Source organism: Nicotiana tabacum, chromosome 15, assembly GCF_000715075.1.
Source record: "Nicotiana tabacum cultivar K326 chromosome 15, ASM71507v2, whole genome shotgun sequence".
NCBI lineage: Eukaryota > Viridiplantae > Streptophyta > Magnoliopsida > Solanales > Solanaceae > Nicotiana > Nicotiana tabacum.
The window spans coordinates 115788560-115860648 of record NC_134094.1 but is presented as its reverse complement, the minus strand read 5'-3'; the positions used below and the strand labels follow the sequence as shown (position 1 = coordinate 115860648).

Genomic DNA, 72089 nt, shown 5'->3' with positions numbered 1-72089 from the left:
CCCGTAAGTTTCAAGTATTGTTGACTCAAATTGCTTATTCCCATGTTTTGAGTTATTTCCAATAAATTCGATTATCCCGAGGAAGCAAGTGTCGAGAATTTTGTATTCAAAATGGGTTCAGAATGTTCCTATCATATTATATTATCCTTCGGAAATGTGTTCAAGAATGATATGTGTATTAAAATGTTATGGCTTTGAATCGTATTTCAAATGAAAGTACATTTTGCTTAACTTGGAAAGAATACTCCATGAGTCTAAAACTCCAATTGCCTTTATATGTACCTAAAGTATTGAATTGAAATGTCTTGTTGTTGATAATCTATAAGGATGCTCGAAAGTTAAAGAAAGTAATCCATTGTATTTAAAGTCTTCATTACTAATGAACCTAAAGTTGTGATTTATAGAATATTCTATTTATTGATATTATGATGATGATCCATGAGAAGGGAAAAAATGAAAGTGTGGAATATGAAATACGGCCATTGTGCCATGAATGAAGAATCATATGTATGACTAAGAGAGCCAATGAAATAATGATGTTGTAAGTGGTTGAAAGTGCCAATGAGGCTATATACGGTATGAAAAGTTATGAGGTAAATACATTTGTATTGCTGTTTGTCACGACCCAAAATCTCACCCGTCGTGATGGCGCCTATCTCTATACTAGGTAAGCCGTTAATGTCACTAAACCATAATTTCTTTTAAGTTTAAAAATATAATATTTAAATACAATACAAAATCTCCCAACTACAAATACGAACACTCCCCAAAACCTGGTGTTACTGAGTACATGAGCATCTAATATGAATACAAATATGGAAAGTATGGTCTACAATAGTCTAAGACCATAATACAGTAATACAGAGGTAGGGAAGGAGAGACAAGATCCTGCGAAACACGGCAGCTACCTCTGAATCTCTGAAAAATCAGCTGTACGAAAGAATCAACACCCGCTATGTCCGGAAACACCTGGATCTCCACACGAAGTGCAGGGTGTAGTATGAGTACAACCAACTCAGCAAGTAATAATAATAACTAAGGAACTGAAGAAAATGACGAGCTATACAGTTATAGTTCACTTTCAGTAATTCCAGCAAAGAATAGACATGCTTTCAAATCGAGCAGTTTAAGTCAAATCAATTTTATGCAGTTCAAGTTCATGTAATCCAGATATATAATCCTTCAGAGATTTCACAACAATGACAGATAGCAACCAAATGCAACAACAAATACAAAGCAAGTACAACCTCTCAGGCAACAGTCACTCAACTCATCACAACGGCTCAACCACTCGGCTCTCAGCTCTCAGCACTCATACTCAATGGGTACCCGCGCTCACGGGGTTGTACAGACTCCGGAGGGGCTCCTACAGCCCAAACACTATAATCTGCACGGACAACTCACGTGCTGCACAGACAACAAACGTACCATAATATAAATATCTGGATCCGCACGGCCAACTCACGTGTTGAACCACCAACTCACGTGCTATAGTATAATATAAGGATCCGCCCGGCCAACTCACGTGCTGCACGACCAACTCACGTACTATAGTATAATATAAGGATCTACACGGCCAAATCACGTGTTATAGTATAATAAACGGATTTGCACGGCCAAATCACGTGCTATAGTATAATATCTCACAATCAGGCCCTCGGCCTCACTCAGTCATAAAGCTCTCCAGTCTCTAGGTCTCTCAACAATCATGAAAGCAGCCCAAACAATAATGATATGACACATCAATAATGAACAATAGAGACTGAAACAAAATAATCAAGTAACTATGACTGAGTACAAAACAATAATTTAAGCAAATAATTCAACATGTACACGACCTCTGTAGGTCCCAACAATACCAACATATAGCCTAAACATGGTTTTTAACATGACTTATAGTCAAATTTCCACAACACATAGAGAATACATAATTATCAACAAGTTATTTAACTTTACAGTTTTCACGGGACGGACTAAGTCACAATCCCCTCAGTGCATGCCCACATGCCCATCACCTAGTATCTGTGTCACCTCTAAAATAATCACATGATACGAAAATCCGAGGTTTTATACCCTCAGGACCAGATTTAAAACTGTTACTTACCTCAAACTATGTAATTCTTTATTCTGCTATGCCCTTTCCATAAGAATTGGTCTCCGAAACCCTCGTATCTAGACACAATTCATTCGATTCAGTCAATACCAATTATTGTAATTAATTCCATAAGGAGATACTAATTTTTCCAATAAAATCCGAAATTAACTCAAAAATCGCATGTTTTTACTCCAAACCCAAAATTGAAGAATTGAGGAAAGAAATTCTTACTTCTTTGAAGCCCTAGCAAAATCCTTGTGAAATCTTCAAACCTTGAACAAGAATTGATGGATAAATGACTAAGCCTTCACTTTCTCTCTCTAAAATGCTCTCACATCTCTTTAAAATATCAGATTTTGGCTAAAAAATAAGCTTCAGGGGCTATAAATAGAAGTTAGGTCGGGTCAAAAATTAGAAAGAATGGAAGCTCCGACGCAGTTATGCGGTCGCATATGCAATCGCATAACAGGTATGCAGTCCGCATACCGGCCGCATAATTTGGCCTCTAAAGCTGGGCGTTACTGACCCGGTCTGCGGTCATTATGCGGTCTGCATACTTGTTCAGCGGTCGCATAATGCATCGCAAAACAGGTCTGCGGTCGCATAGTGCACCGCAGATTTTTCTCAAATCTTGCCCCTCTTCTGGTCCACTTTATGACCATTATGCGGTCCGTAGAGTGATTCTGCGATCGCATAGTGGTCGCAGAAATGACCCTTTTCCGACAAAAATTATCCTTACACATCGGTACATTGTTCAACCCAAAAAGTCGAGCCGCGGCGAGCTTGCGAGCAAAATTCTAAACCTCAGAACCGGACACAAACCAGACCCGAACCGCGGCGAGCTTGCGACCTAATTGATCTACCTCGGCACCACCAAACCTTAATTTCCTTAGCAAAATTTCTCCGGGGTCGTTACACATAAGTCAATATCCGGTCAACCTTTTCAACTTAAATTCTAAACCTTGGAACCAGACCCAAACCAATTACCCCGGCAAGCCAAATAACAACTGTAATTCATAATTTTAGCAGTAAATGGGGAACGAGATTATAATACTCAAAACGACCGGCCGGGTCATTATACTGTTTCCTTTGTATGCAAATAAAAAATATATTTTGGGAGTATCGTTAGTCACCGAGTAAGGGTAAGTTGCTATAACCTAACCCCGAAACTATACGTGCCAGTGTAGGAGTGGATTGTGATTATTCCCCTTATTTGGGATGAGATTGATGTGATGAAAATATTTTTCCTCAATTGGGATAAGATGATTGATAGAAAAGGATGATGTCGATCCATACGACATTGTGGTGAGATGGCCTAGCCGATCGGGTCATGATCGGACGCCATGCCGCACATATGGTAGTGATTATGCTGAAAATTATAATTGAAATTATGATTGTGGTTGATGTCTCGAATGAGATAGCCTAGACGATAGGGTCGTGATTGGACTCCGTGCTAAAAGTACAGTAGTATTGTGAAAGATGGCATATTGGTACTAAAGATCTCCCAACCAAAAATAATATTATCTTTATATTTTGGAAATTAGTATGTTTTAACTTGGCATTTGGATATCACTGATTGTTGATTATTGTTCTCATGGTTTTCCCTTTCTTACATTGGAATTCTATTTTAAAAGAAGACAGTTAGCTTTACATACTAGTACTATTCTATATGTACTAACGCCCCTTTTGCCCGGGGCGCTGCATCTTTAATGGATGCAGGTGGTTCATCAACGGGCAGCTTTGGTCCTCATTAGCAGTCACTCTCTATTCAGTAGGTTTTGGTGAGCCCTACTCTATTCTGGGCTTGATGTCATTTGATATTGTACATTGTGTTTTGAGGTAAGCCGGAGCCTTGTTGCCGGCACTTCCATACTACTCTTCTATTGTACTTAAGAGGCTCCGTAGACATGTTGTGGGTGGTGTTTGATTGGTGTTGGAAAAGTCTAAACTAGAAAATGTCATATTTGTATCACATATTCCACATCAAACTATGAATGAGTAATATAGTTTGGAAATTATGAATGAAGCAACTAATGGTAATGAAATTGGTATTGTTTATGAAATCCTTTTAATGTTAATTAATGGAGTACATCTCTACTCTATTCTTGGGCAAGATCAGGTAGAAAGTATCTAGCAGGCTTGCTTGATCGGGTTATCTTGGTTGAGCACTGGTTGCGCTCCTCGAGGTCGGGGTATGACATATCGGCTCTCATTATCTTACGAACCAACGATTTTGCCTCCAAATGGTTTCCGCGGGTGCCTTCGTGAACTTCCCTCAAAACATATTTGGTGTCTCACGGCCCCAAGCATATGGAAAGCAGGCCATCGAGCATTCTTCTGAACAGAGTGTCTTCGGACAGGTTAAACCTGTCTGCCTCCGTGCATAGAGCTCTCGATTCATTGGCATCCGAGGGAAACTTCCTAGTATTCGAGTAATCTATATACTAGTTTATCCAGTTCGAGGTTAAACTCGTTAAGTTTATCTCGGCAAGGCCTTCTCCCACTATTGATTTCATGAGTTGTACGACCATTCCCGAGCCGAATTTACTGTCATCGATTGATGACCCCAAGTTAGCCAGAGCATCAGCTTCGCTATTTTGATCCAGGGACATGTGTTGTAGGGTCCATTCCTTGAATCGATGCAGGGTTACCTGTAGTTTATCCAAGTATCTTCACATTTGTTCCTCTTTCACTTTGAATGTCCCATTGACTTGATTTACCACAAGGAGAGAATCGCATTTAGCTTCGATCACTTCGGCCTTCAATCTTTTAGCCAAATCAAGACTTGCAATCATAGCCTCATACTCGACCTCATTGTTATTCAATTTCACAGTTCTAATAGATTGCCTACCTATGCTATTCGTAGGCGGCTTCAACACGATGCCAAGTTCGGACCCTTTACGTTCGAGGCACCATCCGTAAAGAGGGTCCAGATTCCCGAGGATGTCCCCAAGGTTAACAACAATTTCTTTTCGACTTTGGGTATTAAGGCTGACGTGAAGTTGGCCACGAAGTCTACCAAAATTTGAGATTTGATGGTGGTTCGGGGTTGATATTCAATATTGTACCCGCTAATTTCTACGGCCCATTTGTCCAATTGTCCCGAGAGCTCAGGTTTGTGAATTATGTTCCTCAATGGGTAAGTAGTTATGACACATATGAGATGGCATTGAAAATATGGCTTTAACTTCCTGGAGGCGCTTAGCAAAGTAAGCGCCAATTTCAATTGAGGATACCTTGTTTCGGCCTCACCTAGAGTCCTGCTAACATAATAGGTAGGAAATTGCATACCTTCCTCCTCCTGGACTAAGACTCCACTTTCCGCTATCTCGAATACCGCCAAGTACATGTATAATTGCTCGTCTGCCTTCAGAGTATGAAGCAAATGTGGACTCAAAAGGTACCGTTTGAGTTCTTCCAAAGCTTGCTGGCACTACGAGATCCACACAAAGTTATTCTTTTTCTTCAATAATGAGAAGAACCGATGGCTTATCAAAGGAACTTAATATGAATTGACCGATGACGGTTATGCGCCCTGTTAGCCTTTGAACAACCTTGACATTGTCCACCACAGTGATGTCTTCTATAGCTTTGATTTTATCGGGATTGATCTCGATTCTCCGGTTGGACACCATGAATCCAAGGAACTTCCCGGACCTGACCTCGAATGCGCATTTCTCCGGGTTCAGCTTCATATTTTATTTCTTCAATATGTTGAAAATTTCCTGCAAATGTTCCAAATCATCCTCTGCTCGCAGAGACTTAACTAACATATCGTCAATGCAAATCTTTATTTATTTTCCTATTTGTTCTTCAAACATTTGGTTTACTAGGCATTGGTAAGTGACACCAGTGTTTTTTAGTCCGAACGGCATTATGTTATAACACTAGGTGCCAAATTTAGTGACGAAGGAAGTTTTTTCTTAATCGACTGGGTCCATCCGAATTTAGTTGTACTCGGAATAGGCATCGAGAAAGCTGAGTATCTCGTGGCCGGTCATCGCATCGATTATGCGATCGATATTAGGCAAAGGAAAAGAATCTTTTGGGCACAACTTGTTCAAGTCTTTGTAATCTACGCATTTTCTTAATTTATTTCCTTTTTTAGGCACTACCACTTAGTTAGCTAATCAATCAGGGTACTTAACTTCTTGAATGAAACTTATTTTTACAAGTTTGGATACCTCATCTTTAATGAATTCATGCTTGACTTCGGACTGAGGCCTCCTTTTCTGTTTAACCGGGTGAAACTTCGGATCCAAGCTCAGCTTGTAAGTAGTTATTTCTGGGGAGATTCCTATCATATCAAGATAGGACCAAGCAAAACAATCTATGTTAGCTATAAGGAATTCAATTGGTTTTTTCTTGAGCTCGGGAGTTTACACCATGCCCAAGTATACCTTCCGATTGGGTAAGTGTTCGATCAATATGACTTGCTCCAACTCCTCGACCGTTAACTTGGTGGCATCAGAATTGTCAGGGGCGATGAACGACCAGGGAACTCCGTAATCATCATCCTCGCCTGCCTTTTGCTTCTCCGGTTCAATCGGGCCGGTGTCTGTGATTGCTATTTAGTTTCTTCCTTTCCAATCGACTTCAGGTTCTTTAATGTCAAGAGGGCGAATATCGGGATCACCTCATCGATCACGAACATTTTTTTTTTGTGGTCGACTGTTCTCCATAAACTATTTTTGATCCCTTCCGGTGTGGGGAACTTCAATGCCTGGTGCAGTATCGAGGGTATTGACCTCATGTTGTGAATCCATGGCCTTCTAAATAGAGCGTTGTACCTCATATCCCCCTCGATGACGTAGAACTTCATTTCCTGAATGGTTCCAGCAGTGTTCACTGGCAGGGTTATCTCCCCTTTAGTAGTTTCATATGCCATGTTGAATCCATTTACAACCCCGACCGCGGGCACTATTTGGTCTTGTAGACCCAGTTGCTCTACAACCCTCGATCTGATGATATTGGCCAAGCTACCTGGATCAATCAATACACGCTTAACTCGAGATTTATTTATGATTATAAAAATTACCAAGGCATCATTTTGCGGTTGCACGATGCCTTCAGCGTCTTCATCGTTAAAAGAGATGGTCCCCTCTGACATGTAATCTTGGGTTCGTATTTCCCTTGTAATGGACACCTTAGTGAGCTTCAGCATTGGCCCCTGAGGGATGTCAACTACACCGATGATCATGTTGATGACGTGCTGAGGTTCCTCCTGCTTGGGCTGTTTGTTGGAGTCCCCATTCCTGACATGATGTTTGGCTCGATCACTCAGAAATTCCCGGAGGTGTCCGTTATCGAATAACCAAGTCACTTCTTCCCTTAGTTGTCGGCAGTTTTCGGTCCTGTGGCCGTGGGTGCCTGGATCGGACTGTAATGGCTAAGGCCACTTGGTATCTTTGATGCGTTCGATGGATGATACGATGCCGGCTACATCAATGCTGAAATTGTACTCTGATAGCCTCCCTGGCCCTGATTGGCTTGTCGAAACCGTTTTTTCTTATGAGTCCCCGGTTATTATGACCTCGATCTCTTCTTTTTTCACTCGTGCTGGGTTACGTTCGGATGGTTGTTACCGATCTCTGCTTAGTCTTGGTTCATGATGGATGGCTCTTTTAGACCTGTTATTAGTTCTGATAGGATACACGGACCCAGAGGGCCCCCCGAGCTGATCATCCCCAACTCTGATTTTCGATTGATACCTGTTATGGACGTCAGCCCAAGTTACCGCAAGGTACTCTATCAAATTGTGTTTCAGTTGCCGTGAAGCCAAAGAGCTTTGGGGGTTGAGTCCTTGAGTGAATGCTTGAATAACCCAATCGTCTGTAATCGGGGGCAGATCCATCCTTTCTATTTGGAACCTTGACACAAACTCCCTAAACATTTCATTATCTCTTTGCTTGACATTAAATAGGTCTGATTTTCTGGTCTCGACTTTGATGGCCCTAACATGAGCTTTTACGAAGGTATCCGCAAGCTTAGCAAACAAATCAATGGAATTAGGGGGCAGGTTGTGATACCATATCATTGCTCCTTTAGATAGGGTTTCCCCGAACTTTTTCAGCAAACCCGACTCGATTTCGTCATCTTCGAATTCATTTCCATTGATGGCACACGTGTAGGAGGTTACGTGTTCATTCGGATATGTGGTCCCGTTATACTTTGGGATTTTGGGAATACGGAACTTCTTTGGGATTGGTTTCGGAGCTGCGCTCGAAGGGAAAGATTTTTGGACTAACTTCTTGGAATCCAAGCCTTTCAATATCGGGGGTGCTCCTGGGATTTGATCACGTCTAGAGTTATAGGTCTCCACTTTTTTGTCGTTGGCTTCGATTTTCTTTTCTCCCGATTCCACCCGTTTTGTCAGTTCCTCAAGCATCTTTATTATCTAGGGGTTGGTTCCGGGTTCAACTTCACCTAGTCTTTCTTTGGCCGGTTCAATTCTGCGAGTGTTTTCCGGGATGGTTCGGGCTCAACTCTACTAGGGGCGTGGCTTTGGTTCTGCAACTTGGCTATCAGTGCCTGTTGAGCCTGTAATATTTCGAAGATCACCCGTAAATTGATCCCATCACCTTCACCATCGTGTGTATTCCGCGCCATCAATTGGCCTCCCCCACGAACGCTGTTTTTGGGGTCGGTAGGCAAGTTTGCGTCGATAGTTACATGTGAGTTAGCATCGATCGGGTCTGCGACTGGAACTCCATTGGGGTTAATAGAGGGCAGCTCGTTGCTGGGTACTACATTGTTGTTTTTGCCCTGGTGGCCAGACTCAACATCAACGTTCAAAGGAGCAAATTGAGAGTTCAAAAATTTTAATTTGACCTGAAATTAAAATCTTAAAGAACAAGTGTAAAATAGGGTGTGTTATGGAAATTTGTATCAAATTACCACTATTATCCCTAGCCCCACGGTGGGTGCCAAATTATTTACACTAAAAAATAGATAACAATTGAATTTATATGTAGTTTTAAGGATATGTGAATTAATTCAATACCGAGTGATTAATGACGTTAGATTAAGCAAGTGAAAAATGTAATAGATGACTAAACTAAAGGATGATTTCGATCTCGGTTGATGGCTCGATGAAGAACCTGCCCTCGATTCCAAGCTTATACTTATGAAGAACTTAAGAACAAGAATAGAAACTTTGAACAACAAAGAGAATTGAAATGAATTGCCTTGATATGCGTGTTACAGTGTCCCTAATGAACAATTAGTTTCCCCTTTGTATAGTATGAGAGTTTCACCCTAAGTACAATTCTAAAAAAGGATAAAATTATTTCTTTATGCTAATCAGTGATTCATTGTTGATACGGGCCGAGATTTACACCGTGACATCCGGTTGGGCACGGATGTCACGGCTCTGTGTTAGTCTTGTTCGGCCGTTTGGTAATTCTCTCCGAAGCTGAGGGATTCGAACCAGACCCGGGAGATGTGGCTCCGATGCTTTTGAGGGCGGATGTTTTGCTCGATCCTCGATGCGAGAGGTTTTTCACCCAGACTCCGATTCTTTATGATCACGTTCCAGTCCCGTTTGTCATACCGGGAAATCGAGATGTTTGAAGGGCCCGATTTTACCCGTATGCAAGTGGAAAGCTTGGTGTCCCAACATAAAAGCAACTTTGGCAAATGCTATAATGTAAAAATTAACCAACGTAATCTTGCATATTTTTAAAAATTCTAACCACTCAAATGAGAAAAAAAGAAATAATAATAAAAATAACAAAAGGAAAACAATAAATAATTAGAGAGAACTTAAGTAGAGGGGTAGGGCAGGTTGAAAACAAATAAAATTGCTAAGGGGGAGTGTTATGAATACTAATGCTCACTTGGATGCCATAGAAAATGCCACAAGGGATAAGCACATGGGGGTGCCACGTAAGAGCTCTAGAAGGGTCATTCCCCCTAGAAAACTTGAGGACTACGTTTGGCGGGGAGGAGGATCACGTGATAAGGAATTGAGTTTGTTATGCAAAGGGGTATAAGCCAGCAGGAGAGTGGCACTGCAGAGTAGGCAATTGTTGTTATGAGTTATCTCTATTCTCCCTCTTTTCTTTTAATTCCTCATCCCTTCCTTCCCTATCCTTAGTATCTATATTTTCTAGTAGCTTCAGGTATTTCTATTGTTCTGTATTTCATTATTAGTTTGAGCAATTGTGATTGTAATCAAGTTCTAGATATATCAATATAGTTTGGGTACTTTGGGTACTGTTGCATTGGTGCTTTCATCTAGAGGTCTTCAACGGATGACCAAAAATTCAAGTCTCTTATTGATGAATCCGTTCAGGATATGAAGGATTCCATTCTCAGTGATATTCGTTCTCTGTTAATGGAGGTGATGGGAACCAACAACTCCAATGATGGCCATGCTCCGGTAACTTCTAACCTCCGACATAAGCCCGCTCCGGTGGAATTTGGTCGATTCCGTGGAGAGAATGCAGAGGCGTGGATCTTCCAGGCGGAGCGATATTTTGACTTCTACAAGATTGCAGAAGACCAGCATTTGTCACTTGCTTCGTTTTATCTCTACATCGACGTATTAGAATGGTACCGATGGCTTTTTCGGAATATGCAACATGTGGATTGGGAACATTTAGCTGCAAAGGTAAGAATTCGTTACCATCAAAAGGGGTTAGAATCTGCCGTGGGACGCCTGACAAAGCTCTGGAAGACGACCACTGTATTAGATTTCCAGACCCGGTTCTAGACCATTGCCAATGAAACAGACGACATGGATGATAACGTAATGGTACGTCTCTTTATTTTTGGGCTTCGTGAAGATATTAAGAACTCTATTTTAGTCCATAAGCCCAAGATTAATGAGGAGACACTTGATTTGGCCCATACTCATGCGCGGCGGATCCAGGCTGAGAAAGGACCTGTTAGACCCGCTTTTGCTAAAACACCACCCCTTTTGCCTAGTCCTAATTTCGCACCCCTAAATCAAAATCCCTCTTCTTCGATAACACCTTACACCGATTCTCTTCATCCATCAACTCGATCACCTCTCAAACGTCTCACTCATGTTGAAATTCAGAGTCGTCGGGAACGGGGCTTGTATTTTTATTGTGAAGAAAAATACACTGCTGGTCACAAAAGTAAATCTAGCCCTCAGCTTTTACTACTCACAGACGGTTCTGATATTAATCTTACTCTTCTTTAACCCTGCGTTTCTGACGAAGTCCTTGATGAGGAGCTGCAGTGCTTGGAATTACAAGAGCACTCGACCATCTCGTATCATGCTTTGATGAGTGGTATTTCTTCCTCGACTTTTAGGTTCACTGCTCAGATGAATGGAACTCTGGTTCAAGTTTTGGTGGACAGGGGAAGTACACATAAATTTTTACAACCACGAGCCTCCAAATACCTACAGCTTCCTATTGAACCAGTTCCTAAATTCTCAGTCATGGTGGGGAATGGCCAATGCCTGCCTTGTGAAGCGGTATCTAGGCATGTCTCCTTATTAATTCAAGGAAGTACTCTGGTGGATGACTTATATGTTCTACCATTTTACGGCTCAGATATTGTCCTAGGTGTGGCCTGGTTAGCCACCTTAGGTCCGGTACTCACCAACTATGCGTCAAGGGTGTTTGAATTCACATTGAATGGATCTAAAATGTCGTGGCAAGGGAATTGCCCCACTGATTCTCAGCCAATACAATTTCATAGCTTAAGATGGATGGCTGCAACTAATGTTATCAAGTCTTTCTTTTGTTTGGAAGTTATCACTGAAGAAAACGTACTAACACGAGCGACATCGGCGGACTTGGCAAAACTTTTAGAATCCTATAGAGATGTTTTTCAGAAACCAACAAGTTTACCTCCCTTATGTGTTCGGGATCATGCAATCCATCTCAATCCTGGGGCACAACCTGTGAATGTGAAGCCATACATGTACCCTTATTTTGAAAGGCAGAATATGGAGCAACTCGTTCCGGATATGCTGTGAGAAGGTGTGATCCGACCCAGTACTAGTCCGTTCTCTTTTCCAGTATTACTAGTGCAAAAGAAAGATGGCACTTGGAGATTTTGTGTCGACTACCGTGCACTCAATGCTATTACAGTGCGGGATCGATTCCCCATCCCAACTATAGATGAGTTATTCGATGAATTACATGGTGCCCATTATTTTTCAAAGTTGGACCTGCTTTCGGGATATCATCAGATTTGCGTTAGACCTGAGAATGTGGCCAAGACGGTATTTCGTACCCATAATGGTCATTACGAGTTCCTCGTGATGTCTTTTGGATTAACTTATGCTCCCTCGACATTCCAGGCAACTATGAATGAGATCTTTAGGCCTCATTTGCATCGCTGTGTATTGGTTTTCTTCGATGACATCTTGGTTTATAGTTCAACTTGGGGTGACCACTTGAAGCACTTGACTACGGTTTTACAACTACTGCGCCAACATAAACTAGTGGCTAAACACTCTAAATGCTTATTTGGGTAGCCTTCTGTTGATTACTTATGGCATGTTATTTCAGCACAAGGCTTGGATGTAGACCCGAACAAGATCGTGGCCATTCAGTAGTGGCCTACGACTCGATCAGTGAAGGAAGTTCGGAGTTTTTTAGGGCTAGCGGGCTACTATCGGCGCTTCATTCATCACTACACAGCTATCGCTGGGCCTCTCTCTGATTTATTGCGCTAAGATTCTTTTAGGTGGACAACTATGGAGCAAAGTGCTTTTGAAGCTCTGAAGGCTAAGTTAGGATGCACACCAGTCTTGGCCTTGCCAAACTTTAGCCATGAGTTTCAGTTGGAGACCGATGCATCTGGACTTGGCATTGGCACAATACTTTCACAGCATGTCCATCCTATTGCTTATTTCAGTCAAAAGTTGAGCCCTCACATGCAGAAAGCTTCTACTTACCATTGGGAAGTGTTTGCAATCATGTCTGGCATCGCTCGTGGCGGCAATACCTTCTTGAGAGGAAGTTCAAAATAGTCACGGACCAGCAGTCCTTGAGAAACTTAACTTCCTAGACTATCCAAACACCAGAGCAACAGAAATGGCTCATTAAGCTATTAGGCTATGACTTTCGCATTGTCTATAGGCCTGGTAAACATAACAATGCAGCTGATGCACTTTCTCGTACTCCAGAGGCAGCCCTTATGGCTATTTCAGTCAATTCTCTTGCCTTGGAGAAAGAGCTCAGGCAACTCAATAAAACTCATCTAGAATTGCAATAGGTTCAACAAGATTTACAGGAGGGAAATATCACTTATGGGGCCTATCAGTTCAAGGAAGGGCTCTTGTTCTACAAAAGGAGGTTAGTGATTCCTCCGGACTCTCCCTTGCGCCAGAAGTTGATGTTTGAATTTCATTGCACTGCTATAGGTGGACATGCTGGAATTGCTCGCACCTATCATCACGTAGCCTCCAATATTTTTTGGAAACAGATGCGCAAAGACATTAAAGTTTTTGTCGCGGCTTGCCAAATATGCCAACAGATGAAAAACTCAAACCTGCATCCCACTGGACTTCTCCAACCTCTACCAATCCCGAATCAGGTGTTTGAGGATATTGCAATGGATTTCATTACTTGTCTTCCTAGTTCTAAAGGGAAGACCACGATCATGACTGTCATAGATCGCCTAACGAAATATGGTCATTTTATCGCCTTGCCATCCACTTTTTCGTCATACATTGTGGCTGAAGCTTTTATTGTCGGGATAATTAGACTTCATGGTCCTCCCCGTGCCATTGTGATAGACAGAGACCCTCGATCATCCACTCATTTTGGCAGGAAATTAACCGCTTGCAAGGATTTACTTTGGCTATGAGCACTGCCGACCATCCCCAAAGTGATGGGTAGTCGGAGGCCCTAATTAAATGCGTGGAGCAATATTTACGGTGCTATGTTGCGGACGCGCCCTCGAATTGGCTGGCTATGTTGCCTTGGGCTGAGTTTTGGTATAACACTTCTTATCAATCACCTGCGGGCAATATTTTCTAGCATTTTATGGTAGTGAACCCCCAACCATAGCTCGTTATATATTGGGGAGTACTGCCAGTGAATTGGTGGAGACATATTTGTTGCAAAGAGATGAAGTTCTGCAGATTCTCAAGTCTAATTTGCTAAAAGCACAGAATCGTATGAAGGCTCTAGCGGACAGGTCTAGAACTGACATAACTTTTGATGTTGGCGATTGGGTGTTTGTCAAGTTGAAATCTTACAAGCAGGTTTCTTTGGGTTTGTAGCATGATCACAAGCTAGGAAGGAGATATTTTGGGCAGTACAAAGTCTTGAAACGTATTGGGGAGGTTGCATATCGGTTGGAACTGCCTGAGGCTACCAAGATTCACTCTGTCTTCCATGTATCAATGTTAAAACATCCCGGAGCAGTAGGTGACACCTTTGCAATTGACTGATTCTTCAACTCCTATGCCGCAAGTGACTTCCAACCTTGAGGACAATGTTGTTTTTCAGGGGAGGGTATTGTTATGAATACTAATGCTGACTTGGATGCCATAAGGGATGAGCACATGGGGGTGCCACGCAAGAGCTCTAGAAGGGTCGTTCCCCCTAGAAAACTTGAGGACTACGTCTGGCGGGGAGGGGGATCACGCGATAAGGAATTGAGTTTGTTATGCAAAGGGGTATAAGGCAGCAGGAGAGTGGCAGTGAAGAGTAGGCAAATGTTGTTATGAGTTATCTCTGTTCTCCCTCTTTACTTCTAATTCCTCATCCCTTCCTTCCTTATCCTTAGTATCTATATTTTCCAGTAGCTTCAGATATTTCTATTGTTCTGTATTTGGTTATTAGTTTGAGCAATTGTGATTGTAATCAAGTTCCAGATATATCAATATAGTTTGGGTATTTTGAGAACTATAACTTGCCTTGGAAGAAACTAAATTTGTTGAACTTCAGAATTATTACATTGATATAATATATAGTATCTCCCATTTGACGTAAAACTATGAGCCCATAACATGCATCTCCGATGGAAGAGAATATTCTTCATCATCTTTCTTCAATTGAAAATTGATGAAATTTGTCTATACCTCTATCTGCAAAAGAGAAATTGTTAGGATCGGGAATCCGGGTAGTGCGGAATTTAGCCAAACAACGGTATAATGACAATAACAAAGACAATGGAAGTTGATAATAACGGCAATTAAAGAATATAAAGAAGACACAAATTTAACGTGGTTCGGTCAAGGTGACCTACGTCCACAAGCGGAGATGAGCAATTTCACTATACCAACAAGAGTACAAAATTAGAGTAAATACTCTAATTAATCCCAAATACCCCAAGAGAATAACCTCACAAGATCACTCCAAAGAAAGGGTTCACACAAGTGTTTCCCAACACTCACTCTCTTACAAAATACTCTATAATGAAATAAAGAAGGAGAAAGAAAGACAAGAGTGAAAAGCTCTTGAATTGGTGTGTTTGCAAATGAGGAGAAACTCCTCTATTTATAGCAAGAAATCCTAGGCCTAATAATGGATATTATGTCATAAAAAATGTCATGATCCACAAATTTGTTATAATAGATATTATGTCATGGCAAATGTCATGAACCACAAATTTATTATAATGGATATTATGTCATAACAAATGTCATGAAAATTTGGCCATATTACAAATCTCCACCTTGGCCTAATTTTGGCCTATAGTAAATTTGCTCCACCTTCTCCGCAAAAACCCCAATGGGCAAAATCATTCTTCATAAATGCCAATCAAGTTCAGGAAAAGCTTGAACTTAGATACTGGAAGAGGTTTTGTGAACATGTGAGCAGGATTGTCTCTAGTGTTGATCTTCTGAACAGAGACTTTTCTTTCAACAATGGTTTCTCGGATGAAATGATACTTTATATCAATGTGCTTCGTCCCCTCATTATACATTTGATCTTTAGTCAAGTGAATGACACTTTGACTATCACAGAAAATGGTAATACCACCTTGGTGTAAACTGAGTTCCGCAAATAGACCCTTCAACCATAAAGCTTCTTTGATCGCCTCGGTCACTGCCATATATTCTGCTTCGGTAGTAGATAAAGCTACTACATGTTGTAATGTAGCTTTCCAACTAATAGCGCAACCCCCGATGCAAAATACATAGCCTGTCAGTGATCTTCTTTTGTCAAGATCACCTGCATAATCTGAGTCTACAAAACCAACCAAAGTGTTAGTATTTCTCCCAAACTCCAAAAATGTGTTTGAAGTACCTCGCAAGTATCTGAGAATTAATTTCACAGCATGCCAATGTGCTTTACCAGGGCAAGCCATATACCGGCTTACCACGCCCACTGCTTGTGAAATGTCTGGACGTGTACAAACCATTGCATACATAATACTGTCGACTGCACTGGAATAAGGAACCTGTGCCATGTACCTCTCTTCTTCCTCTGACTGCGGGAACTGAGCAGCTGATAACTTAAAATGAGCAGCAAGAGGGGTACTAACTGGTTTAGCATCTTTCATGCCAAACCTCTCCAAGACTTTCTCCAAGTACTTCTTCTGGGTTAGAAATAGCCTGTTGGCTTTTCGATCTCATTTTGATCTCCATGCCAAGGATTTTCTTAGCTGCTCCCAAATCTTTCATCTCAAATTCACTTTTCAGCTGACTTTTCAAATTGTGAATTTCTGTTAAATCCTTAGCAGCAATGAGCATGTCATCAACATATAATAATAGGTACACAAATGAACCATCATTTAACTTCCGGAAGTAAACACAACTATCATACATGCTCCTCGAATAACCATGACCCAACATAAAGGAATCAAACCTTTTATACCATTGCCTTGGAGACTGCTTTAATCCGTACAAGGGTTTCTTCAACAAGCAAACATAATCTTCTTTTCCTTCAATTTCAAATCCTTCGGGTTGATGCATGTATATTTGTTCCTCAAGTTCGCCATATAAGAAAGGTGTCTTAACATCAAGTTGTTCTAATTCCAAATCATACATGGCAACGAAGGCAAGCAAGACACGAATAGAGCTATGTTTAATAACAGGTGAGAAAATATCATTAAAATCAACTCCTTGTACCTGACTTTGCAACTAATCGTGCCTTATACCTCGCATCTTCAACCCCTGGAATGCCATCCTTTTTCTTGAAGACCCATTTGCAACCAACAATTTTTTTTCCTGATGGCAGCTTAACAAGAGACCAAGTACCATTCTTGTGGAGAGACTCAATTTCTTCATTCATTGCAATCAGCTACTTGGCTGAGTCAGCACCAGAAACTGCTTCTGAATATTTTGATGGTTCTCCAATTTCTTCAGTTTCCTGTGCAATTGAAAAAGCAAATGCAACATAATCTCCAAACCTTAATGGTTGTTTACCTTCTCTTCTTGGTCTATGTTTGGCTATAGAATACTCTTCTTCTTCTGGTTCAACTTCAGGAGTCTCAACTTCAGGAATTTCAGCTTATGTCTCAACTTCAGGAGTTTCAACTGTATTTTGCTCCAAAGTTGATAAGCTTGGCTCAGAAGGAATGCCAATCTCAATCTCCACCTGGTTCTGTGTAGTCTTTCCTTTATCTGTATTACAAGAACTAGAAGACTCTTTTCTAGAATGTAACATAGAGGATTCATCAAAGGTTACATCTTTGCTAATTATAAATTTTGGTGCCGTGGGATCAGGATACCATAGTCGGTATCCTTTCACCCCAGATGCATACCCAAGGAAAATGCACTTTTTAGCCCTTGGCTCTAATTTTCCATCATTTACATGCATGTATGTAGGGCAACCAAATATCTTTAAATTAGAATAATTAGCAGGAGTACCTGACCACATTTCCTCTGGAGTCTTAAAGTTCAAAGGTGCAGAAGGAGCTCGGTTGACAATATAACAAGCTGTAGAGATAGCTTCTGCCCGAAAGGCGTTTGTCAACCCAGCATTTGAAATCATACAACGAACCCTTTCCAAAAGAGTTCTATTCATCTTTTCTGCCACACCATTTTGCTGAGGTGTCATTCTCACAGTACGATGTCGAGCAATTCCTTCATTCTTGCAAAATTCGTTGAATTCATCATTACGAAATTCCAAGCCATTATCTGTTCTAAGCCGCTTAACCTGTTTTTCTGTTTACTTCTCAATCAAAACTTTCCATTGTTTGAAATTTAAGAAAACATTACTTTTATTTTTCAGGAAATAAACCCAAACTTTCCTTGAATAATCATCAATGAAAGTTAACATATACCTGGCACCACCTTTTGATGGGGTACGTGAAGGACCCCAAAGATCTGAATGAATGTAATCCAAAGTACCTTTTGTTCTATGAATCGCTGGAGATTTGAAGCTGACTCTTTTATGCTTTCCGAACACACAATGTTCACAGAACTCCATATTTTCGGTACTTTGGCCACATAAGAGACCTCTTTTACTGAGGATGGAAAGACCTTTTTTCACTCATATGCCCCAATCGCATATGCCACAATTTGGTGATGTCAGAATCTGATTTATCTGATATTGAAACTGCAGCAACACCTGTAACAGTAGATCCCAAAAGAGTATACAACGTACCAGATCCACGTGCTTACATGATTACAAGAGCACCATGAGAAATTTTCAGAACTCCACCTTCACCTGTGTACTTGCACCCAAGAGATTCTAGAGTGTCCAAAGAGATGAGATTTTTCTTCAAGTCAGGAACATGTCTAACATCGGTGAGAGTTCTCACCACACCATCGTACATTTTGATTCGGATTGTACCTTTTCCAATAACTTTGCATGCAGCATTGTTGCCCATCAAGACAACTCCATCTCCAATAGATTCATATATGGTAAATAAATCCTGACTGGGACACATATGATAAGAACAACCCGAATCTAAAATTCACTCATTGTTAAATTTGAAACTATTATTAGTTGCTAAAAAAATAGTTCCCTCAGTCTCATCAGTAGCTACACTTGCTTCGGCAATGTCAGTATTTTTGTGCTCATTTTTCTTTTCTGTATGCTTTTCTTTATTTTTTAATTTAAAGCATTCAGAAATAATGTGACCTTTCTTATGACAATATTTGCACATGACATTTCTGTATCTGGATTTTGACCTTGATTTAGGTTTCTCACTATTTAAATCTTTCGTATTGGATCTACCTCTTATGAATAAGCCTTCCCCTTGGTTCCCACTAGTTTCCCCAGTAATATCTCTATCTATTTGTTCTTTTGATTTCAAAATAGATTTGATATCTTTATAAAAGATATTATCCTTTCCATAAAGCATAGTATCTCTTATATTTTTAAACGACTGGGGTAAGAAAACAAGCAATAACATAGCTTGATCCTCATCTTTGATTTCAGCATCTATGTTACTTAAATCCATAAGAAGAGAATCAAAAGTATCAAGATGAGTAAGTATAGAGGTACCTTCAGCCATACGAAAAGTGTAGAGTTTTTGCTTTAGGTAAAGCCTGTTTTCTACTGTTCTTTTCATATATAGGGTTTTAAGCTTTTCCCATATGCCTTTGGCTGAGCTTTCTGCTGCAACTTCACGCAAAACCTCATTTGAAAGATTTAAAATAATACCTGCTTTTGCCTTTTTGTCTATGACGGCAAACTCCTCGTCCGTCATTTTATCCGGCATCTTTTCCTTTCCTTGCAGTGCCAAATCTAAGCCATCCTGAATTAGGATAGCTTCCATCTTTAATTGCCACATTCCGAAATTTGCACTTCGGTCAAATTTCTCAACATAAGACTTTGTTAGAGTCATTTTGGCTATTTAAAATAACCCGGTTAGATCTGACTCTGATACCAATTTGTTAGGCTCAAAAATTCGGGTAGTACGAAATTTATCCAAACAACGGTATAATGACAATAACAAAGACAATGGAAGTTGATAATAATGGCAATTAAAGAATATAAAGAAGACACAAATTTAACGTGGTTCGGTCAAGGTGACCTACGTTCACAAGCGGAGATGAGCAATTTCACTGTACCAACAAGAGTACAAAATTAGAGTAAATACTCTAATTAATCCCAAATACCCCAAGTGAATAACCTCACAAGATCACTCCAAAGAAAGGGTTCACACAAGTGTTTCCCAACACTCACTCTCTTACAAAATACTCTATAATGAAATAAAGGAGGAGAAAGAAAAACAAGAGTGAAAAGCTCTTGAATTGGTGTGTTTGCAAATGAGGAGAAACTCCTCTATTTATAGCAAGAAATCCTTGGCCTAATAATGAATATTATGTCATGGCAAATGTCATGATCCACAAATTTATTATAATAGATATTATATCATGGCAAATGTCATGAACCACAAATTTGTTATAATGGATATTATGTCATGACAAATGTCATGAAAATTTGACCATATTACAGAAATTATAAAGTCACTAAATTTAATAATATATAATATTAAATTTCTATAACCATAAAAATTCAATGACAAAAATATTCGTACTTGCTTAGTTCCTTGAGAAAGTATTTTTAGCCATCTCCTCGTTATCAAAATTTCATAAGAGATTCTTGCATTTTCAAGTTGAAGCATATTCATTTCTCGCCTATAGCTGACAAAGCAAAAACGAAAATAATCTATGAGCGCTATAAAATTTAAGATAACTAACACAGATAAAGGAAAAATTTGAAGAAATAATATTAAGGAAGTAATAACTTACTCTCTAAGTCCTATATTTTACTTAAAACCTTACCTCTCAGATGCCATTGATGCAAGTTAAAGTTGAAAAATGAATCTAAGTTGATCCAAGACTCTTTCGATCTTGGACCGATCCTAGATCTTCTTCAGTAGTAAAAACTTAATTTGAGATCGACAAATTTGCTTCTAACGAAAACTGACTAGAGTATATATAGTACGTTTTAGATTTCACTATGGTAATGACTTACCTTTTTGAGAGAGATTACTTCTTAAATTAGAAATTTTTCCATGGATTTTAATTAAAAAAACATAATATTACTGTTATAACCGTTGAAAATTCCGAAAAATAAAATAAAATGGTCAGAAAGAAAGTATGGTAAGAAAATTAATTATTGTGCTTAGGGGTGACAAACAAGCGGGTCAGATATGGGCGAATCGAAAACAGATAATGCAAAATAGGATAAATAATCCGACCCGACCTATATTTAATACGGATAAAAATGGGTTAACCGACGGATAGTATGAATATCCATATTATCCATGGCTTCTTGAATATAATCACTTTTGAGAGAATATTTCTAGTCTCACTACTAGAAATTCGGCCAAAACCGATCGCGCACAAAATACCGACCGAAGTCGGTCGGTTTTCCAAAATATTTTTTTAATTTTTTTTTTTACGAAATTGCCCGACTTCGGTCGGTGTTTTTTGGTGCAAAAAGCGGAAAACTATTTTAGAATTCCGCGAAATTTATTTTTTAAGAAACCGACCGAAATCGAACGTTTTTTCATATAAAATAAATTAAAACTAATATTAAAAAAACGACCGAAATCGATCGGTTATTTTAAGAAACCGACCGACTTCGGTCGATAATTTTATATTTTTAATAAAATCGACCGAAATCGGTCGGTTATTTTCGAGCGAAAATGAAATTAAGGAGTACAAATAAATTAAATGAAAGTCTTAAACTAAAATGTACCAATAGTCTAGTGGTAGAATAGTATAATGCCTCAGTCCAGACCCTGGTTTGAGTCCCAAACGGTACATTTTTTAATTGCATAATTCAAAATACCTACCGAATTCGGTCAAAAAATACCGACCGACTGGTCGGTCTTTTCGGCAGATTTTTTCTTTTTGGGTCATTTGTGAAAATTAATTTACCGACGGAAATCAGTCGAAAATTCCGACCGACTTCGGTGGCTATTTTTTACCAACTAATATATTTTCGACCGATTAAAGTCGATCGAAAATCGGTCGATTTTTCTAGATTTCTGATCGATATTTCTGGACGGTTTTAGGTAGTTTTCTAGTAGTGTCTCCCAAACTTGCGGAACCTTCAATTTGAGAATTTACAAATGTAAAAGTTAAACACATTAGTTATTCATTTGTTATCCATTGTCTAAGTAGATAATATGGTTCTTATCTATATTTCACCGTTTTTATAAAGTTCATTATCCAACTCATTTTTAATGAATAATATGAGTGAATGATTTTTTTATTTTAACTATTTTTTCACCACTAATTGTTCTTTATGTTAGGGTTTGAACTAATACTTTCAAAAGATATCCACGATGGTAACACTAAAGGATCGTTAGTTATCTGGATGAGGATACTGATACAACAACAACAAACGTACGGAATGGGGAAGGGGCACATGCCAAATGGGTGTAATATAGACAACCTACTCTAATGCAAGTATTTGTGGCTACTTTCACGGCTCGAACTCGTGACCTATAAGTCATACAAAAACAACTTTACCGTTGCTCCATACTCCTCTTAGGGATCAGGATACTAATCCAGGTATAAATTTGCAGGGATTATATTTATTTCGTATTTGGTTACACGTATTAGTTAAAATTCGTATAAATTTTTACCAAAATTTTGATATTAACTATCACATGTTGAATGTGGGATTATAATAATCCCAACCAAATGACTCCTAATGGCTTACATAATCATATTGTTTCTTTAAGTGAATGACATATACTACTACCGAAAAAGACTATACATAAGGGTATTCTAGCTTAATATAATAATATTCAACATAAGAGTATTCTATCTTAATATAATAATAGTTCAACATAAAATTGACGATAAAATATTTAACGCCATACAATTAAATTTGAAAAGTGGAAAATGAGAAAGTCGTCACAAAAGTTACGTTTATATACGATGGAAATATAGTGCCCAAATCAACATTTGTAGACACATAACCATACATAAGAACTTGACTCTATGACTATCAAGGATATGCTCTCTAAACATAACATAAACAATGCCAAAATGAGGGACATTGTTGAAGACACATCGCATATTTTAAGCCAGGCTAGTGCCAACACTATTCACTGTTTTAGAGAAGCTAATCAGGTGACTGATGCCCTGGCTAAAAATATTTTCCTCCGATGAGAGGAAAATGAGTTAATGAGGAAAATATTTTTTAAAATATTTAAGCCAATCAAACATAAGAAAACTGAAAAATATTTTTCGAAAAATATTTTTTTCCTTCGTACCAAACATACCCTATGTTTTATTCAATTTATAACAAAAATATGATCAAAAGTTCAAATTGAAAAGAAAATTATTTTCTAACTGTATACTAGGTATGTTGTTGTTGTTATATAGGTAACTAGATATTACTCCTTAGTTATAATTCATCTTATGTGTCCCATAAATGTTTTATTTATTTTTCATTTAACAAAGAACAATTTATATTTTAAATGCATATTAAAGATAGTAACAAGTTTCAAGAATAAATTTTCATCTCAAATCACGTGCACAATCAAATGCTAGGGAGTAGAGCCGGAAGTCGAAAAGCTTGGACATTTGAACCTTTAAATTGTATTCAGAACTGCAGCAGGTTTTGCTATAGATTGGAAAAAGCTGAAAGGAGAGGGAAAGAAAGATGGGTCTGCTCACTCATAGAGTAAAAAGGTGTGAGTTAGCAGCAGGTGATCATATTTACACTTGGAGAACTCTTTTCGCATATTCTCATCACGGTTAGTCGCGTCTGCAACCCCATTTCACTATTTTTCCTTTTCAGTAAATTCTAATGTAAGATCATAACGTTTTGCTTCCTTTCTTGATACTGGAAATGACCAAAAACAGCAATTTTGTGAAGTAAGCAATTTTGCAGTTGGCATTTTTATCTTAAGTAATATTGTGAAGTAACACAACAACAACATACCCAGTATAATCCCATGAGTGGTGTTTGGGGAGGATGGTAAGTACGCAGACCTTACTCCTACTTGGAGAGGTAGAGATACTATTTCCGATAGACCCTCGGGTCAAGAAAAGATGAAAAGGAAGATTAGGGGAGAAGAAGAGGAGGGAAGAGGGGAGCAAGGCAATAAGCAAAGAGGAGAAAAAATAGCATCAAATAGTAGCAACCAGGGAGCAACAATATCCAGTAAAAGAGGAGAAAAAGTAACATCAAATAATAACAATCAGATAGCAACAATCCCACTAGCAATTTACAAAAATAAAGGAAGTGGTTGCAAAGTACCAGATACAATAAAAAAAATTTATAAGGAAGTAACAACTACTAGGTGAATAGCCTAGTAGAATATCTGCTAAAAAAAAAACCCACAACAAGAATATTACTAATGCTACTGGTGAACCTATGAAAAACTCGCAACTACCTGTCAACCCACCACCTTAATCCTCGACCTCCACACCTTCCTATCGCTAGTCATGTCCTCGGATAGGTGAAGCACCGACATATCCTGCCTAATCATCTCTCCCCAATACTTCTTAGGCCTACCCCTGCCCTTCCTCAAGCCCGCCATGGTAAGCCTCTCACACCTCCTGACCAGGGCATCTATATCTCTCCTCTTCACATGCCCAAACCATCGCAGCCTCGATTCCTGTAACTTGGTTCCACGGGTGCCACTCCCACCTTGTCCCTAATAACTTCATTCCTGATCGTGTCTTTCCTGGTATGACCACACATCCATCTTAACATTCTCATTTCTGCTACGCTCATCTTTTGGACATGGGATTCTTGAAGGGCCAACACTCAGCTCCATACAACATAACTGGTCTAACCACCACCCTGTAGAATTTGCCCTTAAGTCTATGAGGTACATTCTTATCACATAAAACCCTTGAAGCTAGCCTCCATCTCATCCAACGCACTCCAATGCGGTGAGTAACATCCTCGTAAATTTCCCTGTTGCCTTAGATTATAGACCCAAGATACTTGAAACTATCTCTTGTGGGAATGACTTGAGTATCAATCTTAACTTCTACTTCTTCTTCATGCCTCTTCTCACTGAACTTGTACTCCAAGTATTCAGTTTTCAACCTACTCAACTTGAAACCTTTGGATTCCAGCGTCTGTCTCCAAACTTCCAACATAGCGTTAACACCCCCTCGTGTATCGTCAATAAGTACTATGTCATCAACAAATAACATGCACCATGGCACCCTCCCTTGTATGTGACGTGTCAAGACATCCAACGCTAGTGCAAATAAAAACGGGCTAAGGGATAATCCCTGATGTAACCCAATCTCCACTGGAAAATATTCCGCGTCTCCTCCCACAGTTCTCACCCGAGTCTTAGCTCCTTCATACATGTCCTTAATCACCCTAATGTACGCTATCAGGACTCCACTAACCTCCAAACACCTCCATAGCACCTCCCTCGGGACTTTGTCATAAGCCTTCTCAAGGTCAATGAACACCATGTGCAAGTCATTTTTCCTCTCCCTATACTGCTCCACCAATCACCTCACAAGGTGAATGGCTTTTGTGGTTGACCGTCCCGGCGTAAATCCGAACTGGTTCTCAGATATAGATATGTCTGTCCTCACTCTCTTCTCCACCACCCTCTCCCAGACCTTCATAGTATGACTCAGCAGCTTGATACCCCTATAGTTGTTGCAGTTCCGGATATCACCTTTGTTTTTGTACAACGAAATTATCAAACTCCACCTCTAATCTTCGGGCATCTTCTTCATCTTGAAAATGATATTAAATAAGCTAGTAAGCCACTCCAAGCCTACCCTACACGGTTCTTTCCAAAATTCCACCGGGATCTCGTCAGGCCTAGTTGCCTTACCCCTTCTCATCTTCCGTATAGCCACATCAACCTCCCCACACCTAATATGCCTACAAAACCCAAAATCTCTCCGACTCTATGAGTTCTCCAACTCACCTATCACGATGTTCCTATCCCCTTCCTCGTTCAAGAGTCTATGGAAGTACTCCTGCCATCTATGCCTGATACGCGCCTCTTCCACCAATACCTTGCCGTCTTCGTCTTTGATGCACCTCATTCGATCCGGGTCCCGAGCCTTCCTCTCCCTAATTGTGGCTAATTTGTACAGCTTTCTATCCCCTCTTTTGCCCTCAAGATCCTCATACAATCTTTCAAAAGCTTCAGTCTTGGCCGTCATAACCGCGGGCTTCGCCTCTCGCCTTGCCTTCTTATAGCACTCCCTCCACGGCCTTCGCTCTTCCTCGTCCTTGTTCCCTACTAGATTTAGATACACCACTTTCTTAGCTTCCACTTTTGCTTGGACATTCTTATTCCACCACCAGTCCCCTTTGTGGCCACCTGAGTAACCCTTCTAGACCCCTAATACCTCCCTAGCAGCTTCCCTAATGCAGTTTGCTGTCATGGTCCACATACTACTCGCTTCCCCACTGCTCCTCCAGGCCCCCATAGCCAACAACTTCTCGCCCAACTCTTGAGCCTTTCCCTTATTCAAGGCTCCTCACTTGATCTTAGGTTGTCTGTACACCGATCTCTTCTTCCGTACTCCCTTAATCTCCAAATCCATTGGTAGGAGCCTATGCTGCGTCGACAGATACTCACTTGGGATAATATTGCAATCCTTACACATACCCTTATCACCTCTCCTGAGGAGAAGATAATCAATCTGAGTCTCGGCAACCCTACTCCGGAAAGTGACCAGGTGATCCTCCTTCTTCTGAAAACCCGTGTTAGCTAGTACCATATCAAAAGCTTTAGCAAACTTCAACAATGAAGTACCGCCCTCGTTCCTAGCCCCGAAACTGAACCTGCCATGCACCTCGTTATAACCTCTAGCCGTCTCCCCAACATGACCATTAAAGTCACCCCTATGAAAATCTTCTCAGACTGCGGGATACCACACACAACTACGTCCAAATCCTCCCACAAGTGCCTTTTGACCTCCTCACTCAGTCCCGATTGAGGCGCAAAAGCACTAATCATGTTAAAAGTGAACCCATTAACCACTACCTTAATAATCAACAACCTATCATTCACCCACCTGACATCCACCATTAACTCTCTAAGGTCCCTATCAACTAAAACCTCTACCTCGTTCTTGCCTCCAACACTTCTCGAATACTAGAGCTTATACCCATTAACATCCCGAGCCTTCGTAACCCCCATCTAGTCTCCTGGACACATGCTATATTAATCTTCCTCTTCTGGAGAATCTTCCCCAACTCTATCGACTAACCTGTTAGTGTTCCTATGTTCCAGGATCCAATTCTCAAACTTATGTAATCCTTACCCCCTTGCCACCCTTGCCACCCTTGCCCTTCGCCCCCTGACCCACCCGAGGACATGACCTTACACTGCCATCGCTCAGAATAGCCACTACACCAAAAACAATACATGGATATAGACTAAGCCTAGACTACTACAGATGCAGATGAGCAGGCGAAGCGTAAAACAAGCAAAGCCTAAATGAAAGCTGAAATGTAATGTAACTAGGGCATGCAAAAAATAGGAATGAAACAAAAGTGATACAACTAATGGCAGATAAATTCAAGCAAGACGAAGGAGATGCAATATTCAAGGATAAAAGGCAGTCGACAGAATATTAACAAATAGCAAATTCTAAGCAAGAACGATAGAACCTGGAGTCCCAACGGGTGCTGAGAGAGGTGTTGTCCACAGTAGCTATGTTCTGGAAGTTCCCGCGCGCGTCGCCTGAGGGCTGGCAGAAAATCTTCGCCTTGCAAAATCCCTACTGCCGCTGCTAGGTCTAGGAATCCGACCAGCAGCACTAAAGAGGAGGTGCAGACAATAATGGGGGTGCCGCCAAAGCTGCCTCCGCCGCTAGGCTAGGGCAGTGACGGGAAAAAAGAAAGAAGAAGAGGAAAAGGGCAAGATAAAGAGAACAGGGGAAGAAAGAAGCAGAAGAAACAAGAAAGATAAAGAGAACAAAGGGGAAGGAAGAAGAAGCAGAAACGGGAAAGCTAGTGAGGCAGGGATGGAGTCAGATCGGGAAAATCAGAGGAGAGAGGAGGGGAAAAAAGAAGCAGAAGATGAAAGCAGGGGAAGAAAGAGGCAAAGAGAGAGGAAAATAAGATAGGGGTGGGGGGCTTTGTCATGCCCCAAACCTGAGGAGACGTGGCTGGCACCCGGTTCCATACTTCGACTGAGCGTACCACTCTGTAACTGTGAACTCTGGAGAGGTAACCCTCAACTAAGGCTGGAAAGTGGGCCGGTCCAGGCCCGGGACCAGCCCGGGACCGCGGGCCAAACGGCTAAACGGGCCAGGACCGTTTGGTCCGGTTTTAGCGGGCCTGGTCCGGTCTCGTGGGCCGGTCCTATGATTTGGGCCCGTCAGGCCCGGGACCGGCCCGGTCCCTTAGCGGGCCAAACGGTCCCAACAACTATTTCTTTTAAATTTTTTTTTTATAAAAAAATAGCTGTTGGCTATTTATAAAATAGCCATTTAACCCCCCCAACTTTGTTTTAATCCTAAACTTTTTATAATTATACTTTTTCCCTATTTTCAACTATAAATACCCCATCATTATTTCATTTTTTCTTATAAAATTATTAATCTATCACAATCTCTCTCTAATTTACTTCTATAATTGCTACTATTGCTTACTTTATTGTTATAATTTGTGAAACAATTGTAAAGTTGGTGAATTGAAGTCTTCAACGATAATCAATTTCCAACAAGTTGTTCGTCAATTCGGTAAACTCGTTCCAACTCTTAAGTTTCAATATTATAATTTTGTTTGTTTTATTTACTTTTCTTGATTAATTAAGATGGCTTATTCCTTAAAAAATATGTTTAGTAAAAATAAGGGAAAATCGAAGAGTGGTGAATCTAGTGGCCAATCTATTCCTCCTCCACTTCCCCCGGCTCCCCGACCCAAACCTGTTACCCGTCCTACACCTCCTATTCTTGATAGCGATAATAGTTTATTACAATTTACCGAGAGTCAATTTTGCCATAATATTGCACCCGGTGAACAATTAAACCATGAATATATGAATACTCTTTATGGTAATCCAACTATTGAAGAAAATGATGATAAAGAAGTAGATTTTGGTGAAACGCAACCGGATGACGATACAACAAAGATTTTAACGTGGAAAACCCTTCTAAATAAGGGGAAAAACCACGTGTCCGAGAGGAGCAAAGTAATCCACTATAATGAGAAATTTTACACCCAGTAGTCCCGAGTAAAATACTTCAGGGACCACTATACACTCAAAAGAAATAACTCTCTTTTAAGATTACCACCTCACTACAATATCGCTCACACTCTCTATTTTTCTCAGAGACTACACCGCTTGTGAATACCTCACACTACTCTCTAACTCTCAAATATATTTTCTTCTAAGATTGGTGTTTCAAAATGAGAAGCTGAAGGCTTCTAGTTATAGAAAGAATGGCCACCCAATTCAGCCAATCAGAAGGCTTATTTTACGTGCGCAGTTCAGGCATGTTTTCGGAAAGCTTTTATGTTGAAAACTAATGAAAATAAGAATTTTTACCTTAAAAGTTGACTTTAGTTTTCTTCGGTCAATATTTTTGGTAAACAGACCCGGATCCATATTTTTATAGTCCTGGTGGACCCGTGTGGAATTATGGGACCTGGGCGTATGCCCGGAATCAAATTCGGAGGTCCCTAGCTCAAGTTATGATTTTTTGATAAAAATTAAAAGTCTGAAATTTAATTATTTTTAAGAATTGATTGGTGTTTGGCATTGTTAGTGCCGGGTCCGTATTCTGGTTTCGGATCTCGGTACAGGTTCATTATGATATGTAAGACTTGTCTGTGAAATTTGGTGAGAAATGGAGTTGATTTGACGTGATTCAAACGTCCAGTTGAGAAAATAGAAAATTTAAAGTGTTCTTGAGAATTTCATTTGAATTCGGGCTAAATTCGTAGTTCTAGGTGTTATTTTGGCGGTTTGATCGCGCGAGCAAGTTCGTATGATATTTTTAGATTTGCGTGCATGTTTGGTTTGGAGCCCCGAGGGCTCGGGTGCCATTCGGGCGATGCGCGAGTTGAGTTCAAACCTTAACAAGGCTGTTGGTGCACCAAATCTGGTGTGCCCGCACTTGCGAGCCTTTGGTCGCAGGTGCGAGCTCGCAGGTGTGACCCAGGCCTGAACTTCCTTTTTCTGCAGATGCGGGCTTCTCTCCGCAGGAGCGGGACCGCAGAAGCGGAACCTTGTCCGTAAGTGCGACCCCAGTTGGCCCAGTCCTTTTTCGCAGAAGCGCACGTCCTGTCCGTACGTGCGGATGCACTGTTACGACCAAAGCACCGCAAGTGCGAAGGTCGCTGGGCAGTGAGTTCATTTAATTCGGATTCCAACCATTTTTCTTCTTGTTTCAAAAGGATAGGAGGCCTAGGGCAATTTTTCAAACCCTGAAAGACATAGGGTATACTAAGTTCAAACCCTACTTGGATTCCTTTGCTGTACTTCAGACTCTGAAAGACAGCCAGTTATATGATAAGTTCTCAAAATGCTAGTTTTCGTTGAGTTCAGTTGCTTTCTTGGGTCACATTGTATCGGCAGAGGGTATTCAGGTAGATCCTAAGAAGATTGAGGTAGTCTAAAACTGGCCTAGACCTACATCAGCTACAGAGATCCGTAGTTTTCTGGGTTTGGCGGGCTATTACCGTCAATTTGTGGAGGGGTTTTCATCCATAGCAGCCCCGTTAACCAGATTGACCTAGAAGGGTGCCCCGTTCAGGTGGTCAGACGAGTGTGAAGCGAGCTTTGAAAAGCTCAAGACTGCTTTGACCACGACACCGGTATTGGTGTTACCCACAGGTTCAGGATCTTATACAGTATATTATGACGCATCCCGTATTGGTCTGGGTTTGGTGTTAATGCAGGGTGGCAAGGTTATTGCATATGCTTCGCGGCAGCTGAAGGTTCACGAAAAGAATTACACTGTTCATGATCTAGAGCTGGCAGCCATTGTTCACGCGCTGAAGATTTGGAGGCACTATCTTTACGGTGTGCCATGCGAGGTATTCACTAATCATTAGAGCTTGCAGTATTTGTTCAAGCAGAAGGAACTCAATTTGTAGCAGAGGAGGTGGCTAGAGCTATTGAAAGACTATGATATCACCATATTGTATCATCTCGGGAAGGCCAATGTGGTGGCCGATGCTTTGAGTAGAAAGTCAGTCAGTATGGGTAGCCTTGCATATATTCCAGTTGGTGAGAGACTGCTTGCAATGGATGTACAGGCCTTGGCCAACCAGTTCGTGATGTTCGATGTTTCTGAGCACAGTCGTGTCCTAACTTGTACAGTTGGTCGGTCTTCTTTGTTTGAGCACATCAGAGATCGGTATGATGACGATCCTCATTTACTTGTCCTTAGAGACACAGTGTGGCACGGTGGTGCCAAGCAGGTTACTGTTGGAGATGATAGAGTTTTGAGGATGCGGGGTCATATTTATGTGCCTAATGTGGATGGGCTTCGTGAGTTGATCCTTGAGGAGGCTCATAGTTCTCGGTATTCTATTCACCAGGGCGCTTCCAAGATGTACCAGGACCTGCGGCAGCATTATTGGAGGAGGATGAAGAAAGACATAGTTGACCATGTAGCTCGGTGCCTAAATTGCCAGTAGGTAAAGTGTGAGCATCAGAGACCTTATTGGACTCCCACGGACTCAGAGGAAGTTCGATGCAGTTTGGGTCATTGTGGACAAGCTGACTAAGTCAGCGCACTTCATTCCTGTGGCAGTTACCTATTCCTCGTAGCGGTTAGCAGAGATTTATATTCGGGAGATCGTCCGTCTTCACGGTGTGCCCGTGTCTATCATTTATGATCGAGGTACACAGTTTACCTCGCACTTTTAGAGGGCAGTACAGTGTGAGTTGGGTACGCGGGTTGAGTTGAGCACAACATTTCATCCTCAGACGAACGGGCAATCCGAGCGTACTATTCAGATCTTGGAGGATATGCTACGCGCTTGTGTTATAGACTTTGGAGGATCGTGGTATTAGTTCTTGCCCCTTACAGAGTTCGCCTACAATAATAGCTACCAGTCGAGCATTCAGATGGCACCCTATGAGGCATTATATGGAAGACGGTGCAGGTTACCAGTTGGGTGGTTTGAGCCGGGGGAGGCTCGGTTGTTGGGTACAGATTAGTATAGGAGGCCTTGGACAAGGTCAAGATTATTCAGGATCGACTTTGCACAACTCAGTCCAGGCAGAAGAGTTATGCCGACCGTAGAGTTCGTAATGTTGCATTCATAGTCGGAAAGAGAGTGTTACTTCGGGTATCACCCATGAAGGGTGTAATGAGGTTCGGAAAGAAGGGCAAGTTGAGCCCTAGATATATCGGACCTTTTGAGATTCTGGAGAGAGTGGGAGAGGTGGCTTATAGGCTTACGTTGCCACCTAGTTTAGAAACTATTCATATGGTATTCTATGTGTCCATGTTTCAAAAGTATCACGGTGATCCGTCCCATGTGTTAGATTTTAGTTCTGTCCAGTTGGACAAGGATTTGACTTACGAGGAGGAGCCGATGGCAATTCTAGCCCGGCAAGTTCGCCAGTTGAGATCAAAGAGTTACCCTTCAGTTCAAGTGCAATGGAGAGGTCAGCCTATTGAGGTAGCTACTTGGGAGTCCGAGTCCGATATGCGGAGTAGTTATCCCCACCTTTTCACCAGCCTATGTACTTTTCTATGTCCGTTCGAGGACGAACTGTTATTTTAGAGGTGGAGAATGTGATTTTTACCCAGGTACTCGAATCTGTACTCTTAAACCTTAAAAATCTCATTTTTACCCTCCTCGATTTACGTGCGCAGTCCGGGCATGTTTACAGAAAGCTTTTATATTTAAAACTAATAAAAATAAAATATTTTACCTTAAAAGTTAATTTTAGTTGACTTCGGTCAATATTTTTGGTAAACGGGCCTGAATCTGTGTTTTAACGGTCCCGGTGGGTCCGTGTCAAATTATGGGACCTGGGCGTATGCCCCAAATCGAATTCAGAGGTCCCTAGCTCAAGTTATGAATTTTTGATGAAAATTAAAAGTCTGAAAATTTAATTATTTTTAAGAATTAATTGGTATTTGGCATTGTTAGTGCAGGGTCCGTATTATGGTTCCGGAGCCCGGTACAAGTTCATTATGGTATGTAAGACTTGTCTGTGAAATTTGGTGAGAAACGAAGTTGATTTGACGTGATTCGGACGTCCAGTTGAGAAAATAAAAATTTTAAAGTGTTCTTGAGAATTGTATTTGAATTCGTGCTAAATTTGTAGTTCTAGGTGTCATTTTGGCGATTTGATCGCGCGAGCAAGTCCGTATGATATTTTTAGACTTGCGTGCATGTTTGGTTTGGTGCCCCGAGGGCTCGGGTGCCATTCGGGCGATGCGCGAGTTGAGTTCAAACCTCAACAAGGCTGCTGGTGCACCAAATCTGGTGTGTCCGCACCTGCGAGCCTTTGGTCGCAGGTGCGACCCAGGCCTGGACTTCATTTTTCCGCAGATGCGGGCTTCTCTCCGCAGGAGCAGGATCGCAGAAGCGGAACCCTGTCCACAGGTGCGACCCCAGTTGGCCTAGTCCTTTTCCATAGAAGCGCACGTCCTGTCCGCATGTGCGACCAAAGCACCGCAGGTGCGAAGGTCGCTGTGCATTGAGTTCATTTAATTCGGACTCCAGCCATTTTTCTTCTCGTTTCAAAAGGATAAGAGGCCTAGGGAGATTTTTCAAAGACATTTTCTTCCCCAAAGCATAGGTATGTGTTCCTTAACTCGTTTCTTTCAATCTTTTACTTCAATTTACAAGAATTCAACCAAAATCTAGAGTTTTCATTGTAGAATTAGGGGTTAGGGTAAAAACTAGGGATTTTGGAAATTTGAGGATTTAGACCTCAATTTGAGGTCGGATTCCAAAACTAATTATATATTCGGGCTCGGAGGTGAGTGGGTAAGTGCATTTTGGTCCGAACCTCGGATTTTGACCAAGCGAGCCCGGGGTCGATTTTTCAACTTTTTGGAGGGAATATTTGGGAAATTTAAGTTATGCAATATAATTGATTTCTCTAGCAATATTTGATATTATCGAGTGGTTTGGAGGTGAATTCCTAAGAAAAAGCTGTGATTGAGAAATAAGTGGCCTTCGGAGCGAGGTAAGTGTTGTGCCTAACCCTGACTTAAGGGAATTAGTAACCTTAGATTACTTGCTAAGTAAAATTCATGTGACTGGAGTATATGTGAGGTGACGAGTACTTATGCGCCGCCAATTTACCTGTTTTCCATATTTCTCTATTTTTCTTATATTGTCTCATTCCTATGCCTAATTGCTACGTGTTATACTAGTGTTGTTCAATTTATCGTTCTTATCATGTTTTCAGATCTTCTGGTAATAATTGAGTTGTTATTTCAAAGTTGAGATTGATATTATGGAACCAAATGTTGAAGTAAGGTTTGTACTTGTTATTCTTTCTCCCTGTTATTATTTATGCATTGCATTATGGTAAGGGAGAGTGTTAATGCACGAAGGGTGATGCTGTGCCATATTGTGAGTGTTAATGCACGAAGGGTGATGCCGTGCCATATTGTGAGTGTTAATGCACGAAGGGTGATGCCGTGCCATGAGATGAGTGTTAATGCACGAAGGGTGATGCCGTGTCATTTCTATTAATTTTATGGTGAGATTGAGAGTAAAGGCACGCAGGGTGATGCCGTGCATTTTTTCTTACTGTATTCACTATTCCTGTTGATTCATGGTATATTGACTGCTCCAGTGATCATTCTGTTGTAGTTCTTTATCTTGTATTCCCCTTAGTATGTTCCCCTCCCGACATTTTCTGTTTAGTTCTTCATTTCTGTTATTTGTATATACATTGTTAAATTGTATAGGTTGACAGTAGGTGCCTTGCCTTAGCCTCGTCACTACTTCGTCGAGGTTAGGCTCAACACTTACCAGTACATGGGGTCGGTTGTACTGACACTGCACTCTGCACTTTCTGTACAGATTTTGACACTGGCTCGGGTTAATCGAGATTTTGCTATTGGTCCGCTGTCCGGAGACTCAAGGTAGATCTATCGGTGTTCACAGACCTTGAAGTTCCCATCTATCTTTTCTGTTCTACTGTTTCTTTTATTCAGACAATTGTATTTCTTTCAGACTATTACTTGTAGTAAATTCTAAAATGCTCGTGAATTGTGAGTCCAGATCCGAGTGGTAGTAATTAATACAGTTTTTATGATATTCCGTACTTATTATATTTCACCTTAGTTAATTATTGTTAATTACTGAATGGGAATAAGGAATTGGTTTAATAATTCTCTAACGTTGGCTTGCCTAGCAAGTGAAATGTTAGGCGCCATCACGGTCCTGTCGGTGGGAAATTTTGGGTCATGACAGGACCAAAAATCTGACCTGTCGTGATGGCGTCTATCTCAATACTAGGCAAGCCGATAACATCAATAACCCTCGATTTCCTTTAAGTTTGAAAACATAATATTTAAATACAATACAAAATATCACAAATACTGATATGGACATTCCCCAAAACTTGGTGTCACTGAGTACATGAGCATCTAATATGGATATAAGTCTGGAAAATACAGTCTATAATAGTCTGAGACCAAATACTGTAATTTAGGAGACAGGGAAGGAGAGACAAGGTTTGCGAAACACGATAGCTACCTCAAAATCTCCAGAAAATCAACTGCACGAAAGAATCAACACCCGCTATGTTCGAAAACACATGGATCTGCACACGAAGTGCAGGGTGTAGTATGAGTACAACCAACTCAGTATGTAACAATAATAAATAAAGAACTGAAGATAGTGACGAGCTACACAGTTATAGTTCACTTTCAGTAATTCCAGCAAAGAATATACATGCTTTCAAATCTAGCATTTTAAGTCAAATCAATTTTATACAGTTCATGTTCATGTAATCCGGATATAGAATCTTTCAAAGAATTTTACAACAATGACAGATAGCAAATAAATGCAACAGCAAATGAAAAACAAATACAGCCTCTCAGGGCAACAGTCACTCAACTTGTCACAATAGCTCAACCACTCGACTCTCAGCCCTCAGCACTCACACTCAATGGGTACCCGCGCTCACTAGGGGTGTACAGACTCCGGAGCGGCTCCTACAGCCCAAGCTCTATAATCTGTACAGACAACTCACGTGCTGCACAGATAACTCACGTGCCATAGTATAAATATTTGGATCCGCACGGACAACTCACATGCTATAGTATAATATCTAGATCTGCACGGACAACTCACGTGTTATATGGATCCGCACGGACAACTCACGTGCTGCACGGACAACTCACGTGCTATAATATAATATCTCACAACCAGGCCCTCGGCCTCACTCAGTCACAAATCTCTCCAGTCTCTCGGGCTCTCAACAATCATGAAATCATCCCAAACAACAATGATATGATGCATCAATAATGAACAATATAGAGACTGAGATAAAATAAACAAGTAAACTATGACTGATTACAAACAACAATTATGCAGGTAGTTCAACATGTACACGACCTGTGTGGGTCCTAACAATACCAACGTATAGCCTAAACATGGTTTCTAACATGACTTACAATCAAATTTCCACAACACACATAGAGAGCACATAGCTAACAACAAGTTATTCAACTTTACAGTTTCCACGGGATGGACCAAGTCAAAATCCCCTCGGTGCACGCCCATACGTCCGTCACCAAGCATGTGTGTCACCTCCAAAATAATCATATGATACCAAAATCCGGGGTTTCATACCCTCAGGACCAGATTTATAACTATTACTTACCTCAAACCGTGAAATTTTTATTCTGCAAAGCCTTCGCCTCATGAATTGGCCTCCAAACGCATCGAATCTAGCCACAAATAATTCGATTCAGTTAATAAAATTTATTGGAATTAATTCCATAAGAAAATATTAATTTTCCATAAAAATCCAAAATTTAGCTCAAAAATCACCTGTGGGCCCACATCTCGGAACCTGACAAAAGTTACAAAATCTGAAAGCCCATTCAACCACGAGTCTAACCATACTAATTTTACCAAAATCCGACCTCAACTCGACCTCCAAATCTTCAAATCTATTTTTCAAATCCCTAAGTTCAAACCCCCGATTTACACTAGGGGTGTTCAAAATCGAACCGAAACCGAAAACCGAATCGAAACCGAAGCTTAATGGCTTATTGGTATCGGATTAACGGTTTAACGGATGGGGAACAGATTGAAATTTTTTTATTAACAGCTTATCAGTTTGGGGGCGGATTATTCAATTTTCTTATTCAATTATATATAAGCTTATCAGCTTATATATATATATATATATATATATATATATATATATATATATATATATATATATATATATATATATATATATAAACCTTCCACTTCTTCCGGCTATTAGCTTAGCTTATTCTCTCACCCTACAACAAGATTGTTTAAGCTGCTATCTATGGTTCAACTCTGCTTTTGTTTTTTTAAACTAATGCATGTTGTCTATGTTTAATAGAAGAACAGTAGTGTTGTGCCACAACTTTTATCCCACAATATTGACGATAGTACTGTCTTGAATTATGTTCTGGGGAAAGAGCGCATTTGCATTTCCTGTAAATTGTTTACTGCTTATAATCCATCCCTATTTCTATACATAACTGCCTTTTGCTTGGTGCTGTTTGTATGGTTAATGATATAGCGTGAAATGCCTGGTTGAGAGTTTAAGTTAGAAATTTGAAGCTGTTGTTTGAACTTTGAAGCTGCAGAAATTCAAGCACTGTTAGGCGTTAGCTGCAGGCCAAACATTTCTGTGTAGACTGCTCACTTATGGATTAATCATTTTGAAATATGTATTCTGGACTCACTTTGAATATAGACTGGAATTTCCTATTCTGAATTAATATGCTAGGCGTTAACAGACATATGTATGTCTGGACTCATGTAATGTAGTTTGCTTTGGGATTTAATGGTAGGCGTTAACAGACATGTATGTCTGGACTCATATGTACTCTGCTTTGGGATGTAATGTAGCCTACAATGTGTTCTGCTTTTTTCACTCTACAACATATGACACACTACATCATTCTTATGTAGGCGTTAACAGACATGTATGTCTGGACTCAATGTGTAATTTTCTATTCTGAATTTGTATACTAGGCGGTCAGCAAACAATTAATGCATGCAATATAGATTGCATTAGGCCGATAAACCACCCGATAAGAACTAAACCGATACCAATCCGTCCGATATCTTATCGGGTGGCTAGCGGATTAATACATTTAAAAGCCGATAACCGTTAAGCCAAACCGTTAAGAGTAATTAACCGCCCAATCCGCCCGATAAGCAGCCCTAATTTACACCTCAAAAACATGTAATCTAGTCGGATTATTCGATGATAATTCAATAATATGGAGTAGAAATGATCACACGAGACTTACCTCAAGTTCTCCCGTGAAAACCTCGCTCAAAATCGCCCAACCCGAGCTTGAAATGCCCAAAAATGGCAAAAGCTCGGAACTCCTCCAATTTTATTCTGTCCAGGCCCTGTCACACATACAACCAGATTAGCCGCATCTGCGGTCTCGCAAGTGCAACGAAATGTCTGCATATGCGATCCCCCAAAAGGCTCCCTCCGCTTCTGCGCGTCCCTTTTCGCACCTGCGACTACTGCTCCTCTTCACGTCTGGTCGCTTCTGCGGTGGCTGGTGCGCACATGCGACTTCGCACCTGTGATCAGACCTCCGCAGGCGTGAAAATACCTGAAGCAAAATTTCCAGCAGTGGTCTTAAGTCCGAATTTGATCCGTTAACCATCTAAAACTCACCCGAGCCCCCCTCCCCCGGGACCTCAACTAAATATACCAACAAGTCCTAAAACATCATACGAACTTAGTCGAACCTTCAAATCACATCCAACAACACTAAAAGTACGAATCACACATAGATTCAAGCCTAATGAACTTTGAAATTTTTAATTTCTATAAACGACGCCGAAACCTATCAAATCACGTCCGATTGACCTCAAATTTGGACAAAAGTCATAAATGACATAACGGACCTATTAAAATTTTCAGAATCAGATTTCGACTCCGATATCAAAAAGTCAACCCCCGGTCAAACTTTCCAAAGATATAACTTTTGGCATTTCAAGCCTAATTCCTCTACGGATCTCCAAATAATTTTCCGGACAGGCTCCTAAGTCCAAAATCACCATACGGAACTATCGGAATCATCAAAGTTCAAATCTAAGGTCGTTTACACATAAGTCTACATCCGGTCAACTTTTTCTAACTTAAATTTTCAACTATGAGACTAAGTGTCTTGTTTCACTCTGAATTCCTTCCGGACCCGAACCAACTAACCTGGTAAGTCATAAAATAACTGTAAAGCATAAATTGAGCAGTAAATGAGGGAACAGGGCTGTAATACTCAAAATGACCGGTCGGGTCATCATATTCTCCCCCACTTAACATGTGTTCGTCCTCGAACATGCCATGAGTTGTTCCAAGCCATCAAATCACTATTCCATCTTACCACTCGCGTACCCAGGGGTGATCCCACGTTACCCTATTCCACATAGGCTTGACAACACAATATAACTGGAAATCCTTAATTTAGCCTTAGCCCAAAAACCTTGGAATTCAATTCCCAACCTTCAGAATTTCTTTTCAAGACACGAATCTTACATTTACACATTGTATGAGTCTAAACAAGTTGCATCGAGCTATAACTATAATCACGGATATAATCACCTAGCATATTACATAACTCGCCCGCTCGTAGCACCATTCCTGATTACAGTAACTACTCCAAACCAACCAAGTACTAGTATAAAACCCTGCAGTCAACAGAACTTCATTCCACAATCTTCGTACACTGCCAATGATGAAAGAAACAATCAAAAACTCATAACCACTCATCAGATCAACTAGCCATGGAGCTCTCTCGCCCCAACCAAAACCATAACCCTCTTGAGACTTGAATATACCATACTCAAGCCTCATAGTACCCATTCTAGGTCCAATGACCTTATATTATTCAACATAACTATCCCACAGACACGCCATATTAATATAACTCCAGCCACTACTGCTCAATCCGTGAACCCAAATATGGGAGATGTATCAAGGAAAAGAACCATATAGCAAGTTCAACAAGCACCACCACAATCACAATGTTACAACCAACTCCTCAAATTTCATGAAGAGGATAACCGTAGGCGCATGTACACAATTTCTCAAATACGTTGCTCATGTAATTTTTATCGTAGAGGAAAGGAAAGCAATGAAATCCGATAAATTATCAAAGAAATAAAATTCCCACACACGGCACAGACAACTCACGTGCCAATAATATAAGTCGCCTGGCATGGTCACAAGCCTCCATACCAGCATATCATACAGGAGCAATTAAACAAATACACTTGTATATGATAATGAAATAAGATTCTCATGCTCCTGGACTGGTATTAATAGCACGCCATAGTGTAAGCATGTGCAAAGTCTGCTATCACACTTCAAATCAGCAAGTTAACGCGGAAATAGTAACTACCCCGTTTATTCATAGGAATTAGCCTCTTTGTAAACTCAAATGTAGCCCATATAGTTCTCAATAAAGGTAAAAACACGAGAAACGTTGTAACTTTACGCTTAACAGTCAACTCTAGGCATATCATAGCCTAAGCATTCTTTCGAGTATGAATACTTGCCCCGATGCTCGCACATTGGCCCAAACCTCACAAATATGTACACTTATAGCGCGTAGCTATCACAAATAATTAACGCAACTAGTGCCTCCACTGAGTTTAAAGAAAAATACTCATCTCAAACAGGCCGCAACCCAAAACAATATACTTCTGAGAACTCTCAGTCTCCAAATTCATCAAACACATGAATCATCGTAATTGATCCCAACTCCAGTACTAGAATGATTGACACATCTTCCATTCACGATCTTTCCATACGGAATACTTTCATAATTCTTCCGTGCCACATAACAATAATTTAAATATCGTCAGTCTATCAACCAGGTGAGTACTACAATACCAATGAACATCCGTAAGTCAAAACACAATGCGCCTTTTGAAATGCGCACCCTTCTCAGGGATTACCGAGCAGTTATAACATTCATCTAATTATCTGAAATTGACCATTCTATCCAAAATTTGTGATCTTCCTTTCAAGAATGAACTTCCACCTTGTACATGTAAATCTTAATCCCGCGCAACACTCCACATCTATCATGTGAAAGGCACAAGAATCTCATTATAAGCTCTAAGTCACCAGAAAATTATATGCCTTATTAGTTGGAATCTCTCTTGCTTCTTTCTAGGAGGAAATCACAATACACAACACGTTTCATACACCGGTAGAAAATATCTGGTTCAAACCATGGTAGAATCCATCATGAACACTTTGAAATTTATTTGCACATAACCAAGCTATCAGAACTGAATTCTTCTAACTCCACCAAGCCACACAAGTTGCCAAATCCGACAGTATTGCCACAAAACACCCGTAAAGCCCCACCTCATCGTAAGAACCAAAAGAACCGAGCATACCATTACCATACTGATCTATCATGTTACCCATTTGTCTTATTTTCTCTGAGTTTCTTCTGAATTACCCTTAAGTTGACATTTCTCCTTGTCATAACACTTCTATCCTTACCCAAAGCTTACTACAAGACATCCTAACATAAAATCACATCGTCCTAAGGCCCATAAGCCACTGTATTCTTCTTAAGCACCTCCATAAATACCCCAACCATAACACTCACTCTGAAAATACGTTATGCGAATTTAAAATTGTTCCTCTTTCCTTTCTTATACTGAAATGTAGAATCCATAATCAAACAAAATTACCGCACGTCCTGATACCATCAAATGTAAGCAATTGATTCTAGTGATATACAAATTCAAAAAAAAAAATCAATTTCCACATATACATTTTGAATCCATTAGAACCCTCTCAAGAGTCATCCACTCTGCTCAAATCTAATTTACTCCACCCCAAACGGGCCGAAAGACATGTGCTCATTTAGCACAATCAACACTCAAATAAGTAACCCTGCCTTATCACGACCAATTAAATTCATACTTCGTGTGCACTACATCCTTCAAAATAACAACTTAATCATTCCATAATTTTCATGTTTTCATAAAGTGCAATGTAACCCGTATCCAAGAATTTCTTTACTCGAGTCATCTTTGATCTCAACCTCTGCAAGTAATAACTAATCCACAAGTATCCCTCGTACCAAAACTAAAATTTAGCACATAACCATAAAATCAAATTGTCAATAGCAGGCTCCCCCACTTAACCTTAAGCTACAATTATATAAAATTAGAACCCGCAAGGATTTCTCCTTCTCAATTAGCAAGATCTCGCACCGTTAACCCTCTAAATTTTTCTAAGTCTTTTGTTAAGCTTTTCATGAACATTCTGAATCGCCATCCATAGTCACACACTCAACCTCTTACCGGGTAGTAAGTAATATTCCTCGCAGAAGCTTCATCAACATCACGCCATCGCTAACTGCTCACAAGAGATAACCCACCTGTGGAATTCCTTATCGACATCTTCCAACGATGCTGCACTGGGTCCAACGACCACGCAATCAGTAAATTCTCCTGAGCTCATGCTAGCCCACCATTTGTATAAGTCTGCACTTTTCCTATTGACATTAACTGAAAGTTCAACAATACCTTCCGAACTCAAGTCATATTGCGCCTGAAACGATAATCAGATCTTCACATCCCTCTTCATTTTAAACAAACTCCTTTCTTCCATATGCAATCTTTCTTTGTACAGTAACCATCACTCCAAATAAAGTCCGTAGGCCAAATCACATTCTATCACGATTCCAAACCGTTTTACACTTTCTCAAGGCACGCGACTACCCTACCACAGAATCCATATGCTAATCTGCCACTCTTACTTTGATTAAACCATCTCCTTTAAGAAACTTATCAAGCTCTACTTCTCCTACTTGACCTGCTAGTACTTCAACCACCGCGAAACACTTCTCGTCATGTCTTCCCTCATACTTTGCTGCCCGACTGTTGCATCAAATAAAAATGCATCTCTGTCGCACCTGAAACAATAAAATGTAACCGACTTTAAGTCTCTTCGAAGATCATCTTTCTTGAGCCATCAACATTGGAAATGCCCATTCGCAACCATAATTACTACACAATCACTTACTCTTCTTGAGTCCAAACTCATTGACAGAACATGAGAATTTAATTTGCCCCACAATTTAATAACGTGAAAGAGCCTTCAATACACTCACAACTCAAGACTGTACGTCACATCAAAATGAAAATAAAGCATCCAATGGCCTTCCTTTACATTTCAAGGAAACACTTCTCATTACATTCAAATCATCTTAACACATCCCACAGTTACATCATACCCATCACAAAGCCATTCCACCGCTCATCGAGCCACAAATTCCACTCATAGGGACATTACCGGACATATGAGTCCAAATGTACAAGTTACAACTGAAGCTACCGAGCCTAAGTTGTGGTCTAAACCTGGCCTCAAGTCCTCTAGACTGGCCCATCACCAAAACACAGAATACACATCTTGAACCTCGTTCATAGAATCACAAGCCGGCGATGCACAACTGATACCGAGCGCTCATATGCACATACGAAATGCGTGGAAGGAATTCAAAGAGTTAAGTTTCAAGCTGAATCAATTCCGCATGATAGAATACAAGAAAGTAAAATTTTCCTAAGGGTTCGGCAGCCTCTCGAAAATAAGTACAGACGTCTCTGTACCGATCCGCAAGACTCTACTAAACCTTCCCATGACTCGTGAGACCTATGTCACCTAAAGCTTTGATACCAACTTGTCACGACCCAAAATCTGACCTATCGTGATGACGCCTATCTCAATACTAGGCAAGCTGATAACATCAATAACTCCCGATTTCCTTTAAGTTTGAAAACATAATATTTAAATACAATATAAAATCCCACAAATACCGATACGAACACTCCCCAAAACCAGGTGTCACTAAGTACATGAGCATCTAATATGAATACAAGCCTGGAAAATACGGTCCATAACAGTCTGAGACCAAATACTGTAATTTATGAGATAGGGAAGGAGAGACAAGGTCTACGAAACACGGCAGCTACCTCAAAATCTCCAAAAAATCAACTGCGTGAAAGAATCAATACCCGTTATGTACGAAAACACCTGGATCTGCACACAAAGTGCAGGGTGTAGTATGAGTACAACCAACTCAGTAAGTAACAATAATAAATAAAGAACTGAAGATAGTGACGAGCTATACAGTTATAGTTCACTTTCAGTAATTCCAGCAAAGAATAGACTTGCTTTCAAATCCAGCATTTTAAGTCAAATCAATTTTATACATTTCATGTTCATGTAATCCGGATATAGAATCTTTCATAGAATTTCACAACAATGACAGATAGCAACTAAATGCAACAACAAATGAAAAGCAAATACAGCCTCTCAGGGCAACAATCACTCAACTTATCATAACAGCTCAACCACTCGACTCTCAGCCCTCAGCACTCACACTCAATGGGTACCCGCGCTCATTGCGGGTGTACAAACTCCAGAGGGGCTCCTACAGCCCAAGCGCTATAATCTGCACGAAAAACTCACGTTCTGCACGGACAACTCACGTGCCATAGTATAAATATATGGATCCGCACGGACAACTCACGTGCTATAATATAATATCTGGATCCGCACGGACAACTCATGTGCTATAATATCGCCTCACAGACAACTCACGTGCTGCACGGACAACTCACGTGCTATAATATAATATCTCACAATCAGGCCCTTGGTCTCACTCAGTCACAAATCTCTCCAGTCTCTCGGGCTCTCAATAATCATGAAATCAGCCCAAACAATAATGATATGATGCATCAATAATGAACAATAGAGACTGAGATAAAATAAACAAGCAAATTGTGACTAAATATAAACAATAATTACGCAGGTAGTTCAACATGTACATGACCTCTGTGAGTCCCAACAGTACCAACATATAGCCTAAACATGGTTTCTAACATGACTTACAGTCAAATTTCCACAACACACATAGAGAGCATATAGCTAACAATAACTTATTCAACTTTACAGTTTCCATGGGACGGACCAAGTCACAATCCCCTCGGTGCACGCTCATACGCCCATCACCAAGCATGTGCGTCACCTCCAAAATAATCACATGTTACCAAAATCCGGGGTATCATACCTTCAGGACCAGATTTATAACTGTTACTTACCTCAAATCATGAAATTCTTATTCCTCTAAGCCTTTGCCTCATGAATTGGCCTCCAAAAGCATCGAATCTAGCCACAAATAATTCGATTCAGTCAATAAAATTTATTGGAGTTAATTCCATAAGAAAGTACTAATTTTCCATAAAAATCCGAAATTTAGCTCAAAATTCGCCCATGGGGCCCATGTCTCGGAACCTGACAAAAGTTATAAAATCTGAAAGCCCATTCAACCACGAGTCTAACCATACCAATTTTACCAAAATCCGACCTCAACTCGACCTCCAAATCTTCAAATCTATTTTTCAAATCCCTAAGTTTAAACCCCCTATTTACACCTCAAAAACATATAATCTAGTCGGATTATTCGATGATAATTTAATAATATGGAGTAGAAATGATCACACGGGACTTACCTCAAGTTCTCCGTGAAAACCTCGCTCAAAATCGCCTAACCCGAGCTTGAAATGCCCAAAAATGGCAAAAGCTCGGAACTCATCCAATTTTATTCTGTCCAGGCCCTGTCGTACCTACGACTAGATTAGTTGCATCTGCGGTCTCGCAGGTGCAACTAAATGTCCACATCTGCGATCCCCCAAAAGGCTCCCGCCGCTTCTGTACGTCCCTTTTTCGCACCTGCGACCTCGCAGGTGCGGAAATTGCTTCGCAACTGCGACTACTGCTCCTCTTCATGTCTGGTCGCTTCTGCGGTGGCTGATGTGCACATGCGACTTCGCACCTGCGATCAGACCTCCGCATGTGCGAAAATACCAGAAGCAAAATTTTCAATAGTGGTCTTAATTACAAATGGCCTAAAAATGGTCCGAAACCACCCCGAAACTCACCCGAGCCCCTCGGGACCTCAACCAAATATACTAACAAGTCCTAAAACATCATACGAACTTAGTCGAAGCCTCGAATCACATCAAACAACGCTAAAACCACGAATCGCACCTCAATTCAAGCCTAATGAACTTTGAACTTTCAAATTCTATATCTTATGTCGAAACCTATCAAATCACGTCAGATTGACCTCAAATTTTGCACGAAAGTCACAAATGACATAACAGACCTATTAAAATTTTCAGAATCGGATTTCGACTCAGATATCAAAAAGTCAACCCCTCGGTCAAACTTCCCAAAAATTTAACTTTTGGCATTTTAAGTCTAATTCCTCTACGGACCTCCAAATAATTTCCGGATACGCTTCTAAGTCCAAAATTATCATACGGAGTTATCAGAATCATCCAAATTCAAATCCGAGATTGTTTACACATAAGTCCACATCCGGTCAACTGTTTCTAACTTAAATTTTCAATTATGAGACTAAGTGTCTTGTTTCACTCCGAATTTCTTTCGGACCCGAACCAACTAACCCGGTAAGTCATAAAACAACTGTGAAGTATAAATTGAGTAGTAAATGGGGGAACAGGGCTGTAATACTCAAAACGACTGGTTGGGTCGTTACAGATGTAGTGCTATATTAAATCACACGATTGGAGAATATAGTGTTTTAAAATAAGTAACCGACCGACTAAAGTAATTGGATACAACGACTATATCAATTAAACTACATAGCATGTTGGATACAACGATTATATCAATTAAACTCGATAATTTACACTTACATACATATGACTAGCAATGATGATTTACTCTCAACTGTTCATACTCAAATATTTTATTCTCGATTACTTTATTAGTACTTTGCTTGGATACTTCATCGGTGGATCAATTGAAAATTCAATTATGCTATGAATATCATATTAATGCTATGTGTATATATATATATATATATATATATATATATATATATATATATATATATATATATATACACACACACACACACACACACACACACACACACACACACACACACACACACATACATATTAATGCTATATTAACATATTATAACATATTAATACTTAAGTTGTTGTTGCTAAAACTTAAGTATTAATATAGCTTTTAATACATATATGTATATATACATACAAAGATAGGATATAATGTCCATATAAAAGTAATTTAAACACACACATATATATATATATATATATATATATATATATATATATATATATATATATATATATATATATATATATATATATATATATATATATATATATATATATATATATATATATATATATATATATATATATATATATATATATATATATATATATTTATATAAATTAAATAAAACCGACCGAAGTCGGTCGGTTTAGTAAATAAATTAATATTTCAAAATTTTAAAATTAAAATATCGACCGAACTCGGTCGGTATTTGTGAGGTCAAACGGTCAAAAAATCGATCAGAAATATGTTAATTAGACCACACCAGACGGGTTTCTTCCCATTTTCATCTTTTTCACTATCTCTCTTCTATCTCTTATCCATCTCCCTTCCCCACCAATTTTTGGCCTAATACCACCCAAAATCAAGTCACCCACCTCCAAACAACGAAGCCACACCTCTTCTCTCTCACGCCTAACCCCTCTGCCGTCGCTACCACTGTTCCGCCATGCCTCTACCACCACCATTATTGTGCCGCCGCCGCCACCACTGCCATTGTTGTTAAAGGTTAGTAATCTACCTTATTAGCTTTTTAATTTTTAATTTTTGGAATATAATTTTATGCAATATTTTGAATTTTTGTCTATTTAGGATTTATGTGACTAAATAGGGGTTTTGAACTACATTAAATTTTGGATTTAGAATTGAACTACCTAAATTATAATTTTTTAGGGTTTTTAGTTTGAACTATATTAGATTTAGAATTAAGGTATAAATTATGAACTACATAAAATTATGAACTTATGGTTCGTAATAGAATTCAAATTAATGCATTTAAATTATTTGATGTATAAATTATGAACTTAAGGTATAAATAACGAACTACCTTAAATTATGAACTTATGGTTCTTAATAGAACTCAAATTAATGCATTTAAATTATTTAATGTATAAATTAATTTAAGGTATAAATTATGAACTTAAGGTATAAATAACGAACTACCTTAAATTATGAACTTATGGTTCTTAATAGAATTCAAATTAATGCATTAAATTATTTAATGTATAAATTAATTTAAGGTATAAATTATGAACTTAAGGTATAAATAATGAACTATCTTAAATTATGAACTTATGGTTCTTAATATAATTCAAATTAATTCATTTAAATTATTTAATGTATAAATTAATTTAAGGTATAAATTATGAACTTATTATAGAATCATAAGCTAATTGAATTCATAAGCTTATTATAGAATTATAAGCTTATTATAGAATTATAAATTAATTTAAGGTCTAATTATATGATTAATGATAGAATCATATAAGCTAATTGAATTCATTTATGGATATTATATATATATATATATATATATATATATTATATATATATATATATATATATATATATATATATATATATATATATATATATATATATATATATATATATATATATATATATATATATATATGAACTTTCAAATTAATATAACATGTAATTTATTTATTCTTTATGTAGATAGAATATCGTAGTTGGATGTATAATAGGAATTATCCTAATCATCGATTTTTTAGGAAGGAATTTATAGAAGGAGTTAATGAATTTATTAGACATGCAATGTCACTTGAACCATTTCAAATTGGAGGGATGATTAGGTGTCCTTGTGTGAAGTGCAAGTGTTTGTATTTTTTTGGATCGGAGGATGTTAAGACTCATCTTTATAAGAAAGAGTTTATGGATAATTATTTTGTGTGGACTAGTTATGGAGAGGTTGATGGTACTGATGGTATATTTCATAACGTAGTTGTTGGTGAAAGTAGTAGATCGGTGGAGAATAACGTTCAACATCCTAGATACCATGAAATGGTTGCGGATGCTTTTGGGATGCACTTCGATTTTGAAACCCATGAAAATGTTAAACAACCTCCTAACGAAGAGGCAAAATATTTTTATGAACAGTTAGAGGCCGCTAGTCGTCCACTAAGTAAGTGTTGACGTAAGATTAATTTACATGGACTACTATTTAATTTGGTTGATGCAACTAACAAATAATTTTCAATGTGTCGCTCAGTGACTTTGTGAGTCAATTTGGCCATGATACTGTATATTCTATATTTGAGGCATGGTTCAAAGAGTGTGTAAGTGCATCTTACATACTTTCTCACATGTGAATATACATACTTGGTCACTTGTGAAAATACTTGCTCACTTGTTATTTATTTAACACTACATGTAGGTCAATAATCTAAATAACGGTGTTAATCAATTATTGAAAGACATATCTTGGGGACCTGCACCTACGGTTACAACTATATCTAAGTATTTTATGAATGGTTAAAAATTTCACACCGAGGAATGCTCCAAGTATAAAAAAAAGCAATAACAGTGGGGTGTGTGTCAAAGGTGGTGAAGGCAACCAAGATGGGAAAAATGATTATTATGGTATGATCAAAGAGATTCTAGAATTGTCATATTCAGGTTGGCCAAATAAGAAGATCATACTTTTCCGATGCAAGTGGTTTGACCCAACACCTAGAAGAGGTACAAATGTACACTCGCAGTACGACATAATTGAGGTTAATAAAAAGTGGGAATATGATCGCTATGATCCTTTTATAATTGCAGAAAAAGTTAGGCAAATGTATTATTCTCCATATCTATTACGGAGGGATATGGCTGATTGGTTGGTTGTAATAAAAACTAAGCTTGTTGGTAGGGTGGAAGTTGAGAAAGTGCTAGATGTTGCTTACCAAAACGATACCTCAAGTGTTAACCAAATGGTGGATGATCAGTTAGAAAATGACTTGGAGCATCCTTAACGCATATTAGAAGAAGTTGATATGGAGGAAATAACAATCATAGAAAATGAGGATGAAGAATCACCTAATGAAAATGAAATAAGTAAAGAGGAAGAATTTTCGGACAAGGAATGATACTTAGAAGACGACTAGCATGTTAGTTTTTTCAAGCACTCTCAACTTATATAGATTTATATTCTCAATTCTAACATTTTCTTTAATTTATGCAGATGACCGGTAGGGGTCGAGGTAGGTCTAGGAAGGATAAAAGTCCTATTGATCATGATGATGGTTCTACACCCTCGCTTCCTTCTACTCCACACTTGCATCCCTCCGTTGCTGATGGCCGACAACAATCTTCTAGGCACACATATATTCCACCACATCCATCTACTCATCAGACTACCTACCATTCGCCCTCCCAGCAGTATTCTTACCATTCTCCGCCACAGAGCTATATCCCGCTTCCTCCACAATATCCTGCATATAGTTACATGGGTCCATCGAGTCATCTGTCACAGAGCCATATGGTGATACGCCCGCGATCTACTCCATTTGATTCATCACCAGCTGGATCGCATCCATCTAGATTTCAGCCAGCCAGATCGCAGCAGTGGTATAAATCGCAGCAGGGGTCTAGATCGCTGCAGGGTCTAGATCGCAGCCATCTTCATCAGCGACCCCATATCCCTCTCCACGGAGTTCGTCTCCTAGCATTTCTAGACTTCGCCTTCGGGATAGTAGCGCTGAGCCAGATGCCTCCCCTTCTGCGTACGCTTCAGAGTCATCGGAGGAAGATGATCCAGAGGAAGGGCGGTATGATCGTTATCATAGGATGATCATCAGGCATGAGGTCAATGGGTAAGAATTATTTATTACTTATTTGTTTTTACTAAATTATAATAGCTAGTCTTGTTTATTTAATGTAATTTCTATTTTGCAGGTGCATACCTAATAATCAGACTACAAAGATAATGACTGAAGCTCTTTGTAACGACCCGACCGGCCGTATTACTTGCTAGAACCTTGTTCCACTAAATAAGACTTCTCATACTTGCTTTTACTTATTTATGACTTGCGGGGATGGTTGGTTCGGGATTTAGAGAGTTTGGGTTGAAATCGGAACACTTGGTTCCTTAAGGTTGGCTTGAAAGGCCAAGTTTGACTTCGGTCAACATTTTGAGTAAACGAACTCGGAATCGGGATTTGACAATTTCAACAGGTTTGTGTGGTGATTTCAGACTTGGGTGTATGTTCGGATTGGGTTTTGAATGACCTGCGAGCGTTTTGGCGCCTAATAGTAAAAGTCGGTTCTTGAAAGTTTTAGAAATTCTTTAAATTTGGTTTGGAGTGGATTTTGGTGATATCGAAGTCCAAACGGAATTCCAAGACCGGGAATAGATCCGTAATGTAATTTATGACTTGCACGCAAAGTTTGGTGCCAATCCGAGTAGTCTAAGTACGTTTCGGCGTATTCTGAGTGAATAAAAGAACTTGAAGTTCATAAGTTTGATTCAATTGGTTTTGGGGTGTGATTCTTAGTTTTAATGTTGTTTTGGGCATTCCGAGAGTTCGAGCAAGTCTGTTTTATGATTCTAAATATACTGGTATGTTCGGACGGGGCCCCGGGGGCCCGAGTATCAATCGGACGAGGCTCGGACCAAGTTGGGAGCTTGGAGCAACACCTGAAGCTCCCAGATCTGTCATAATCGTACCTGCGCTTGGTCAGCCGTAGGTGCGAGCCACGAGCCACAGAAGCGAGAAATGGAGGGCATCCTAGAATCCGTAGATGCGAAAAACTGGGCGCACCTGCGTGAGCGCAGGTGCGAGAGACATGGTCGCAGGTGCGGCTAGGCTCGCAGAAGTGTCCCTTCTTGTCCGCATATGTGGAGCCTGACCAGATGAGGGGAAGGCGCACCTGGGAGGCATTTGCCGCAGGTGGAGGACCGGAGGTGCAGCCCAAAGCATCGCAGGTGTGAAAGTCGCTGGTAAGTGAGGGCTCACATTAGTGAATTTTCTCTCACTCTTGGGCGATTTGAGAGCTTTGAAGGAGGGGATTTCGACCTAGCATTGTGAGGTAAGTAATTTCTACTTAATGTGAGTTAAATACAGAGTTTATGGGTATATTATAACATGTAAATTAGTAAAAATCATGGGTTTAGGTGAAAACCTAGGTTTTTGATAAAACTAAATGAGATTTAACCACAAAATTTATTATGGAATTCTGTAAAAATCATATATTCATGTTCCTAAGGTTATGGGTAACAACCTTCTTTAAATATTTCCGGAATCCGGGCATGTGGGCCCGGGGTGAATTTTAGGAATCTTGCAATTTAGGTTGGGTAATCACTTAAATGGTGGAATTATGAACTTTTGAGCATAGATTGATTAGTTTATGTAATGTTTGACTAGCTTCGAGTCGTTTGGCGTCAAATTTGGAGGTTTGAGCGCGTTATTGAATTGGGAAGTAGGCTTTGAGGTGAGGTAAGTCTCCTTTATAACCTTGTAAGAGGGAATTAACCCCATAGGTGAATTAAATAAATGTGTGTACCTATTTTTGGGGGGCTACGTACGTACGAGGTGACGAGAGTCCGTACATAGATACTATTGTGCTATTGTCCGGGTAGATTAGGAACTGTATCATACCTTATTTGAAATGTTCGTGCCCTTACTTGCTAATTTAATTACTCGAATCATGTTAGAATTTGACAAAAGAATTCGAAAAAAGGGGTAAGTTCACCTATTTAAAGAGTTTATTAGAATACTTGCTTGTAAAATGAGAATTCGTGTTTCCTTAAAAATAATTGCTATTTGTGGATCGGGCCGAGCGCCTCGGTAGTAAATAGATGCATCTATGGTTCGCGCCGTTTGACCCTTCGGCAGTGCACAATTTAATATTATGTTGGACCGGGCCGTACAACCTCGTCATAATTGCGCATGTTAATTATTTGGAACTCTCCGTAATTTATACTACTTAAATGCCTTGAAATGTAAGTGGTTAAATGATATGACCGAAATTGAAATTTTAATTTTTGAAAGAAATACTTATCTCTTCCCGTTATTGAACTGTCAGAATTATTCATGATATCTATACTTAGCATAACACTTTAATTACATTATTATTGGCCCTAGTAAGTGTCAAGTCGATCCCTCGTCACTACTTCTTCGAGGTTAGGAGGGATACATACTGGATACATATTATTTATGTACTCATACTATGCTTCTGTACTTAATTGTACAGGATCTGAGGCTGGTGCATCTAGTTACCCGCCTGGCCCACATACATGATCTTGGACCGAGACTTCACGGTGAGTTGCCCCCTTCTGAGCTATTCAGCAGCATACCGGAGTTTCTCATTTGTTTTTATCTATCTATTATATTTTAGACAGTAGGATAGTCATCTTTTGTATATTCTACTAGTTGCCTACACACTTGTAACACTAGATCTTGGCACGTATTAGTAGACTTTGATTTTTGGGTTGTAGTTCAATAGTTATAACTGCTTTTAGATGTTTCTGTTTTTTGCCTTAAAAATTCGTTATTTATCAAATGCTTTAAATGTAAGTAAAGCTAAATGTTAGAATCGCTTAATAAACAAAAATAGGAAATCACTAAGTTGTTCAGTGTTGGCTTGTCCAGCAACGGTGTTGGACGCCATCACGGTCTGACATGGAGTTGGGTCGTGACAACATGGTATCAGAGCACTAGGTTCGCGTAGGTCTCACAAGTTATGGGCAGGCCTAGTAGAGTCTTACGGATCGGTGCGAAGACGTTCGTACTTATCTTCGAGAGGCTTTAGGGTATTAGGAAACTACTCATTATTCATCTCCCATCGTGCAATTGATGGTATACTAAATTTCCTTCTTCTATTCTCTCACAGATGGTGAGGACGCATACGGCGGACGATCCAGACCCGGGAAGGGCTTCTCCCCTCATTGCTAGAGGTCGAGGCAGAGGCCGAGGGAGGGTACCGGCCTGAGGTAGGGGACGAGGGCGTCCCAGAGCTGCCCCAGTAGCACCACCAGTAGGTCCAATGGAGGATCCCATAGTGGAAGAGCAGAGCGAGGTGCCCGCAGTAGAGCCAGCCCCGGTAGATTTCATAACAGCACCGGGCTTTCAGGAGATCATGGGCCGTATGTTGCGGTTCATGGATTCCATGACCCAAGCTAGTTTATTTCCATCAGACCCAGCCACATCTCAGGCGAGAGGGGGAGCACAGACCCATACTGCTCAGGCTCCTGGGCATGCCACTGCAGTGTATCCGACTCCGGTTATATTACCTGCGGATGGGGCCCAGCCAGTTACAGCAGTGGCACCTAAGCATAGATCAGCTGCGGACGGTGATCCGCAGAAGTTATTGGACATATAGACTAGGCTACACCCTCCTATCTTCGGCGGCGAGCGCCATGAGGATGCCCAGGATTTTTTTGATAGGTGCATGGATAGACTGCACAACATGAGGATACTGGAATTTCATGGGGTTGACTTCACTACTTTCCAGCTGGAGGGCAGGGCCCGTAGATGGTGGCGGTCTTATCTTCTTGGCATACCCATTTCTCTGGAGAGTTTAGAGTCGCCCCGGCTATGTGCAGAGGTCAGTTTGGGAGGGGTCAGACTAGCAGGCCCCCATATTCATCACCACCACCTCCTCGAGGTGCTCTAGCTCGCCCCTACTTTTGTGCCACACCAGAGAGTTCTAACCGCCCACCAGCCCTCCAGGGTTCTTCCAGTGGGTACTCAGGTCACCCGGGTTCTTCCAGCTCCTATCTTAGTGCCATGCCGGAGAGTTCATACCGCCCACCGGCTATATAGGCTTCTTCCAGTAGGTCTACATGACATTAGGATTAGACATCAGGGCAGCATATCGCCGCACCGAAGGGCTGTTTCGAGTGCGGAAATTTCGGTCACATAAAAAGATTCTGCCCCAGGCTTCGGGACAAGGCAGTGCAGTAGGGTCTGCAGCCCATGATTACATCACTGGCTATCCGGCCGCCCAGAGGCGGAGGGCAGGCTGGCATGGGCCGTCCTAGAGGTGGAGACCAGGCAGGGGGAGGCCAGTCAGCTACTGTTCAGTCAGGCGGAGGCCAGCCCGCCGACGCTCCAGCCAGATTCTATGCTTTTCCGGCCAGACCAGATGCATTGGCCTCAGATGTCGTGATCACAAGTATTATTTCTGTATGTGGTATGGATGCTTTGGTATTATTTGATCCAGGGTCTACCTATTCATATGTTTCATCTCTCTTTGCTCATTTTCTGGATATTCCTTGTGAGTCCTTGGGTACTCCTGTTTATGTGTCCACTCCTATGGGCGATTTTGTTGTTATGGATCAGATCTACCGGTCCTGTGTGGTCACATTCCGTGGTTACGAGACTACAACAGACCTTCTGTTGCTTGATATGATCGACTTTGAGGTCATCCTGGGCATGGACTGGTTATCCCTATATCACGCCATCCTTGATTGTCATGCCAAGACTATTACCTTAGTGATGCCATAATTACTAAGATTGGAGTGGAAGAGTTCCTCGGTTAGTACAGCTAGTCGGGTCATCTCTTTTTTGAAGGATCAACATATGGTCGAGTGGTTGTTTGGCTTATCTAGCTGGACACCACCGCAGATTCTCCAACAATTGATTCAGTGCCAGTAGTCCGGGAGTTCGCCGATGTGTGTCCTTCTAACCTTCCAAGCATGCCACTAGATCGTGATATTGATTTCCGTATTGATTTGGCTCCAGGCACCCTGCCTATATCTATCCTACCATATCGTATGGCTTCAAAAGAATTGAAGGAGTTGAAGGAGCAGCTTGAGGAGTTGTTAGCAAAGGGGTTTGTGAGACCAAGTGTATCACCTTGGGGTGCATCAGTGTTATTTGTGAAGAAGAAAGATGGGACTATGTGGATGTGCATTGATTACCGCCAGTTGAACAAGGTTACCATCAAGAACAAGTACCCGTTGCCGCGTATCGATGATTTGTTTGATTAGTTGTAGGGTGCTAGGGTATTCTCTAAAATTGACTTGAGGTCAGGGTACATTCAGTTGAAGATTCAGGACTAAGATGTTTCGAAGACGGCCTTTGTACTAGATTTGGCCATTATGAGTTTCGAGTGATGTCCTTCGGCTTGACTAATGCCCCAGCGGAATTTATAGATCTGATGAACCGGGTGTTCAGGCCTTATATTGATTCCTTTGTTATTGTCTTCATTGATGACATCTTGATTTACTCACGTAGGCTGGGAGAGCACGAGCAGCATTTGAGATTGGTACTTCAGACCTTGTGAGAACAGAAGATATATGCTAAGTTCTCCAAGTGTAAGTTTTGGCTAGAGTATGTGGCATTCTTGGGGCATATTGTATCAGGAGAAGGTATTAAGGTGGATCCCAAGAAGATTAAGGCAGTTCAGAGTTGGCCTCGTCCTGCTTCGGTGACCGAGATCAAGAGTTTCCTGGAGTTAGCAGGTTATTATCGCCGGTTTCTGCAGGGTTTCTCATCCATTGCAGCACCTCTGACTAGATTGACCCAAAAGGGTGCTCCGTTCTGTTGGTCCGATGATTGTGAGGCGAGCTTCCAGAATCTCAAGACAACTTTGACTACAGCACCGGTTCTAGTGTTGCTTTCCGGCTCGGGGATGTATACGGTATATTGTGATGCTTCACGCGTTGGCTTGGGTTGGGTATTGATGCAGAAGGGGCGAGTTATTGTATATGCTTCGCGTTAGCTGAAGATTCACGAGAAGAATTACCCTGTGCACGATCTAGAGTTAGCCGCGATTGTTTATGCTCTTAAGATATGGAGGAATTATCTGTATAGGGTGTTATATGAGGTTTATACTGATCATCGCAGCTTACGGCATTTGTTCAAGCAAAGGGATCTCAATTTGAGGCAGCGTAGATGGCTCGAGTTACTGAAGGATTATGACATCACCATTCTTTATCATCCGGATAAGGCAAATATGGTCGCGGATGCCTTAAGCAGAAAGGCAGAGAGTATGGGTAGCTTGGCATTCATTTCAGCAAGGGAGAGGCTACTAGCTTTGGACATTCAGTCCTAGGCTAACAGACTTGTGAGGTTGGATATTTCAGAGCCCAGCCGGGCTCTTACATGTATTGTTGCCCAGTCTTCACTAATGGGGCAGATCAAGGCTCGGCAGTTTGATGACCCACATTTGGCAGTTCTTAGAGAGACAGTACTACAGGGTAGTGCCAAGGAGGTTTCTATTGGCGATGATGGTGTTCTGCGACTCCAGGGTCATCTATGTGTTCCTAATGTTGATGTTTTGAGAGAGAGGATTCTAGAGGAGGCACACAGTTCTCGGTAGTCTATTCATCCAAGTGCTACGAAGATGTATTGTGATTTGAGACATCACTATTGGTGACGGAGGATTATGAAAGACATAGTTGAGTATGTGGCTAGGTGTCTAAATTGCCAGCAGGTCAAGTATGAACACCAGAGGCTAGGTGGCCTACTTCAGCAAATAACTATACCTGAGTGGAAAAAGGAGTGCATAACCATGGACTTCATGGTTGGGTTACCGCGAACCTTGCGGAAGTTTGATGCAGTTTGGGTCATTGTCGACAGGTTGACCAAGTCGGTACACTTTATTCCGATTGTGACTACATATACTCTAGAGAAGTTGGCCCAGATTTATATTTGGGAGATAGTTCGATTGCATGGTGTGCCTGTTTCCATCATATCGGATAGAGGTCCTCAGTTCACTTCACATTTCTGGAGTGTCGTACAGAGTGAGTTGGGGACCCGTGTAGAGCTCAGCGCAACATTTCATCCATAGACTGACGGCCAGTCAGAGCGAACAGTTCAGATATTGGAGGACATGCTAAGAGCACGCGTGATTGACTTTGGGGGATAGTGGGATCAGTTCTTGCCTTTGGCCGAGTTTGCTTACAACAACAATTATCAGTCCAGTATCGAGATGGCTCCATTTGAGGCTTTATATGGTCGGCGATGTCGTTCTCCCATCGGGTAGTTTGATCCCGGTGAGGCTAGCTTATATGGTACTGATTTGGTAAAGGATTCCTTTGTAAAGGTAAAGTTGATTCAGGAGCGATTTCACACAGCACAGTCCAGACAGAAGATTTACACTGATCAGAAGGCGCGCGATGTATCATTTATGGTCGGCGAGAAGGTTCTCTTGAAAGTTTCGCCGATGAAGGGTATTATGAGATCCGGAAAGCAGGGCAAGTTGAGCCCAAGGTTTATAGGCCCATTTGAGGTGTTGAGGTGAGTTGGGGAGGTTGCTTATGAGCTTGCTTTACCTCCCAGCCTATTAGGGGTTCATCCAGTTTTTTACCTGTCTATGCTCTGGAGATATCATGTCGACTTGTCACATGTGTTAGATTTCAGCACTATTCAGTTAGATGAGAGCTTGGGTTATGAAGAGGAGCCAATTTCTATTGTTGCTAGACAGGACCGCCAGTTGAGATCCAAGAGGATTTCCGCAGTAAAGGTTCAGTGGAGGGGCCAACCAGTCGAAGAGGTGACCTGGGAGTCCGAGGAGGACATGCGGAGCAGATATCCACACTTATTCAGCACTTCAGGTATGAATCTAAACTCGTTCGAGGACGAACGTTTATTTAAGAGGTGGAGAATGTAATGACCCGACCGATCGTTTTACTTGCTAGAACCTTGTTCCCCTAAATAAGACTTCTCGTACTTGCTTTTACTGATTTATGACTTACGGGGATGGCTGGCTCGGGATTTAGAAGAGTTTGGGATGAAATCGGAACACTTGGTTCCTTAAGGTTGGCTTGAAAGGCCAAGATTGACTTCGGTCAACATTTTGAGTAAACGACCTCGGAATCGGGATTTGACGGTTCCAACAGGTTCGTATGGTGATTTCGGACTTGGGTGTATGTTCGGATTGAGTTTTGGATGACCCGGGAGCGTTTTGGAGCCTAATAGTGAAAGTTGGTTCTTGAAGGTTTTAGAAGTTCTTTAAATTTGGTTTGTAGTAGATTTTGGTGATATCGAGGTCCAAACGGAATTTCAAGACCAGGAATAGCTCCGTAATGTAATTTAAGACTTTCACGTAAAGTTTGGTGTCATTCCGATTAGTCTAAGTATGTTTCGGCGCATTTTGAGTGAATAAAAGAACTTAAAGTTCATAAGTTTGATTCAACTGGTTTTGGGGTGTAATTCTTAGTTTTAATGTTGTTCCGGGCGTTCCGAGAGTTTGAGCGAGTCCGTTTTATGATTTTAAACTTGTTGGTATGTTCGGGCGGGGCCCCGAGGGCCCCGAGTGTCAATCGGACGAGGCTCGGACCAAGTTGGGAGCTTGGAGCAATAATTGAAGCTCCCAGATGTGTCATAATCGCACCTGCGCTTGGTTAGCCGCAGGTGCGGGATCGTAGGTGTGAGCTACGAGCCGCAGAAGCGAGAAATGGAGGGCAGCCCAGAATCCACAGATTCAGAAGACTGGCGCACCTGTGTGAGCACAGGTGCGAGAGACATGGTCGTAGGTGTGGCTAGGCTCGCAGAAGCATCCATTCTTGTCCGCAGATGCAAAGCCTGACCAGATGAGGGAAAGGCGCACCTACGAATCATTGAAGGCTCATTTAATACGGACTTAGGCCATTTTTATCATATTTTCTCTCACTCTTGGGCAATTTGAGAGCTTTGAAGGAGGGGATTTCGACCTAGCATTGTGAGGTAAGTAATTTCTACTAATGTGAGTTAAATACATAGTTTATGGGTAGATTATAACATGTAAATTAGTGAAACTCATGGGTTTAGGTGAAAACTTAGGATTTTGATTTAAAAAAATGAGATTTAATCACAAAATTTGTTATGGAATTCAGTAAAAATCATATATTCATGTTCCTAAGGTTATGGGTGACAACCTTCTTTAAATATTTCCGGAATTCGGGCATGTGGGCCTAGGGGTGAATTTTAGAAATCTTGCAATTTAGGTTGGGTAATCACTTAAATGGTGGAATTATGAACTTTTGAGCATAGATTGATTAGTTTATGCAATGTTTGACTAGTTTCGAGTCGTTTGGCATGAAATTTGGAGGTTTGAGCGGGTTCTTGAATTGGGAAGTAGGCTTTGAGGCGAGGTAAGTCTCTTTTCTAATCTTGTAAGAGGGAATTAACCCCATAGGTGAATTAAATAAATATGTGTACCTATTTGTGGGAGATACGTACGTACGAGGTGACGAGAGTTCGTATGTAGCTACTATTGTGCTATTGTCCGGGTAGTTTAGGAACCGTATCATACCTTATTCGAAATGTTCGTGCCCTTACTTGCTAATTAAATTACTCGAATCATGTTAGAATTTGACAAAAGAATTCGAAAAAAGGGTTAAGTTCACCTATTTAAAGAGTTTATTAGAATACTTGCTTGTAAAATGAGAATTCGTGTTTCCTTAAAAATAATTACTATTTGTGGATCAGGCCTAGCGCCTCGGTAGTAAATAGATGCATCTATGGTTCGCGTCGTTCGACCCTCCGGTAGTGCACAATTTAATATTATGTTGGACCAGACCGTACGACCTCGGCATAATTGCGCATGTTAATTATTTGGAACTCTCCGTGATTTATACTACTTAAATGCCTTGAAATGTAAGTGGCTAAATGATATGACCGAAATTGAAATTTTAATTTTTGAAAGAAAAACTTATCTCTTCCCGTTATTGAACTGTCAGAATTATTCATGATATCTATACTTAGCATAACACTTTAATTACATTATTATTGGCCCTAGTAAGTGTCAAGTCGACCCCTCGTCACTACTTCTTCGAGGTTAGGCGGGATACTTACTGGGTACATATTGTTTATGTACTTATACTATGCTTCTGTATTTAATTGTACAAGATCTGAGGCTGGTGCATCTAGTTACCCGCCCGGCGCGCAAACATGATCTTGGACCGAGACTTCACGGTGAGCTGCCCCCTTCTGAGCCGTTCAGCAGCATGCCAGAGTTTCTCATTTGTTTTTTTCTGTCTATTCTGTTTCAGACAGTAGGATAGTCATCTTTTGTATATTCTACTAGTTGCCCACACACTTGTGACACTAGATCTTGGCACGTATTAGTAGACTTTAATTTTTGGGTTATAGTTCAATAGTTATAACTACTTTTAGATGTTTCTGTTTGTTTGCCTTAAAAATACGTTATTTATCAAATGCTTTAAATGTAAGTGAAGCTAAATGTTGGAATCTCTTAATAAACAAAAATGGAAAATCACTAAGTTGTTCACTGTTGGCTTGTCGAGCAATGGTGCTGGACGCCATCACGGCGTGACATGGAGTTGGGTCGTGACACTCTTGGCCGGTTGTATGATGCACCCTATGCGACTTGGAGTGACTTTCCACCGGAGCTCGTGAAGCAAATCTTCAACTAATTTAAGGTTTTAATACAATTCTTATCTATTTAAGCATTATATTTATAATATTTTCATGTAACATTACACACTTCATTTGCAGACTAAGTGTGTCTGGGAGGACCAGCATAACAGTGCCATTCTTGCAAATTTTGAGTTCAAATGTCGTAAGAGACTATCTGATTACTTCTATTCCGCTCGGAAGAAGAGCAAGAAGCCTTCATGGGTTCTACCACACATATGAGAGGATCTGCTGAGGCAGTGGACCACTGAGAAGTTTGAGAAAAAGAGTGAACAGGGAAAGAAGGCCTGAGCATCTGAGAAGGGTGGTTCCTTGCACTGTGTGGGCGCAAGAAGCATGGGGACTACGAGGATACTACTGGTAATTCCTTAAAATATTTAATTCTATTTTTATCGAACTATATTTATATATTTTAATTTAGTTAACATGTTTTATTATATTTGTAGGAAAACAATATGGGAGGAAGGTGACTCATGATGAGTTCTTCATGGAGAATCACATTAAGAAGAAGAAGAAGGCACCGATAGATCCAACTAGATGGGTCGAGGGCCGGGCAGAGACTGCATATGTAAGTTTCATAACTATTATAACTTGAAATTGATGTTTATAATACTATATAATTAATAATTGTATATCTTCTAAACAAAAGGTCGCTACAAGATTAATGTCGAGGAGTACACTTAGAGCTTGCCACCGAATGAGCAAGGCGAGCGACCACCCTTTTCAGACGAAGAAGCGTAGAGGATATGGTTGGATGTTGTCGGTGGTCCTAAAAAGAGGATAGCATACGGCCTTCCAGAGAGATCATTTCGGCGCTACAGGGTTGGATTGCAAGGTATAGGGACTTCCGCCCAAGGCGAGGCAATTGATAAGTCGACTCTCTCGTCTATGGAGAAGAAGATCGCAAAGCTGACAGTAGAGCTTAAAGAGGCAAAGGCTAGAGAGCAAAAGAGAGATGAACAATTTGATACCCTTCAAGTTCAGCTAGAAAAGAGGGACCAACAATCTTCTTGCTAGTGGTGCTTTCCCCATTCCCCGATCGCGTGAGCCTTTCCCAGATGCTAATCCTTCTCGTCGTGATCCTTCGAACCATGCCAACGATGAAACTTCTAGTAGTGAAGATGGAGATGATGCAATACAAAATACTCATTGAATGGTGTGTATTACTAAACAAAGTCTTGAACTTGTGAATATTTAGTTGGGAATAGTTTTGAATGATGATTGTTTTGTTGATATTATTTTGTTATTAAACATTTGTATAGTTGTTATTGTGGTTGGCGTTGTTGTTATTAGCGTTGTGGTTGTGGTTGTTATTAGCATTGTTGTTGTGGTTGTTGTTGGTTAATTGTTGTTGTTGTTATTGGTTAATTGTTGGTTAATTATGGTTGAATGGCAGCAATGTAATGCTTCCATTATAGGATGGATATTGGTTATAATTGGCAGGTGGTGTAGCTTAAAATTTCCGACCGCCTGGTTTTTACCTAGAAAACCGACCAAAGTCGGTCGGAAATCTCTTCTTCTTCTTTTTTCAGAAATTCAAAATTTCCGACCGCCTGGTTTTTACCTAGAAAACCGACCAAAGTCGGTCGGAAATCTCTTCTTCTTCTTTTTTCAGAAATTCAAAATTTCCGACCGAATTCGGTCGGAAATTTCAAATGAATTCTGCAAAATCTTGAAATTTTTGACCGAAATCGGTCGGAAATATCTTTTTAAATTTATTATTTCTTTAGTATACCGACCGATTTCGGTCGGTTTATTACAATTTACAAATAATTATATAATTATAATATATTTAAAATTCCGACCGATGTCGGTCGCTATTTGAAAAAAAAAATTAATTAATACCGACCGATTTCGGTCGGTATATTTATCCCTGTTGTCAGTCAACGCATAAATTTCGACCGATTTCGGTCACAGCACCTTAGCGACCATTATTGTTCCGACTAATTAAAAGCGGTCGAAAATCGATCGCTTTTACTCAAATTCCGACCGATATCGGTCGTTTTCTTGGACGAAATTAGGCAATTTTCTAGTAGTGGTACACTTTTAGATTCAATCAAACTTTGCTTTGTATATAGAGTGTCCACTATTATTATATCACTATTTTTTTAAAGATATATATACATCTATGCATGGAATTTTTGTCGACTTCTACGGGTGCTGGTGCCCCTCTCTGTGTAGCTAGGTCCGCATCTGACAGAAAGAGTAGTAGGTTATTGAGGGGAGAAAAGGAACATATTGCCCATGTAAAGCTTAGATATCTTCAAATTTTATACGTCCGGTGTAGGAGTAGCTTTGTAAATGACAAAGAAAAATTCCTGGAGCCAGTCTGATACTCTTTTGACATATTCAGTACCTCCTTGGTACGTTTGTATCAACAATGAAATTATCTACCGATAAAAAAGATAAATTGGGTAGTAGCAAATGTCAGATACGTATCTCTTAATACTGTAGTTCTAGTGTTAACATGCATGTCTCGTGAATCTTGGATAACTGATCACTAAGAGGATATTACTTTAATGGAGTCTTTAATGTTGATGTATTACCATGATAATAGTTTCTGATAATTAGTGAATGAGGCACAGTAGACGTTATCTCCTATTATTTCTTTTCTTGTCAGACTGTTAATCATCTATACTCCAATATCTGTTGCAACACAATATGAGCTATATATTCAACCATATTTAGTGATATTCTCGGTCTGATTGATAGCTGGTTTCACTTGACAGAGTATTTTTAAAAGTGTGAAACTCATGAGCAGGAATCTATGTTGGTGGGAGCAAAGTTGTCCATTTTACGCAGCAATATATTGTTTCAGAAGACCCAATTCTCTTCTCTGCTCCCTCTAAATGCTCGTCAGCTTCGAGTACAAATGTGTCAGCTTTGAGTAAAAATGTGTCAGCTTCGAGTAAAAATGTGTCTTCGAATGTGTCAGTTTCGAGTAAAAATGTGTCTTGGAGTAAAAATGTATCAGCTTCGACTGCAAATGTGTCAGCTTCGAGTACAAATGTGTCTTCAACCTGTGCCATTCCTGACTGTGGATTTCAACAAAAGGATAGTGGGGTTGTTCTCTCTTGCCTGGATTGTTTCCTGGATGGAGGATGATTGTACCGCTTTGAGAATGGAGTCAGCATGTCATTTTTCCTTAGAAGAGTCCGCGGCGGCACATGCACTACTGCACACTCCGATCCTCCTGAGGAAGTGATCCATAGAGCCATGTACTTGCTTCAAAATGGTTTTCGAAACTATGATGCCTTCACGAATAATTGTGAAGATTTTGCCTTATACTGTAAAACAGGTCTTCTTAACCACAAAGTTGGAAGTAGCGGCCAAACTGCCTCTGCTATCGGTGCTCCTTTGGCGGCTATTATTTCTGCCCCCCTGAAGTTATTCATGTCTTAGCCACTGGATTGTATTGTTTTACCAGGTATGCAGCTGACCTTGATGCGGGGAGTGACGTCGTTACTAAGGTGAAAGTGGAGGAACTGACTTCCTTCCAAAATCGAAAAGGCTCAAAGAAATCCATCAATGCCAACCATTCTGATCATACAAGAGAGCTTGCTCTTAATCAAATATACCTCTGCTAAAAAGCTGCAAGGTTGTGATTGAAAGTAAATTAGCAGTGGGCAGAATTCTCATTTTGCATGTTTTGAGGTGTTTTACTTTTTCTTCTGTTTTGTTCTCTCCCAACAAGATGAAAACCTTTTTTTTTGCAGAAGAACAATGTTAAGATGGATTGGGGGTCTGACAATGTTTGCTAGTATTAGTCCTAGTAAATTGCTCGACTTGACTTTTGTTCTTCGTTTCCTTTACGCGTGTCCAGCTAGATGATATATATGTCCTGTTTTAGTTGGTGACATCTCCCATGATTTCTGTTCTTACCATTCTTGCTGCAACTTAAAATTACTGCGCCTCGATCCCAAATAAGTTGCAAGGGCTCTCTATCTAGATATTTATTTCGTTAAAAGGAGTTATTAGACAACAAGTGATACAATATTTATGAAACATATAAGCTCATTGTTTGTAGCTTCCATGGAATAGAAGTAAATGCATAAATGTGGCACTAAGAGCTGCAAAGCCAACACTATAAGTCATTGCGAAAAATGTAAATAGATACAAATATCCTCGTCTCTCGTAGACAACAATTCCTCAAGGTTAAAATTTGAGTAAATTATACTTGCAATATTGTTGGTATGACATGATGAAGTAAGGAATTCAGAAAATGAGGGAATGTCTTGGGTTTGAAGAGCATGGACCAGGTAATGGGCTTCAACATAAGAGGAAATGGAGGACTAAAGCCCAGTGACTCCTATATCCAGCCGTTTTAAGCTTGAACCCGGTTGTGGGGCTAGGACTTATTTAGGAAAGATCCAACAAATCCATGACAAGGCGTTCTCCTTGCTTAGTTCCTTTAGAAGGTACTTTAGTTTTTCCCTCATTATCGAAATTTCATAAGAAATTATTGCATTTTCAAGTCGAAGTATATCATTTCTCACTTATAGTTGACAAAGCAAAACGAAAAAAAATTGTGAGCACCATAAAATTTAAGATAACTAACATAGATAAAAGGAAAATAGAAGAAAGAAATCTAAAGAAAAGTGGAAACTAAGTTCATTCTTTGACTTATACCTTGGCTCCCACATGCGATTGGTAAAGCTAAAGTTGAAAAAGAATTAAGTTGATCCAAGACTCTTTCGATCTCGCTCCGATCCCTAGATCTTCTTCCGTAACATAAAGATTAAGATCAATATACTTTGTCCTAAAAAAATTAACTAGAATAAACATACCACTTTTTAGATTTAACTATATTAATGGCTTACTTTTCTGGGAGGGACCACTCTTTAAGCTGAGAGATCTTTTTGTGGAGTTTGATGTAATATGTACGTATTATTATTGTACTAATAAAGATTCCAAATATAAAAAATAATAAGAAAGAAAGTGTGGTAAAAAAATTAAGTTTCCTTATGTCATGAGATTGAACTATTTGCAAAATACATCTATCATGGCAACGCTAAAGGATCATTTGGTTATTGAAATTTAGGATATTAATCTCGATATAAAATTTAGGAGTATATTTATATTTGTTGATTACAGGTATTAGCTAAATCGGTATAAATGTCACACCAAAATCTTAACATTAACTGTAACAATCCGACCGGTCGTTTTGAGCTATAGCGCGTCGTTCGGCGGTTTGAGGCCTTGAGTAGCTTCACTTCATGTATTATGACTTGTACGTGTGGTCAGAATTGAATTTCGGGAAGTTTGGAGTTGTTTCGGAAGGAAAATTCTCAATTCGAAGCTTTAAGTTGGAAGAGTTGACCAATGTTTCACTTTGAGTAAACGACCTCGGAATCGGGTTTGAAGGTTCCAAGAGGTTCGTATGATGATTTTGGACTTGGGCGTATGTTCGAGTTGAGTATCGGGTGGTCAGGGAGCATTTCGGCGCTTAATATGAAAGTTGGCATTTTGAAGGTTTTAGAATTACCTAAGTTTGGTTTGAAGTGGACTTTGATATTCTCGATATCTGTTTGGGGTTCCGAGCCTTGGAATAGGTTCGTATCGTGATTTGTAATTTGTGCATAATGTTTGGTATCATTCTGGAATGTTTAAGTATGAATCGGACACATTCGTCGGAGTTGGAATGTTTGAAAGTTTAAGAAAGGTTTTGACCGTCGATTCGTAGTTTTTGACGTGATTTGATGCTTCGACTAAGTCCGTATCGTATTTTGGGATGTGTTGGTACGTTTGGATGGGGTCTCGGGTTTGAAACGGATATAAAATAGATTGAAATTTGGATTTGAGGAAATGTTGTTGTTGCTAAAGACTAGTGTCATCGTACTTGCGGAAGGAGTGGCCGCAAGTGCGGTCACGCAGGTGTGGAGGGGGTCGTCGCAGGTGCGAAATTCGTGGAGGAGACCAGGGAGCGCATGTGCGAGGAATGCTCCACATCTGTGAGGTCGCAGATGCAGAGAGGAGATCGCAAAAGCGGAATTGGCCAAGAAGGCCTGGGGCCGCAGAAGCGGACTTGGTCATGCAGGTGCGTGAGCGCAGAAGTGCTTGTTGTCCACAGAAGAGAAAGCGAAGATGCGCTATTTTGGTCTGCAGAAGCGGATTTGCCTGGGCTTAGAGGGAACTACACCTGCGATGGATTTTTTCGCAGGTGCGGCTGAGAGGCCGCATGTGCGAAAGTCGCTGGGCAATGGGGTGCTTTTAAATCGAGATTTAGCTCTCATTTCTCTCATTTTTCACTTGGATGGCCGAATTTGGGGAGCTATTTTGAGGAGTTATTCATCAAGCAACACGAGGTAAGTGATTCCCACTTATTGTAAGTTAATTTCATGAATTTCATAAGGATTTAACATGAAAAAAATTATGAAAATTGTGAAATTTTAAGAGAAAACCTAAAAATTGGTATTTTTGGACTTTTACCACGAAATTGGACGTGAAATTTGAAATAAATTATATATTTGAGTTTGTAATGTTATGGGTAATGTTTATCTTTAAAAAAATAGAATTCGGGCATGTGGGCCCGAGGGTTGACTTTGTTGACTTTTCGAGCGAAGTTGGGAATTTTTATAAATTGATTAATTATAAGTATTAGAGTATATGTTTATTGGTTTGCACATTGTTTGATTAGTTTCGGATTATTAGCCATCAGTTTGAGGTGTTAGAGAGACGTTGGAGCCGATTATGGAACTTCGGAGCGAGGTATGTCTCCTGTCTAACCCTGTGAGGGGGAATTTACCATATAGGTGTTATTCTTTTTATATGCTACATATTGTGGGAGTTGCACACGTATGAGGTGACGAGTGTCCGTGCGTATGCTAGAATTCCTGATTATGTCCGAAGTAGACTTAGGTTTGCGCCAAGCTTTAATTGTACTAATTGAGTTATCATTGCATGCTTAATTCCTTTATTTCGCACTATGACATGAGACTAGGCTTGGACGGACTCGCTATTATAGAGATTTGACGAGCTACTTGATTAGCCGCAGAATAATTGTGCTTTACCCTATGAATTTCTCCCGTATTGTGCGTTTTCATCGAAAGTCTTCCTTAAATTTCATAACTCATATGTATATTTGTGAGTGGGGTCAAGGACCCGTTAAAGCTTCTTATTCTTATGGGATCGGGCCATTCGCCTCGACAATATCATATTCTTATGGGATCGGGCCGTTTATCTCGGCAATATAATATTCTTATGGGATCGGGCCGTTCGCCTCTGCAATATCATATTCTTATGGGATCGGGTCGTTCACCTCGACATTTTTATAAAATACTCTTATGGGATCGGGCGGTTCGCCTCGGCAAGTTCATGAAACACTCTTATGGGATCAGGTCGTTCGCCTCGGCAGAATCGTGCGTAATATTTGACAAGAAGCCAGTGTATCCGAGAGTTTTCGTGTTTTGAATTGTGACGACCTATCTGGTGGGGACTATTTTATATATACACTCTGGATGAGGAGGTAACCGATAATTGAGAGCTTGTATAAACTGTTCAGATGAGGATCGTACCACGTACCTATATTTGTTTACACTGTTTATTTACCACGCCTCATACTTGTTTACTTTCTATTATACTTAATTTATTGGACCACTAGTAAGTGTCGATGTCGACCCCTCGTCACTACTTCTTCGGGGTTAGGCTAGATACTTACTGAGTATGCGTTGATTTACATACTTATGCTACACTTATGCACTTATGATGCAGGTATATATATTCTTGGCGGTCTTTTGGGCTCAAAGGCGCAGCTATTGCGGGGACTTTACGGTGAGTTGCATCCCATGTTATGATCCTCAGCATATAGAGTCTCCATCAGAATTATTTATATTTTTCCTACCTAACTTGTATTCCAGATAGATGTTGTATTGTTATTGTACCATCTAGTAGATGCTCATGCACTTGTGACACCGGATTTTTGGGGTGTTCTAGAATTTGTTATGGATTTTTTTACATTGATACACTTTCACTTATTATTTTAACGAAACTTCACATAACTACGATTTATTTTAATGCACTGACCTCTTTAACTAAGTAAGATTCATGATTTTTAAAAAAATAAATAATTAAGTGTTGGCTTGCCTAACGGCGACGTTGGGCGCCATCACGAACTATAGTGGATTTTGGGTCATGACATTAGCTATCTCATACTGGATGTAGGGTTTTCTTTCTTCTTCATTGTTGCTTATTGTCGAGTTTGTCTCCATAACATCTATGTCATGAAATACTTCTTCATATTCATCCATTTCTTCTTCTATTGAAGGATTTAGATCAGGTAGCTCATGGCTAGTGTTGTACCTGCTTTCTTGATCTTTATTCCTGTTTTGCTTCCCAACATCTATATCTTCCACTCTATTAGTACCAATCATCTCCTACCCTATTATAGGGATGTTAATAGGGATCCATGTGCCCTTGTTATCGGTACCCTTTCTCTTAACTGTTCCATTGATATCTCTTATTTCTCCTTGTAGTGTAATGCCTCGGGGATGCTTATTATCTTTGAAAATTTCTTTCTTTTGTTGTACAAATCTTTACAATCCTTTGGGTCATTGATAACTAAGCTGACCATCTCTCTTTGTAGTTCAGCATCAACATTGTTGTAGTTGGTAGCAGTCTTTGTTCTAGTATTTCTTGTTGAGCCCTGTTTGCTATTTTTTTTCTTTTTTTTCCTTTTTTTCATTTTTTTTTCTGAGCTTTGTCCCACCTTGTAGTTCTTTCCTGTTGATGGGTATCTTGGAGATCTTGTATAGAGTCTTGTTCTTTCATATTCACATTCTTGCGGATTGTGGTATCCATTACTCCATTCTCTATTCCTTCTTGTAGGAGATTGAAGGAATTGTTGACCTCTATTCTGTTATTTTCCTGGTGTGTTCTTTGATCTGCGACCTTCTCATTGTTGTTGTTCGTGTTTTGTTGCTGGCCCATTGATGCCCTATTGTAGTTAATCCCTTTTCACTTTTTTCTTTCCACATTTTGCCATTTGCCATTTTGATTGTTCTGAATGTACATTCTTCCTTCTTGAGGCAATGCACTTTTAGGCTCTATCTGTTCTATATTTCTGCTTTGTTCTTGATTGTTGACGATAATCTGCTTCACATTGTTATGTTGAGTGGTATGTGCAACATTATCATCTTTCTTAGCCATAACAGTTTTGTCCTCCATCTTGTTGTTTTTCATGTTGTACAGCCCTGCATTTATCTAAAGAGTGACCTTGAACTTTGCAGTGTGAGCAATAGGTAGGCATAGTTTCATATTCTATTTTTTGATCAAATGTTTCCATTTTGCCAAACTAATTCCTAACCTCCACTCTTACCATATGAAGTAAAGGTTTGGCAAGATATATTTTGAACTCTTAGCTTGGCAGTTATGGGTCTAGTTTTCGTGGTTGTGGTCTTGTCCATAACCAAAGGGATGCCTATTGGACTAACAATCCGACACAGAGCATCCCATTCATAGTAGTGCCAAGGTAAATTTGGAAGGTTAATCTAAATTGGATCTAGGAACGTTTCAGAACCAGGCTTAAAATTGGTAGTCCATTTGATAATTTTCATATTGATCCCTCCAGCTAAGGGAATGAATTCTCTAGAGTATATATTGTTAAAGTCTTTTTCATTTTCAACATCAATGAATACGTGGTATCTGTCTTTAGCTCCAATTTTGACCTCTCCTTTATAGTAATTGTTTTAGCAAATTCAACTCTAATTTTGTCGATTGAAGGTCTACTAGTTAGGAACTTACCGACAATGATCCATCGACATGTTTCCACCAACAGTTCGTGCTCTTCTTTGGTGAACACAGCCATAGCTTTTCCATCTATCAGTTCAGGTGATCTGGGTGGTAGTCTCACCTTCAATTTAGCTCTATTCCCGACTTTGAACCCCAACAGATCTGCATAAGAGTCCGTTTGGTTTTGATTTGAGGTATCATCTACTTCCATGGGTTTTCTTAGAAGTGGTGGGAAATTTCAATGTTTGGGATTTGGTTGTTGGGTATGGGATCTGGTGGGTCAGGGGATTTGGGGATCTGAGAGGAGCTTGAGGGGCCGTTGGTGTTGTTCATGGCGGTCACCGGAGCTAGTTGAAACTAGCCGTTACTGGCTCCAGGTGACCGTTTGTGACAGAGAGTTCGAAGACAGAGAGCTTTAGTACGGAGAATATTTGGAAGAGAGGGATCACTTTAGTTAAAAGAGTTGTTGGTGTAATTCAAGTTAAAAGTTAAAGTTGGAAAAGAATCAAGTTGATTTGTTAATGGTTTACCTTTCTGAGAAGGACCATTACTTAAAGTATAAGAGATTTTCTATGAATTTTGATTAAATATTTTTTACATATTATTGTTGTAATCGTTAAAGATTTTGTCACTATCCAATTTTCCCTCCGTTGGGTATCGTGATGGCACCTAGTCTTAGAGACTAGGTAAGCCTAACATTTACTGAATAACAACCATAATAAATGACATCTAACAACTTGAAATTGAATTCTTTATAAAAATTTACAATTCCCAAAACCGGCAGTACAAGTCATAAGCTCTACAGAGAGTGCTACAAATTTCTAAATACAACTGTTTGGAAATAGGTAAAAACAGTGTGAATACAAAATAGGAAGGTGACTCTGAAGCGTGCGAATGCAGCAGCAGGTTTACCTTGAGTCTCCAAAGCAATAATCCGCACAGCTCGCTAATGATCAACTGACTTTGAAATACCTGGATCTGCATAAAAATGTGCAAAGTGTAGTATGAGTACACCACGG

The 72089-nt window shown here is 40.1% G+C and overlaps 1 pseudogene; it reads left to right on the top strand.

Annotated features, from left to right (window-relative positions):
* Window positions 1-23568: 23568 nt before the first annotated feature.
* Window positions 23569-64931, top strand: LOC107806377 (protein LEAD-SENSITIVE 1-like; annotated as a pseudogene).
* The last annotated feature ends 7158 nt before the right edge of the window (window positions 64932-72089 follow it).